The sequence below is a fragment of the Polypterus senegalus genome, chromosome 12 (genome assembly GCF_016835505.1).
Source record: "Polypterus senegalus isolate Bchr_013 chromosome 12, ASM1683550v1, whole genome shotgun sequence".
Lineage (NCBI taxonomy): Eukaryota > Metazoa > Chordata > Cladistia > Polypteriformes > Polypteridae > Polypterus > Polypterus senegalus.
Window position 1 is genome coordinate 8,320,660 of NC_053165.1, and position 72,089 is coordinate 8,392,748.

General features: G+C 43.0%; 1 protein-coding gene across 1 annotated transcript; it reads left to right on the forward strand.

The window, feature by feature from the left end:
* Positions 1 to 4,576: 4,576 nt before the first annotated feature.
* On the forward strand, positions 4,577 to 49,495 carry ccdc3b (coiled-coil domain containing 3b). Its single transcript, XM_039770816.1, has 3 exons — positions 4,577 to 5,332; positions 42,748 to 42,922; positions 45,538 to 49,495. Exons 1-3 carry the CDS (start codon positions 4,962 to 4,964, stop codon positions 45,826 to 45,828), a joined length of 837 nt encoding a protein of 278 aa, XP_039626750.1. The 5' UTR covers positions 4,577 to 4,961; the 3' UTR covers positions 45,829 to 49,495.
* Positions 49,496 to 72,089: the final 22,594 nt, after the last annotated feature.

Consider the following 72,089-nt stretch of genomic DNA (forward strand, 5'->3'; position numbering starts at 1 on the left):
GTTGGCCGTGCGGGTCACCTTCAGTCCCGAGGTGGACGATCTCAGGTATCGGCGGAGACTGTCCATGCCGCTGGAGACCCTCTCGCACATCCCAAGATCCATCCTGAAGAAGAGGAGCTCGGTGTGCGTGGAGAGCGCCCAGGAGGAGTTGCATGCGAGTCCGGCAGCAGAGGACCCCTGGAACTCGGAGGCGGCGAGAATGAAAGCCGAAATGACCCTCCCGTGCAGCGACGAGTTCGTCCGAGCGCTCGTGGAGATGCAGGCCGAGAGCTCGTTAATTCGTCGAGAACTGTGAAGTGCTGCGTAAACACAGAGACTGGAAAGAGACAATGGAGAGGAGCCCGACCTGATCGTCCCTGTCAGCACAGGTTTCGATATGACGGGGGGCTTCGCTAAGCATCTGAAGAGGAAAGGATCTCCGAGGAATCTGGACTTGATCTGAATGGAAATTACATTTGAGCACGTTCTGTGAATACGAGAGTACAAGTGACTGGATAAACTGCACGTCTTTAATATTTAATAAGAACGAATCAAGTGTAGCGGACGATTCAGATGTTGCTGCTGACGTTAATTTCCATAAATGTTCGTTTTTCACAGAGTAGACTGAGATCAAAAACGACCACTAAACCGCTGCGCGATGAGAATGGACAGACGGAAACTGCGATCTGTAGGATTAACAGCGTGAAGAAGAACATCGCCGGCAAAAATGCAGGCAGTGGCACCGTGTGGGCAGGGCGGGCTTGGGAATGCCAACTTAAATACTGCACTGGCCCACATTTGGGAGGTGCAGGGGGTTTCTATAAGGGGCATCTTTAAAAAAAAAAATTCTCCTAGTAGCCCAAAACGGTCACTTGGCGTGGGCAGTACAAGTTCAGTAAATCCCTAATCGGTCTGGTAAGGCTGGCACACTGTAACCACTGCCCCCATAGTGCCCCGCTTTTTCATGTTGTCACAGAGCTGTAATGTCGGAGAGGCTTTAGATTGTGAATGTAGAAATGTAAATAACAGCACGTTTCGTTTGTATACTGGCTAAAACTGCACTATGTTTTATGTATTATTGGTAATGTTTTCGTGTAATGCTTTCGACTGGTATTAATAAATGCAGAGGCATTTTGTGTTTTGTAAGAATAAATAGCTTAAAGCCATGCACCTTAGCGTTGTGTTTTTTATTCCTTTGCCTATTAATTGATCAACTAACTCCTAATTACATACGATTTGACTGAAAACAAAAGCAACAAAGCACTAAAAAACAAAACGAAAGGACCAGTAAGGGAGGACAAGCACAGGGGGCGCTGCTGCGTCACCACAAGGAGAGCAGGGTTCACATCCTAGCAGCGTTCTTGCATGGCGTCTGCATGTTCTCCCTGTGTCCACGTTGATCTCCTGCCACAGTCCAATAACATGCACGTTGGATAGACTGGCAATGCTAAATTGGCCCGTGTGTGTGTGTGTGTGTGTGTTCTCCCTGGTGCCCAGAGCTACTCAGTCCCATTAGGCAACATAGGTGGCTGCCTATGGCACCATCATCATCTGAAAGTGAAGGAGTGTGTGCTCTTAACATGGAGGGGTAGCAATTATGGAACTGAAGTGAAATGTGCCCTGGAATCCAAACATACTATGTACACCAAGGGGCACCATTTTCGAAACTAAAGGGGTATGTGATCCAAACACCAAGGTGCCCCCATCGCTTAAGTCTAATAGTATTAAATGCACGCTACAGACATTGAGGGTCTCCAGACGCTGAGCAGGGCAGGCAGATGTCTATTAGGAATACTGAATGCATGATATGGATGCCAAGGGGTGCTGTTTTGGAAACTCAAGGGGAGGCTGATCCAAACACTGCGGGGGACTCCCTGTCCAACCAGTCTAATAAAACTGAATGCAACGAGGGATTTTACGTACCAAGCAGGACACACCCCACTGAAGTCTAACAAGAATACTGAATGTGAGCTATGGACACCAAGGAGGTGCCATTTTGAATGTTGATGGGGTGTGTGATCTGGTTACTGAGCCCCCCACCCCTCTCATCCTCAAAGTTTAATAATATTGAATGTATGTTATGAACATGGTGGGGATCTCCATTTTGGAAACTCAAGGGGAACCGGGGAACCCCCCCCCCCAGAAGTCTAACAAGAATAACAAATGCATGCAGACAACGTGGAGCGCCACCTGCTGGCACCTGTTGCATGCTGGGATAATTCAGTTAATTACATTTCTATAGTGCTTTTCTAACAAACTCAAAGGTATTCACGAGTCACTTCAGCCTCCACCAATGTGCAGCGTTCACCGGGATGATGTGATGGCAGCCATCCATAAGCCAGTGCTCTCAGCACACAATAGCTATTAGATGGTGAAGGGGTGGGAGAGATAGCCAATTAGAAAGAGGGGATGATTAGGCAGCCTGAATAACCAGGGCATGGTGGGCAATTTAGCCAGGACATCACCTACACTTTTTGAAAGATGCTCAGGGATCTCTTATCACAACAGAGAGTCAGGACCGCGGTTTTAGGTCTCATCCAAAGGATGACACTACTTTTTCGGCACAGTGTCCTCATCACTGCACTGGGACATTGGCATCCTCTTCTAGCAGCAACCTAAGCTTTTCTGATTGGTCTCACATTCTAGTACTGGTCAGGAAAAAAAACTGCTTAGCTTCAGGCTCCAGACAGCCCCCACAACCCTACCTTGGATAAGTGGGTATAGAAAATGGAGGACAAGCCAGTAAGGTATCGACTTTTTCAGGTTCATGACCAAATTTGGGCTCCCTGTCTGCATGCCCATGCTGTGTTTTGGGGAAAACCTTAACTGCACCATTAATGACTGCGATAGATAGATAGATAGATAGATAGATAGATAGATAGATAGATAGATAGATAGATAGATAGATAGATAGATAGATAGATAGATAGATAGATAGATAGATAGATAGATAGATAGATATGTTTAACTACACTGGATCATCCCAATGTCAGTTTGTTTATGGGGGTCCTGGACTCAGACTAAAGACCATTTTATTAATAATTTTAATTTGAATGATGAAAACATAAGTGATGGACCTGAATTACCAGTCTCTAATTCCCATTCATCATATATATACTGTCTATTATATATACACACACACACACACACACATATAAACACACAAGTAAGCCAGACAGTCATTTTCTAACCACCTTGTTTCTGAACAGGGTTAAAGGGGTCTGCAGGAGCCAATCCCAGCTAGCATAGGGCACTAGGCAGGGACAAACCCTGGACAGGGTGCCAGTCCATTACAGGCAGGGTTGCCTTAACAGACTCATAGGTACCTGGGCAAAGTAGTGCACAAGGGGGCTCGGTTTTGATAGCAAAACAGAATCATTATAGGCATTAGAAACACTGTGACCCCCCTGTGTTCCTGGGACCCTCATACAGTGCCCATAGGTTAGGACAGCCCTGGTCACAGGGTGAACACACACTCATACTAGGGCCAATTTAGGATTAGGATTATCTTTAGACTATGCAACAGCAACATTTATTTATATAGCACATTTTCATACAAACAGTAGCTCAAAGTGCTTTACATATTAAAGAATAGAAAAATGAAAGACATAATTATAAAAAATAAATCAACATTAACATCGAATAAGAGTAAGGTTCAATGGCCAGGGGGGACAGAAAAAACAAAAAAACTCCAGACGGCTGGAGAAAAAATAAAATCTGTAGGGATTCCAGACCATGATACCGCCCAGTCCCCTCTGGGCATTCTACCTAACATAAATGAAACAGTCCTCTTTGGATTTAGGGTTCTCACGGAAGGGCTTGATGATGATGATGGTCACGTAGACTTCTTCCTTTTAATCCGTCCATCATTGTTGGAGCATCATGAAGCTTTTAGTAGGTGGAGGTGGCGCAGGCCACTATGGGAGGAAACTGGAGGAAACCCACACGGACACTGGGAGAACAAGCACCTGGGATGCAAACCCTGGTCTCCTTACTGAGTGGAAGCAGTGCCACCACTGTGCCACCATGCCACCCCATATACAGATATTCCTTAAATATTCATGTGGATAAGTTCTTTTGAGAATCAGTAGTGGTTCCCCTACAGTAATTGTCTAAGAACCAAAGCACCTTTATTTCTAAAAGTGCACACTTTCTTTCTTAAAAATAACCCCCATATGCTGTGGCCCAATAAATCCACTTTTACTTCTAAAAGTGCATAGTTGATTTTTCTTTCTTTCTTAAGTGTTTCCCCCAAAATGTATGCGGAAGCACCCAAATGTCAATTAGTGGCGCTCCCCTTGAATTTCCGTATCCAGACATTCTCTCTTCATTCTAAATCACTCAAATTCTTATTTACAGTATTGGTATTATTATTTAAGATGTATTACACGGCGGTTCGTGTATGTGTGGGTCTCCTGTAAACTGTAGATCGGTAACGACAGCGGGGTCTCACTCGCAGGCTTCCCCAACTTTAAAGCCCACCGCGCGACTTTCGCTAAGCGGATATTTTCAGTTTTCGTGTCAAAACTCCTGAGCTGAAGGAATCTCCGCTCTGCCGCTCCTGCCTCTAACGCTTGCCAGACCACGGAGGAAGCGAGAGGCCGGCCACAGCAGCTCGTGTTTAAGCAAGACCTGAAAGCTGATCCTTTTGACTTTTTTTTTTTCTAAATTACAATTATTTTAAAGGGCTGTGGACTACCAGGATGCCCGCGGAGCTGAATAGCAGTGCGCGCCGCTCGGGGGTCGCAGCGCTCTGTGGGCAGATCCCGATATCTGTGAGGGGCGGATGGATTTTTTAATATCAGCTGGATGTTTGCAGACGGGATTTTGTCAGATTTTGGTCCCTTGTTGGTCTCGTCTACTACTTTGGCTTTGAATCCTTTTGTTTTTTCCTGGTTGTCCATTTTTTACTTCACTTCCCTTTGTTATAATAAGATTTCGACTTTTAATTTCCTTTTGGATACTGGACCTGGAATCCAACGATGGCTTTCGGTGTCCCTCTCGTGTTGGCACTGCTGTTACTATTGAACTGTCTGGTTGAAGCTTTAAGCTGCCAGCTGCCACACGACTGGAGACCCCAGACGGAGTCGTGCAGAGCGGAGCTCGCCGAAATCATCGTGTTTGCCAAAGTCCTCGCCGTCTACAAGGACTCTTACAGCGTCTACAATTACCTGCCCTGGCAGGACAACACGGACCTGTTCTTCTCCGCCGAGATCGAGCTGCTGTGTGACCAGGCGTGGGGCAGCATGCTGGAGGTGCCCGCCGGCTCGCGCTTCAATGTCACCGGGCTCGGCTACTTCCCCTGCCACTCGTACACCGTTATGGAGGGAAACACCTATTACTTCTTCTTAAGGTATGCTGGCCGTGGGCACCGGTTTTGTCACTTATGTGAATTCGGAGGTGACACGGGGGTGCAGCTCTGCTGCTGTACTGGTCAGCGTCCTCACGGTGTGATTACCGGGCCCGATGGGCATCAGTGCGGGATTTGCGTGTTCTCCTCGTGGGGTCTGATGCATCAGCTGCAAGTGCACGTCAGTGGGCGACCACTCAGCTACGCGACTGGCGGCAACTGCGACTTTATAGTGCCTTGCTAGGACTGTTCTCTTCTTTATTTTTAATTATTTATTTTTTGCAATACTTTGTGTGCATTTGAGGGATTGTTATTGACTGTTTGGTTTAATAGCGCTTGGCTTGGTATTAAAAAAAAACTAAACACAGACAAATAAAATACAGGCTGTCGGAACGAACTAATTAAACAACTTATCTTATATAGTGCCTTGCATATCTATCTATTATATAGTGCATTTTCCAATTGAATACTGTCTTATTATCGATTATGCCTTTCCAATCTATTTATCTACGTGCACTGCCTTGCTTATCTATCTATCAATAAATAATAATAATAATAATTCTTTACGTTTATATAATGCTTTTCTCACTATTCAACGTGCTCTCCAATAAATAGCGCCGCGTATATAGTGCCTTTCGTTTCCTATTATCTTCCTATCTGTTATTGAGTGACTTGCCTGTCTATCGTGCCTTCCACATATACCTATTATATAGTGCCTTGCTTATCTACTATACAGTTTCTTGGCTACCTAACTAGTTATCTACCAATTATACATTGCCTTGTCTATCTATCTATTATACAATCGGTTCCATTTGTTTTGTTTTTCCAATTGGAGCCAAGGCAAGGTGAAGTGACTTCCTCATGGTCACACAGTGTCAGTAGTGGGATTTGAAAGCACAACTTCAGGGTTGGTCTCTGAACTATCATATAATGTCTTTCGCATCCATCTGTCTTTCTCATATTGGATGGACAGTGAGTGGGCCATGTAATAGACCACCAGATCGATCAAGCTGTACCAGTTTGTTATTTTGTTTTCAAAGAAATATTCTTGCCGGCAGACCGGTCGGGCGAGTCGCCTCCTTGCACGTATTCCCGAGTTGACTCGTCCACCGCTTACCGCACGCACGCCGTCATCCCCCAGTTCTCTTGTCACCGGTGGGCTGCAGGTAGTGGTAAAGGGCGGCATTTGCTGCAGAGACGATTACGGCCTTTCGGAACGTAAAGCATGTAAAGAAGAAAGCGATTCGCAGCGTTACAACAATAACATTGAGCACAGGATACACTGAAGACCCGGTGACAACTTAGTATAGGAAGGTGACGTCATGCCCTTCTCAATGTGCGTCATGTAACAAAAGTGCGACCCTTTGTGGGAAAAAAAATCCTTATTTGAGGCTTTGATAAAGAGACTCACTACAGTCTACCAAACGGAAAGTCAGTTAGCAGTTCACTCACGGTTTGGTGTTTGAAAAGAAAGTGACACGAATCTCGTGCCAGTGTCTCTGCTGAAGGGTGGGTGAAGTTTATTGGGAGTATCGAGTCGGGATATTGATGAAAAACTACACTTGCTGATGTGTTACTAATCATTTTATTAGTTTCACCTTAACAGCAACAAATACTTGATATAGTGAAAATAAATCAGCTGGCGGAATAATCGGTAGTGCTTTAAAACAGTGTCACCCCATTCAGTATATATACAGACCCACCAGCCACGATTCCTGTCAAAGACAAGCTATAGAAGAATTGAAAAAGATTTGCTATCTCTTGCCCTTTGTGTACTTTCACTGCCTTTCCACTGTAGTCGTGTGTCTGTGTCCGTGAGAAGTCTCTTCACCGGTGCTCCTTTTCTCAAACGTGATCCTGAAAAGCCTGCTTTTCATACTCTGTTGTTACTTTCGCGGCGCCTTTCTCGCCTCCAGTCCGATTTAATGCTCTCCGACTCTCTCAGCTTGTGTGCATTTACTGCAACACATGCGACTCCCACGGGCACTTTCTCTTTTGTTGTGTCACCAAAGTCAAACTGACGAATCAGATTGATCTGAAAGACTGGACACAACGGACTTTAGGATACACACACACACACACATATATATATATATATATATATATATATATATATATATATATATATATATATATATATATATATATATATATATATATATATATATATATATATATATATATATATAGGGTGGTCCGGATCTAATTATGCAATTTTCATTATACTGTAACTTAAGTTTATTACAAAGAAAATCACCCGAAAAATCCCGGACCATCGAGAAGTGTGCGAACTGACGACATGAAGAATCGTCTTTGCGCCGAACTGGAATCGTCCCCACATAAATCAAAGTCATCTAGACGATCTGGATCTACAAAATTAGATCTGGACCACCACCATATATATATATATATATATATATATATATAAACCCAGCCACAGGGGCGTTTGTTTGTGCCAGTCCCAAGCCCGGATAAATGGGGAGGGTTACGTCAGGAAGGGCGTCTGGTGTAAAATTTTGCCAAATCAATATGCGCACAGATGATCCGCTGTGCAAACTCCTAACGGGAGCAGCCGAAAAAAGAAGAAGATTATGATTATATATATATATGTATATATGTATATATGTATATATATATATATATATATATATATATATATATATATATATATATATATATATGCAAAGTTTTACTATCAAATAATGCAAAGAGTACACAACGTGTTTTGCCCTAATTCTGGGCTCATCAGGCATACACACTCACTGCACCCCGAAGCACGTGTCGTTATATTATTTGACAGTAAAACTTTGCATCATTCTATGATCTGCTTCTCTGAAAGAGGGCACCGTGGCGGATGTTTGCCGACTTGCAGACCAACTACAAGCGTTACCTGGTAGGTAACCACCCATACAAACACATTGTGATTCAGACTACTTCTGAATGCCATGGATATATTATATATATATGGATATATATATATATATATATATATATATATATATATATATATATATATATATATATATATATATATAGATCTCCTTCCATCCATTATCCAACCCACTATACCCTAACTACAGGGTCACATGGAGCCAATCCCAGCCAAAATAGGTTACAAAGCAGGAAACAAACCCCGGGCAGAGCGCCAGCCCACTGCAGGGCACACACACAGACCCACACACCAAGCACACACTAGGGACAATTTAGAATCGCCAATGCACTAACCTACATGTCTTTGGATTGTGGGAGGAAACCCACGCAGACACAGGGAGAACATGCAAACTCCACGCAGGGAGGACCTGAGAAGCGAACCCGGTCTCCTAACTGTGTGTATATATATATATATATATATATATATATATATATATATATATATATATATATATATATATATATATATAGAGAGAGAGAGAGAGAGAGAGAGAGAGAGAGAGAGAGAGAGAGAGAGAGAGAGAGAGAGAGAGAGTGTAAGAAAGGTGCTATATTGCGCCTGACCCGGCACAGACTTGACACGGGAGGCACGTATAGAATAAAGAGTTTTATTTTTCTTCAGCTGGAGGGCACGTCTTCCCCGTAATCCCTCCAGCCACAACACAGTCCCAAGCACTAAACACTGAAGTCAAAAACACTCCTTTCTCTTTCACCACCACTCCTCCATAGCTTTGTCCTCCTTCCACCTGACCCTGGCCATTGAGTGGTGGCTGCTAGCTCATTTTATGATCCATCTGGAAGTGCTCCAGGTGCTTGATCACCTGTTTCCCAGGTGGGGCTGAAGATTAGTCCCGCTGGGCTCAGGGACCCATGCCGTGCCCCTTGGCGGCCACCCCAGACCCCAACAGAGCTGTGGAGAACTCCATCTCCCATGAAGCCCTGCGAGAGACTGAGGCACCGCCCCAACACAGGAGGGCGACCATCCAGCGTCCAGGGGGAGGTTCTGCACCATCCAGGGCTGCTCCCCCTGAATACACATCGAAGGGGCTTCCCGGCCGGGTATGGGACCCGGCCATCCACCACAATATATACATATGTACATACAATCAGTGAGGAAAACAATTATTTGATCCCCTGCTGAATTTGTAAGTTTGCTCACTTACAAAGAAATGAATAGTCTCTCATTTTAATGGTAGTTTCATTTTAATGGAGAGAGACAGAATATCAACCAAAACTCGAGAAAAAACACATGACATAAAAGTTAGAAATTGATTTGCATGTCATTGAGAGAAATTCGTATTTGATCCCCAACAACCCAGCCAGAATTCTGACTCCCACAGACTGGCTGTGTGCCACAATCAATCAATTAATCAATTCCAGAGACTCCTGATCTCAGCTCATGATTTGTATAATGCCCACCCGTCCACAGAATCAATTTCTTCCACTCCAACCTCTCCACCACTGTGGTCAACACCAAAGAGCTGTCAAAGGGCATCAGGGGCGAGGCTGGAAAGGGCTACGAGACCAACAGCAAGAAGCTTGGTGAGATTATTCAGAAATGGAAAAAATATTAATTGTTCATCAATTACCCCTCGGTCTGGAGCTCCATGCAAGATCTTACCTCAGTGGGGTGAGTGAGGATCAAAGCTCAAAAGTCAGCACCCAAGGCAAATCCTCAGATGTTTCGCCACTTGACAGGGTGTAGATCAGAGTATTACATGCATAGATCTGATCACAATCTGATATTTGGTTGGTTACCTACCCGGTAACGCTTGTGCTTGGTCAGCTAGTCGGCAGACATCTGCCACGTCCTCTCCTTTGTCCTCTCTATATCATGTCTATGATCTGTTTCGAGGATGTGGCGAATGTCTACCGACTCGTCAACCAACCACAAGTGTCACCTTGTAGGAAACCACCCAAATAACAGATTGTGATATCAGATAAATTACACATTGTCACAGACGGCCGGGGTTCTTGTCCAGCCAGGACGCCTCTTCATTGTATGGACCGGGAGAGCAAGCCTGATCAAAACAGAACCACCCACCGGGACACTAGATGGCAGCCCCCCAGGTGGCAGTGGTGTAGTTCTCCACAACCCTGTTGGGATCCGGGTGTGCCGCCTGGGGTGCTGTAGTGGTTACTGATCCCGTGTGGGTGGGTCTTCTGCACACCTGGAGGTGCAGCCGGAAATAGGCCATCAAACACCTGGAGCACTTCTGGGTGGGCTATAAAAGGAGCCAGCAGCCACCACTCCGGGAGTCAGAGTCGGGAGGAGAGGGACAAAGCTTGCCGGAAAGGAGTGGAGGAGAAGTTAAAAGTATTAGGATTGTGATTGATATTGCATATTGGACTGTGTTGTGGGCTCGTAGGGACGGGGAAGACATCCCACACGAGCAAGGAAAAATAAAAGCATTTTTGTTTATATTAGTGTGCCCCCCGTGTCTGTCTGCGCTGGAATAGCGCCATCTATTGTCACAACATTTACATACATACATATATATACATATATCTATAGCACTCGTAGTCTAAGTCCTGATGTAATTGTATGGGTGGTTACCTACCAGGTAACACATGTGGTTGGTTTTATATATATATATATATATATATATATATATATATATATATATATATACTGTAACAAAGGCGCTATATAGGCGCCTGACCCGACACAGAGAGACACGGAGGCACGTATAAAAACACAAAGACTTTTATTTTTCTTCAGCTGTGGGACACGTCTTCCCCGTGCCACACAGCCCAAACACAGTCCCAAAGCACAATAAACACAACCAACAATCCTTCTTCTCTTCCACCACTCCTCCTCAAGCTTAGTCCTCCTCCTCCCGACCCTGGCTCCTCGAGTGGTGGTGGCTGGGCCCTTTTCTAGCCCACGACGGAAGCGTTCTAGGTGATTAACCACCTGGTCCTAATTGCACCTCCGGGTGGGGCTGAAGACTCATCCAGCCGGGCTGTGGGAAGCAGACAGCCCCACCTAGCGGCCACCCCGGGCCCCAACCAAGCTGTTGAGGACTCCATCTCCCATGGAGCCCTGCGGGTGATTGGGGAATCCCCGTCGGCCAGGAAGGCTGCCACCAAGTGTTCCGGGGGAGGTATTGAACTGCCCATGGCGGCTCCCCCGCCGGGTATGGGACCCGGCTGTCCTTCACAACACATATATAACTATATATATATATATATATATATATATATATATATATATATATATATATATATATATATATATATATATATATATATACATATATACACACGCACACATATATATATATATATAAATATACACATATACACAAATATATATACATATATACACACATATATATATACATACATACACAAACATATATACACACATATATATACACACAGTACTGTATATCTATATATCTATATGTATATCTAGACATACAGTATATGTATAAATATATATCCGTATAAGGATTAAATATAACGTAACCTAGCAACAGCATAGCAACCATCAACAGAAAGGTCTCGAAATGGCAGTAACCACATGTAACTAGGAGGATGCCACAGGATAGCGCTTGTCACTTTTAATTATACTGACTTGCAAGAGATAGTAAAATGGAATTGAACAGGACCAGGAGAATCAAAAGTCGAAGAGCTGTGCAAAGGTCAAAAAAGAGAGACAATGAGATCTTTCATCAAAATGAGAATACAATCAAGAAATTCAATCAAAAACAATAGCAAACCCAGGCAGGGCTACAGAATTATTTTTTTGATGCAGTGAAACAAGAGGTTAGCCGTCAGTCTGAGGTACACCAGAAACACCCGGGGTGACCTCCGTATTCTCGCAAAACTGACGTCACAAATGAGCGCACCCCGGGGAGTTATGTCAACCATGAGATGGCAGAAGCAGAAACTCAACACGGTGATGCCTAAACGGGAAACAGAATGGCGTTGCACTAGAATGTGATTACAATAGCAAACTGTTTCCGAAATTGAATCTAGACAAAATTAAACACCAGATTCAAATTCCTTGAGTCTCCTATAGGAACTGCACAGAACTTTACACCAAAAATGTATAAAAGTTGGCGATCATAACATTAACAGAAGGTGTGTTTACAAGGACCTTAATAAGCCGGCTATTCACAGTAACCGGATTTCTAAAATGCCATGTAAACCCTAATTCCGATAACAGAAACCTTTTTAAAAAGCCTGACTAACAGAGGTGGATCTCTCAGCGAGTAACGTGATGGTTGCTCAGCCATGTAAATGCTTAACTGGGTTACTGTTAAGGGTTTTGTCGTTTTGTGTTTGTCTGTTGCTCTCTCCCTTCAGCAAGCACAGGTAGAGGCATCCACAAAATCAATTTGCAAAGGGAAATGTTTGGGCAATCGCATTATTCCTCCTCCTGGCTGAAATAGCCTCAGTGTTTTAGAAACTGATACATTTATGTTGGTGAGCTGAACGTTTAGGGGCTAAACTTGGCAACACAATCTCGAGAGCAGCATGGTAATGCGTTAAAAGTGGCGCAAATTACGTAGTCCAAACAAATGTACGAGTAGCCTATCATAATACGTATCTTATAAAAGTAATAATTCCAGCATTATCATTATTCTAGGAGTTTTGTTGTAAAGCAAAAAGCACACATATCGGTACGCCACTCCGTCACAGGACTCAGCCAAACAGCAAAGTAGAAAATCCAGTAACGGAAATTGATAAATATGGCTTCAATTGGACTAAACGTATTTATAAAACAAGAAAATGATCACAGGCATCATGCTTATTCTGGGATTCACGGTGACCTGAGATGAAGACTGTATTCTTTATTCTTTCACGTGTGTCTCTTCGGAGAATCCTTGAGTCCCGCTGGTTTGACTTTGTGTTGCTCATGGAGTCCTGAATGAGGCACATGACCTGCATTGTGAAGGAGCGTCAGTTACGACACTACAGCCACGTGGCGCGATTATCCCAGGGTGATCCGGCTCATTATTGAGGACCCAAGCAGTTCGACCAGGCCAAGGGGAAGCCCACGTAACACCTGACTGCGGCAGATTGATGGTCATTTCCAGAAGGTGGACTTGGACCACGTGGCTGCCTGTGGCGTTACCAGCCGGTATCCCGAGCTGTTTCGTCATGTGGCGGGCACAGCAACAAGCTGTACTAGTGCACACTCCCCAGCCTGACCTGCCCTGACCCGACCTGGTGGCCGATGATGACGTTTAACTCTTCCTCTGTATGGTTTAATGAGTGCTTTGACAAAGGAGAACACCAGGAGATTACTTGCGCATGTAAACGTGGATTTTTCAGAAATGAGCTCACTGCCTTAACAGGGTTATGCACCTTAATCTGACTATATGTGTGTGTATGTAAACACACTTATTGTTAAAAACACATTGAAAGTAGAAATAAACTTAACCACTGGAATCCTAGGCCTCCAAACTCCCCCCAAAATGTTGTTTCAAATATTTTTATAGCTCAAGTACCCCATTTATAAAATTTGAAAAGCAAAAGACAGTTCGTGGCAGAGGTAGGGCATCCTACCATAAACATTTCTGCTCCAACAATTCCACCCCCCGAAGATTTAGGGGGCAGCAGGCCAACCTGGATGAACCCAGTAAATGGCCGTTGGGTTGGCAAAACAGCAACGTTACCAACTGAAACGTGGAGACTCTCACTAAATATGAAAAGTATTTGATTGCCCAGAGCTTTTCATTAGGGTTTCATTATTCTGCTTACTGAGCAGGCTATTTATGACAAGGCCTCCATTACTAATGGATCATGACTAATTTATGGAAAATATGTAAAATGTGCCTGTGTGGACTGAATGATGCTTTTTTTTTCCATTTCTTTTAAAATTTTAACATATTTTGCTCCTGTGGGCATTTATTTCAGATTAGCTTCATTTATAAAATATGTTTTGAGCTTCACAATGTGCTCTAGTTTTTGAGATGGTGAACTCCTTGAGGGGTACTGTTATGATTAGGAGATTCAAACATAGTAAAATGGGCCATAAAGGCAGAGTATTAACCTATACAGACTACTAAGAGATGGCGCGGCAGGCAGATTTGTTAGCAAATCCTTTATTAATAAGGATTCTTTGTTTGCCATTTTCTACCCAAGCCGAGGGTTTACGGTCACCCCCCTCTAATAGGACTTTTCTTCTATTTTTTTGGACATTCTGATTACTTGTTTCCAGCTCATCTTGTTTTGAAGGAAGCCTACAGGTAGTGGTTTTGAGGCTTGCTGGATTTGGGTTGTATGGTGTCCATTTCTCTATCTTACAGAACCCCATCCTCTCTCCTACCTCTGCCAAAGCTGAATTCATCCCTCAATAAAATTTTCCTCAAACCTGTGATGGACAGCAGATGGCGGAGAGGATGAAACTTTTGGTTGATGGGGAAAAGTGAACGGCAGGCTTAGGAGAGGGTGATGGAATTTTGTCAGAGGATGGAGAACAGAGAGAGTTTTACAACAGGGAGGAGAGAAAGTTTATCAAAGGACAGATTCAAGTTTGGCAAAGGTAGATGAAAAGATGGAGTTTTGGGGTTGGTTTTTTTTTTTTTCGGAGGGAGAGGGATATCCTAAAATGGACACCACACATCCCAAATCCAACTAGACTCAAAAACAACATAAGCTGGAAGAGAAAAAACTTAGAATGTCCCAAAAAAATACAATAACCCTACTAGAGGAGGGTGACCATAAACTGCTGGCTTCTGTAGAGAATGGCAAATAAAGAAGCTTTATTATTAAGGAATTCTTTAACAAAACAAAAAAAAAGATCAAAATCAGGCAAAAAAGAGGTTGTCTAAAAACTATTTCTAGCTCAAATAAATCCAAATCCACAATCCAGAAGAGAACACCAGGGACAGAAGCAAAATAAATTAAGAAAACCCAAAAAACAGCAATGCAGTGGAACCTTGGATCACAAACGCCTCTGAACGCATACAAATCGGGTTACGAACAAAAAGATCACCAAACATTTGCATCTGTTCACGACCACACACTCGAGTGACAAACAGGCCAGTTTCCCTTCCGGTTCATACGCGCTGATGATTTCTGCACACGTTCAGCCTCTCCCTGTACTGTACATGGTTCTCGGTTCATCATGCAGAGGGATTCTCCCTCAAAACTGTAACCTCCTCTCAACGGAGCTTCCTCCTGTGGTATAGCGGGTCCACAGCTCCCATCAAAAAGGCCAGTTTTAATAAATAATCACCGCCCTCGCAGCTTAGCGAGGAGGCACGGTGGTGTGCGGCCGAAGCGGTTCCTGAGGATTTCGTGATATGGGCATTTCTCACCTAAGTGCACAGGCGAGAAAGCAGTCCGCATCCGTAATTGTTCCCAGGAGCTGCCAATTGCCACGACAAGCGAGATCGAAAGAGCAAGCAAGAGTGAGAGAGAGAGAGAGAGAGAGAGAAAGAGTGAGCGAGCGCGAGAGCGAGAGAGAGAGAGAAAGAGTGAGCGAGCGCGAGAGCGAGAGAGAGAGAGAGAAAAAGAGTGAGCGAGTGCGAGAGAGAGAGAGAAAGAGTGAGCGAACACGAGAGAGAGAGAGAGAGAGAGAGAGCGAGCACAGGCAGGCTTGCGTGCAGCTGAGCAGGGAGTCTGGGTGTTTGTCTCAGTGTTATTCAATGTTTTTACATTTAGTTTACTATTACACTGTGCATTCTATGGTATAATTAACTATTTTTGTGCTTAAAATTCTTTAAAGAAAATATATTTACATACAGTTTGTATGGTCTGGAATGGATTAATTGTATTTACATCCAATCCTATGGGGGAATTACTTCGGGTCACGACCAAATCCGGTTACGACCAGAGTTTTGGAACGAATTACGGTCGTGACCTGAGGTTCCACTGTACTGACAAAGTCAATGATCTCCTTCTCCTGATCCTCTTCTGTTCTGATTACACAGCCAGAGGGACGACTCAGGAGTGATGATGTCAGGGTGGCACCACCTCCCAAGGCCCCATACATAAAGCACAAGGAATATCAGGTACATAATTATAAATATCACAGAAAATACATAAAATCATGAATAGTAGCAACCCTTAAACACACAAAAATACAGAACAGGTACTAAATAACAAGATAGTAAACCGAACATTAAGGTGCATGCAGAGACTTCAGAAAGTTGAAGCATTGTGTGAATAGATTGAAGAAGCTAACGCTTCCCGACTTGGGGGTCCCCTCGGCTTCACTGCCTGCCTTTCTGAGTGCGGACGTTAAACAGAGAGGGATGGGACCCTGAGTGAGACTTCTTTCCTGTGACATTTGGGGGCTCATCTGGATTTGTTCAGAAGAGGTTGCGAGTGTAGTGGGAGAGGAGAGGAGAGGAGCAGAGCGCGCCTCCCACCATGTAATATGCCGCCCCCACCAGAAGAAAGTCAGAGGCCCACTTACTCACCTGGGAAGAGGGATTCCCCTTTAGTTCAACTGGAACATCTGCCTGCCTAATGACTCAGTAGCCCCCAGGCTTGTGGGAATTCCTCTCCATGTAAGGATGTGTGAGAGAGACGGGGGCTGCACTCCGAGCAATTTATGAACATGACACCTGGGTTCATATCCCATGATTTGGTTGTTACCTTTCAAACCGAACATTCTCCCTTTGTCTGCGTATTATTTTCTTCCTTTTGGCAAAAAAAAAAAAAAATAATTGTGATACATATGTACAAACTTATCACGTTCAATTACCTTTACACTTCTGAACTGAAGACAGGACTCTTGGCCAATGAATAAGGAGGGGAGAGGCGGGTCTTCCATTCAAAGGCCTGGCTTCATCAGGTACCACACTATTGGTGGTCATAAAGAAAAGACGAGCACAATCATGCTGGAATGTCAGTATGCAGCCGCTAAACTTGACATGCCCAGTGATTCCAGCAGTTTATGGTCACCGTCCTCTAGTAAGACTTTTGTTATGCTTTTTTGTAAATTGACGTCTGGCGACGAGACGCACCTGTGGTCAGCAGGTCTGACATACCTTGCGACTGGAAGCTGTGTAATAAGCTGTTGTTGGCTCAGTACGGAAGTGAAAACAGCAGGACTCAATGAAAAGCTTAGAAAATGGGTAGAAAGGTTTAACAAGTATAACCGGCGAAGCTCGATCAACATGGCGCACACAATACCATATCGACATGGAGAGCACCTTCATCAGAGAAGACCGGCGGATTACGTTGTCCACTGTTGCTGCACATTTGGACATAAGCTAGGGATCTGCACGGGCCATCGTGTGTGATGACTTGGGGCAGCATAAAAAGTTTGTACAAGATGGGTACCCAAAACACACAAGCCAACACCCTTCACCACATTCCAGAAGGTTTCACTGGCTCTACCCACAGAAATCTCACGAAGGTGTGTTCTTCATCCAGGGTGCAATCCCGTCCATGCTCATTTGACCTTGTCTTCAACTAGACTAATGGTAGAGCGTTGCACTTTGTGTGTTCAAACTACCCATAAGCCATTGCAGACCAGTGATATTTTCATAACGAAAATGAGAACTAGAACTAAAAATTGGGAGTGGTCTCCCTTAGACTCTTTCATATACTCAGATATAGGGATGGATATTTGAGAAATAAACTGCAAGACAATGGTTATATTTTTATATTACATACATTAAAGAACCATCAACAACAAATCAAATCAAATTAATAATATATTAAACAATTATTATAAAAGTAAAGATGAATAAATCAGACTCTGCAGCTGCATAAATAAAAAAGTACCACTTCCGGTTAACAGAAATAGCCCAAAAGTTGAAAGAAATCTACGTTTTGTACCTAATACTTGTATGCAAAATTTGGTTGACCTAAGTGAGGAGATACTCAAGTTATCATGTTTACACACACACACACACACACACACAGAGACATAATTCCAAAGGTCTAAAATGTGGAGATTCATCAAAATCTCGAAATGGAATTTTTGGAGGATTCCAATACTTTCCCTACACTTCGTATACGAGAAAGTCAGAGAGGCCTAAAATGTCGAGATTCATCAAAATCTCGACATCGAATCTTTGGACGATTACAATACGCTCCCTACACTTTGTATACGAGAAAGTAAAAATATTGTTTTTTGTTTTATAAGCACGAAAACTAAAATTTAGGCTGGGAGTGTCCCTGGAATCTCCACTAAAAAAAAGAAATAAATCACCATCTCATCAATGGTGTGAATCTTAGCGGTGCTGCACTGCTACAATGTCGCAATGACGTCCGTAGCACAGATAGTCACACAGTGAAAATATTTGCTCGACGAACGAATGTGACACAGGCGCACAGACGAGGTCCTCAGCCCCTGGCGCCAAGCAAGATTGTATATTGACGATTTCCACTGCTGGTACTTGAAGTCCAGTCATGGTGCCAGAGAAGTGCCGGACTTCCACTAAGTGCTGATCCAGCTGGTCCTGCGCTGAAACTCAGAGACCTACGCTTAACCTTCTCTCTTTCTCTTCTCAGCTTTAGTCTTGCTTTTTTTTCATCTAGCGCACTTAAAGATTGTTGGATGATGTCGAACATTTGATACCGCCGACTACACTCAATCGGCCTATTCATCTGTTTGATCATTGATAGTCGAGCTGTGTTTAACACCATTATGAACTCTGACCATATTTTGTTGCCTGAAACATACCTTGCATTGAAATACGCGTAGGCCGGCGTTTGTGGTCTTGCAAAAGAAAAAAAAAAATTGCATTACTATTATGTAAAAAGGCCAGAACTAAATAAAATAAAAATTTACAGTACACACAGAACTAAATAAAAATGGTGGACTCCACTGAAAAGTAGAAAATAAAATAGAAACTAAAACTACAATAAATATCAAAACTGAAATATCACTGTTGCAAACGTGTGGTATTGCGTCGGCTACCGCGCGATTTTCAAATGGCCTCTACTTTTTGATCTTCTGTCGAGTTTTGGTGGAGTCCACCACCAGTTGCTTCAGTTTCTATCCATCCATGCGTTTTCTAAGGGAATCTGAAGCCTTAAATGAAATTCAGCATCGACTAGACATGATCTTGACACTTCTTCACTATGGGAGAACGCCAAAGGATATTCAGATGTTTTTGTAAAATCTCCAACATCCCCGCTTGCTCTGATCAGACGAGAGTTTCTGTGTAGTTGGACTGCAGCCCTAGCATGAAAAAGCTGCAAAGTGCGTGTCTGTAGTAACAACAACATTTAAAAGAAAAAGAGGAGAACATTGGAAAGGAAATTACTCCTGGAAGATAGACATTTGATTTTCGGTCTAACCATAAAGAGACTTGGAAAGCTAACAAGCGGTTTGGATTCCCATAGTCATTCCGTCTTTTCTTTTTTTTTTTATGGACCGGCAGTGTCTAGGAGTTTGGGAAGCGTGAGGATCCAAAAATGCCATCTGACAGAAAACAGAGCTGGAATAAAGGCCGTAATCACAAGCAGCTGTGTGTAATTCAATATCTAAAATAAAACCTCTTTTGGTCGTTTGTTTTGATAATTGCTATTGAACAGAATTCAGAATTCCATTTCCCGCGGTCTTATTAGAATCATCTGCACATTCAGAGAAACGGGAGAGAGACGGAGAGCATTGCGTTAGGCAGCCCGAGGTCATAGAAATAAAGAAGAGGCGCGGAATTGTTGTGCGTGTCACGCCGCTTGGCGGTCACCACCGTGTTACGTGACGCTTGTGGACGGCGGTCGGCAGAAGAGGAAAGAAAAACGCAGCCTACCAAACCATCTGGGGCTTCTCTGTTTACTGAAGGTGCCCTCCATACAGGACCACCTTTTGCATCGGGTGTCCACTACACAGAGACATACAAGAATTAAGAGAGTTTTTGGGGGCAGACAAACCCACCAGTCACCACTATTATGCTCCATATTTACATCGCATCCCAAGTCACATTTTGTAAACTGCTCATAATATTAAGTTACAATTTCATCCAAAGTTTAGAACTTTAAAACTTTGAAAAAGTTCACAAATTCCATTAATGCTATTGAAAGGAAACAACATTTTTCTCTTTTTGTCTCCTTATTGTACCGTTGTGACACACAAATACAATCTTATTTTTTTAAAGAAGAAAAATTTATGTATGGTGTGAGGTGTTCTGGGATTTGAGATGTGCCAGTTAGGGGGCTTGGCGATGCTCAAGTGGCACCTGATATGTGTGTGTGTGTGTGTGTGTGTGTGTGTGTGTAGGTAGTATTTTTTGGAGCTAAATAAATAAAATGTATTATTTTTGGTCACCAAGGGGTGCTACAGTTCTTCAGACTCCCGACACAAAGGCTTGACACATCTTTACTGTGAACAAAGGGTTTTATTGTGTGAAATTCTTACTCAGGTAATCGTTTCCCACACCACAGCCACAACTGTAATTCTCTGTACAACACTTTTGAAGATTCCGCTTCCGACTCCCGATGTGCCAGTTAGGGGGCTTGGCGATGCTCAAGTGGCCCCTGATATGTGTGTGGGTGTGTATTCATCCTGCGATAGGCTGGTATCCCATCCAGTGATTGCTCCTGCCTTGTGCCTGATGAACTTCCCTGTGTCCCTGCTCTGTTAATTTAGGACATGCACTCTTAAAAAATACTGATGCCAGAGAGGTTCTTCAGAATGATGCCTCAGGGGAAGTATTTTTTGGTACCTAAAGAACCCATTCATATGAAGGTTCCTGAAAGAACCTCAGAGAAGGTTTCTGTAAAGGACCTCCAGAAGGTTTCCAGAAAGGACCTCCAGAAGGTTTCCAGAAAGGACCTCAAAGAAGGTTTCGGAAAGGACCTCAAAGGAGGTTCCAGAAAGGACTTCAAAGGAGGTTCGGGAAAGGACCTCAAAGAAGGTTCCGGAAAGAAACTTCATTTATTTAGATGTGTAACAAACTCCATACAGTAAATAACCCTGACTAGATGGTAACAGATTTGTGAAATACCAATGGCTTCTAGTTCTAAAAGGACCCTTCCTACCTATAATCACACCAGCCAAGTCCAGAATCTCTTAAACTGTTTGTGCTTTAAAGCATAAAGAACCAAGTTCCCATTCAGAGAATCTATCCCAGAATGCAATGCTGCTTGCTCAGGCAAAGGTTCAGCAATGAACCACTCATCCCAGTGGAGAACCGCAAAGTGCCACTAAAGACCCAGCATTGTTAAGAGTGTGAAAGGTTGAAACACTTCTAATTTTAATTTTCTTCATCAAAGAAACATTCTTGTTTATTACATATTTTGTCATGAGAGTGTGTGTGTGTGTGTGTGCGTGTGAGACGCAGTAAAAGTTGTGAGGTTAGGCCTTTTAAGTCGTTTTCAACTTTTCGGAGTGGATTGGAGGCAAATTCCACTTCCCCCTGGAAGTTCAACACGGCTCGATTATTTTAAGGTGGGGGTGTCCCCTTTGGAGCTGAGCAGCTCAAATGAGGGACAATTGGCGAGTAACGTAAATCAAACCGGAGTGTTGGTGGGGCTACTAAGAGCAAAAGACCCCCAACAGAGGATTCTACCTATCATAAATGGTCTTAAGTTGTCTTTTTATTAAGCCTTCGGTCTTGGAGGATTCAACGCAGTGGGTCTTGTGGCAGAGTGGGGTATCCTTAAGCATGGAAAAGGAGCTATAAAATAAAATATATTATTTATGGTCACCAAGGGCCACTACAGCTCTCCCAACTCCCGACACAAAGGCTCGACACATCTTCACAGTGAACAAAGGGTTTTATTGTTTGAAACTCTTACTCAGGTAATCGTTTCCCACACCACAGCCACAGCTCTAATTCTCTGTACAACGCTTTTGAAGCTTCGTCTTCCTCCTCCCGACTCTGGCTCTGTTGAGACGGGCAGCTCCTTTTATCTAAAACCCGGGAGCACTCCAGATGTCCCAAAACCGTGACTCGGGACTACTTCTGGGTAAGGCTGCATCCTGACAAAGTAGGGCTCTCCAGTCCCTTCTGTACCCCCTGGTGTCAAGAACGGAACCCAACAGGGCTGAGCCAATGAATTACAGTTCCCTATGTCCCCTGCGGGAATACGTAGAGGTGCCCAAATCCAGGGAGGCTGCCATCTAGAGCCTTGGAGGAGGCAATGTCTTGAGCAAATTGTCTTCCCCTGTACTTCCACACTATTGGCATCCTAGCTGGGTAAGGATCTCGGCACAACTCCGACGGGGATGCCAGTCCACATGTGGCGTGTTTCACATATTATTAATATTAATAATAATATCTACTTAGATTAAAAACCAAGTTGGAACTGGTAGGAGCAACCCAGACAGGCAAAGGAAACACCAGACACCAAATGAGAGATGTAGTCAGAGGTAAAAAGTGTTCAAAACCGAGAAAGGACCTAGCAGTGGGCCGACTTAAATGAAGGAACCAACCACACTGACAGATTTATACGGTGGGGTACAAAGAGAGCGACGCCCTCGGCTGGATTCGAAAAAGACAACGTTATGAGCACAGTTCATAACTTTACAAGTGGTTTATATCCCCTTACCTGATCCATGTCGCAAAACAGTTTGATTAAGGTGGTCTACAGCGAGCTCCTTGGACTTCCGTTACTTGGTTTTTGTCCCGACTTTCTTTGTGAATTGTGAGATCTTCTTTCACGGGTCCACGTGTGCCTTCAGTGACTTCAGTGTATCCCACGTGGACTCCAATCAAGTTGTAGAAACATCTCGAGGAGAATTAAAGCCAACAGGAGGCATCTGAGCACAATTTGATGGGCCAGAGCAAAGGCTCTGAATACTTCTAGAGTGAAAAGATTTCACTTTGGGATTTTTAATAAAATTTGCAGACCTTTCTGAAAACACTTTACTTTGTCATGATGAGTTATTGATGGGCAGAAATGGCACATCTGTCTATTTAAATAGTAAATACAACACAATAAATTGAGCAAAATGTGCAGGAGGCCTGAAGACTTTCTGAATCCACTTGATGAAGAGCAGAAAAATGAACAGCTCAGGTTAAACTCCGAGACCTTAGACAGAAGTAGAGAAGCATTTGCAGGCGTTACGTGACACAAAAGGATTTTGGGGGTCTACTCTGTGTATGACAGGTCCATGAACTCAGAGGTCATATCAGTAAGCCACAGGGGCCGACATGACCCCTAACGTCAAGTCACCTGCTTGCTGTCTCCCTCTCTCTGGGGTTAAGTTCAAATATTAAATGAAGGAAAGCAGAACCCCCCCTAAAAAAAAAAAAAAGAAAGTCAAGACCCTCACCTGCTCCTAATTAGAAATAATGACATGCTGACTAACAACAACAGCCTAACTAGAGGGGGAATTTTCCATGGTAATTACAATTAAAATCGGCCCCCGCCATCATTTCACTTTACAGCCTGGAGGTCCAGGCAGCTGCCCAAAACCTCTGCTGGGTTCTTGTTTGGATCTCAGCTACTGAAGAGCATCTATCAGCTTAGCAGGCTGCAATTACACATTTAGACGTTTGGCCTCTTGGCTGAATGGATCAGAGGGGCTCAAGTCAAGACAAGAAGTGTTAAAAATAACTGCCATCGTTAACAGGCCTGCCAGAAAACAACAACAACACTTGCACGCTGGAAGGCATCGAGCTTCCTTTGCTCCAGAGAGCTGCTGACATGACTGCCATTCTTTTACAACAGTTTCACAACAGCCTGAGGCTTCATGGATCTACGCTGTTACGAGTGCAAAACATGCGTTCTGTTTCATAATTTTACAAAAAAAAATAAAACAAAAACAAAAGTAGTAATCCATTGAATTGCAAAAGATTTTGAGTCGCCTTGGGATATGACAGGTACATCTAAATGATTATAAATAAGAAGAAGGAATATGTGACAGTAACAGGACATTATTGAGGGCAATTCAAGGGACTTAATTATTGTCATTTAAAGGAGATAGATAGATAGATAGATAGATAGATAGATAGATAGATAGATAGATAGATAGATAGATAGATAGATAGATAGATAGATAGATAGATAGATAGATAGATAACTGACAAAAGCACGATAGACATATGTGCCCCGACAAAACCGCGACGGACAAATGAGCGCCGACAAACCCGCTAACTGGTTTTCGACAAATGCGCATCGACAAAATCGCGAGAGAGGCCAAGAGAGTGGGACGCCCTTGCTGCAATTCTTCCTACATATGCAGGGCGTGATCTTAAGGACTATCTGCATGCCGTGCTGATGGCATGCCGCGTCTCATAATATTGACTTCTACAATAAACATTATTATATATGCTTTAAACTAGTAATTCATATTTAATGAAACTTTCGCGATTTTGTCAGCGCGTTTTAATCGGCGCGCATATGTCTATCGCGCAAATGTCGGGTCACAGGCAAGATTAGATAGATGAATAGATATTAATTTTTAGTATAGTAGGCAGGATTAGACAGATAGATGCACTATATAATGGATAGATATATTGTATACTGTATATATATATATATATAATATGTATATAAATTGAAGTGTCATTTTCCAGTGTCGTCTCTGCCTACATTTTCTTCTCCTTTTTTCCCCCTCCGATTGCAGCTCCCTACCCTTTCCATATAATAGATAGATAATTTTTAAAACAACCTTAATTGTGAACAATAACAAAAAAATATCAACATATCAATATAAACAATCAATGACAAGAAACAAATTCCAGAAGAAACAGATGAGGCAAAGATCAGACCACCATTACTCCCCCCCCTTACACTCCTCCTGCACTGCTCATTAATAAGCACATGTTGTTGAAGCCCACCAATGCTTTCTCTTGCCCACCACAGTGAAATCAGAAGTTCATTTTCAGCTCCCGTTCATCAACAGAGCACAGTACTCCTTTCAACCCCCACACATTTTCAAACATCTCCATTCTATTCATCTGTTTGTAAAAAGCAAATTCCATTCTTATTCTTGAATAAACATTCATCTTAAAAATCAAACAAATATATGTAGGTTCTGACCCACATTGCTTACTATTTTGACTTTTTAAAATTAGTATAGTAGGCAGGATCAGATAGATAGAGTGAAAGGCACTATATAATAGATAGATAGATAGATAGATAGATAGATAGATAGATAGATAGATAGATAGATAGATAGATACTTTATTAATCCCAAGTAGTAAGATAGATAGATAGATAGATAGATAGATAGATAGATAGTGTGGAGTTTGAATGTGACCCCACTGAGCTCACCATTCGAAGAGTTGAACTGAGGAGTAACACAACTTGTTCTTTTCATGTCATCAGTAATCTCACTACATTGCTGTTCATGTAAATTGCCATATTGACAATTTTTTTTTTTCTTTTTCACCAAGCACATTTTTATCCAGTTAATTAAATGGGATGTAAAAAACAAAGAATATAAATATTGTACATTGAGAAAGTCTCCAGACTCCTTCATTATTTTTTTTTTAATATTTAGTAAACTTTCAAAACAAATTGTAATATTTTGTCACTTTGTCATTCTGGGAGATTGAGTGTTGCTTGGTGAGGGAAAAAATGAACGTATTTGATTTTAGCAGAAGGCTGCAAGCTAACAAAATGAGTAAAATGTGAAGGGGCCTGAAGACTTTTGGAAGGTGCCATATATAAAAAGATGTTCTTAAAGAATTTGATTTGGAGGAAAAAAATGTGTAAATGGGGGTCCTGCCGTGATGCCAACCTTGGCCAGAGGGCACATTTTCAAGAGGGCACAGCTGTCCCTTTAACAGAATGGATGGCAAAGGAAGTGCACTCATTTGCGGACAACAGAAAGCATCAGCAGTGTAGGGACAGGGGTTCAAAATAACAAGGAGATGTAACATGTGCCACTTCGTTTTCTGCTCAGATAGACATACCCTAACATGCCAAGCCCAGCTCGAGTCCTCTTCTCCTCCTTCTTTTCCCTTGTTCTACTCCTTCATTGCTTCTTCCTTTCTGTTCCAATTAGAGCCATTGCTGCCTTTCAGCACATCTGTCAGCCATTCGTCACCTCAAAGGCCTCGGTTGGTAGATTTTGCTACTTTACAATTAGAGAGAGAGAGAGAAATAAATAAATAAATAAATAAAACACACCTGTGGATAATTGAATTGAATTGCAGAAAATGAGCACAATAAAAGTAAGAACAATGTAATTATTAAAATGTCCATTCATTTTCCTGAAGCCAATTTTTTCATTACAGTGTTGAGGGATAAGTCTGACGCTATCTTGGTGGCATGGCGCCATTACTGTAAGTCCAACTGCCAGTCTGGTGTGTGTGTGGGTTTTGGGCATTCACACCAACCTGCTGATTCATGATACTTCTGGAGGAACTCTACCCGGACACATGGGGTGAATGGAAACTCTACAGACAGCAACTGACCCGCCGTGAAATTCAATTCAGGACCCCACTGACGGCCACTACACAACACAAAATGTCCAAATGATTTGTTCTACTTGTTTCTACAACTGAAGTATAATTTACTAAAAGTAACAAACCAAATTTATCTAATATAGCACACCTTTTATTTGTCACTTTCATGCCAATTCGTTAGCCACTGGGTGCCACGCTGCAAAACAATAAGTGCCAGTCACTTTCATCACCTGTTTCTAATGTGACAAATGTTTGTCCGATTTGCTGCAATTCAAGAGAGGAGTGGGGAACCTTGCAAACCCCTGGCTCAGAATACCACTGCACGAAGCCAAACTGGCTCACCGTAGTGACTTAATTAAACAAGTACATCCCAACACAAAGCCTTTTTCTTCACAAATCTTATTTTAGCTCTCCTCCTCTTCCTCCTCAGGGCAGCTGGCTGAGACACAGGGGCTTCTCTACAAGCCCACCCCTGGAATACTTCTGGGGGGTTCAGCCTGGAGATGCTTTTGTGTCAAAACAGAAACCATGATGAGTTATCCCCCAGAGGTTCTCAACGTAATTACCCACCCAAAATACAATTCCCAGGCATGCCCACCGGACCCAAAGCAGAGTGCCCACCCTGAAGCCCGTTGGAAGACGTGCCTCTCTTATTTCAATGTTTAGGGCTTCCCATCCTGGAAAGGTTTACCACCAAGCAACCAGAATGGATGGCCAAACTCACTGAGCACCCCAGATTAATGTCCGGACCACTGGGTGGAGGGGAGGGGAGGGCACACTAGGTTTATGCCACTTGAAGGAAGAAGCCAGCAGACACAACACCTCAAGATAGGAATAAAGAGACAGAGCAGAGACGAGCCTCCCCTGGGAAAGTGAGCCCCTTCATCCTCGTGTTTTCCTCGCCGTACTTTCAACTGCCTGTAAAAAACCTCAGTGGCGGGTTTGGGGGGGGTCGCCATTATACCAAATTTCAAGGTCATGCGACTCCAGCGTAATGCTTTATCTGTTTTTTTATTACCCATCTTTGTCTCTCAGGACACGACATTAGCATCTCCAAAGGTGTGACCTGCCAGCATTCAGCTCAAGCACCCGTTTCAGCCAAATAAATCAGTGGGACTCCATAGAGGATTGACCACACTAAATACAAAAAGTGCTTTCATTATTTCACTGCAGATCTTGGCTTTCAGCACAAACTGAAAACATGGGAACAAGGCAATTAGGGGCTGCTCTTGTAGTGGGAAAAATGAAAAGTGCGGTGCCGGCCAAAATAAGACGACATTCTACACCGTCCTTCTGGCCAAACGTGATGTGTGTGTCTGCGGTGAGAGGTGAACACGAGGCATGAGAAATGGGTGGGATCCAACCCCGGATGGGGCAGCAGTCCATCACACTCGGGGAGGACTTGACCACCCACCCCAAATCATCCCATTATATAAAATGGCTGACTGGGAAGATCCACACAACTACAGGCCAGTGAGCTTAATATGCATCCCAGGAAAATTAATGGAAGGAATTATTAAGGATACGATTAAGCAACACATGGCAAGGACAGGAGTTATTAGGGAGAGTCAGCGTGGGTTTAGAAGAGGGAGACAAAAAAAGGATACGATCAGAGATGAGGAGATGAGATTATTGATCTGGTCTTTCAGTAAGCATTTGATAAGGTGCCACCTGAAAGGGTGGGCATCAAACTAAAACAAGTGGCAGTTCAGGGTGTGGTGTGTGGAACTGGCTCAGACACAGGAAACAGAATTGGCTGATGTTAAGAGTGGTGACCAGCAGGGGGCAGTGCTGAGGCGGCTGCTATTTTTATTATATATATATATATTTATATAAATACATACATATATACACACATGATTTAGATAGGAATATAAGGAACAAGCTGGTTACATTGGCAGATGATACCAAGATAGGTAGATTGGCAGATAATATGGAATCCATTATATCAGGGATTCCCAAACCCCACTGTGGCTGCAGGTTTTTGTTCCAACCAGCTTCTCTTTTTAATTGGACTCCTGGGCTAATTAAGTGCACTGTTATTTCCAGACTCTGTGTTTTGGGAACAATATAGAAATTAGAAAACTAAGTTATATATATATATATATATATATATATATATATATATATATATTGGGGTTTCCGGCCCCGTATATTGAAGATAAATCCACAATCAAAAAAACTATATATAAATATATAAACTCGCGCAGTTCATATGCGCGACACCATTTTAGGCGTCGGCGGCCATTTTATAAGGGAGGAGCTGGAAGTGGAGGAATGCTGGGAAGGAACCGTGAGGGAGGATGGGACTGATGACGTCAGGAAAGATGGCGGAGGAAGGGCGGAAGTAAGTGTACTGCGGGAAGGCTTATGATGGCGGAGCATCTTTTTTCCTGGGAGAAAGTAAAGGAGAAAGGTTAGTAGCCCGCCACTCCCTGCCGGCGAACGTCTTCCGAAGCGTTTTAAGGTCCGTCCGCGGTCTCCTATTCGCGCGTGCGTGACATTACACATACATCCATTATCCAACCCGTTATATCTTAACACAGGGTCACGGGTTCTGCTGGACCCACACAGGGCACAAGGCAGGAAACAAACCCTGGGCAGGGTACCAGCCCACTTCAGGGCATGTGAACACACAGACACACACACATACAATGGGGACAATTTAGAATCACCAATGCACCTAACCTGTATGTCTTTGGACTGTGGGAGAAAACCCACGCAGACACAAGGGAGAACATGCAAACTCCACTCGACGGGTCCCCTAACTGTGAGGCAGCAGCGCTACCCACTGCGCCAGCATGCCACGCTATATATATATGTATATATATATATATATATATATATATATATATATATATATATATGTATATATTATGCATACACACACACACATGCACACTAGGGGGCTTTGCCCCCGCTCGCTTCGCTCACCAACCCCCTGGTCTGCACTATGCACCAGCCACTTCATGTCCCTGCTGCTTGCATATGTGGATTTCACTTCCACCAAACACCAAAACTTTTAATTTTCACAGACACGTCTCTTCATTGGGAAGAAACAATACTTTTCCCTGATGACAACACAAATTACATGATCAATAAGTCTCTGACTTAAAGTTTAAAGCCGAGCAATACCTACATACTTCTGTCATATCACCTATGTCCACATATTCAATCTCTTTTTGCTGTTCCGTTATTTCATCGAGTAATAATTTTCGTGTGTAAGCGCTAATGCAATCTTTACTATCAGTTTTTTTTTTTTAAGAGTTTTAGTACTTTCATAATCTCTAACCTGCTCTGCATGTGTATCACAGCAACGTTTTTGAACCTCTTTACGATGTTCTACTTTGACAGAGATATATACAGTGGTGTGAAAAACTATTTGCCCCCTTCCTGATTTCTTATTCTTTTGCATGTTTGTCACACAAAATGTTTCTGATCATCAAACACATTTAACCATTAGTCAAATATAACACAAGTAAACACAAAATGCAGTTTTTAAATGATGGTTTTTATTATTTAGGGAGAAAAAATCCAAACCTACATGGCCCTGTGTGAAAAAGTAATTGCCCCCTTGTTCAAAAATCACCTAACTGTGGTGTATCACACCTGAGTTCAATTTCCTGATTACTGCCACACCTGTTTCAATCAAGAAATCCCTTAAATAGGAGCTGCCTGACACCGAGAAGTAGACCAAAAGCACCTCAAAAGCTAGACATCATGCCAAGATCCAAAGAAATTCAGGAACAAATGAGAAAGGGCAAAATAGAATGAAATCAACAAAAGAGAGTTAAGTATTTCAATCAATAACAAAAGCAGAAATATTTCTAAATGTCTTATAAAAGGTAAAAATCACGCTGTTGTGCTTTTCCGAATGTAGAATAAGAGAAAAACTACCCGCTAATTAAATGAGATCAGCGTTATCAGGTGTTGTCACTGACTATGAATCTGACTGGAACCAAAACCTGCAGCCACAGGGGGTCCACAGGAATGAGTTTGGGAAGCACTGTGGTATATCATTACAGAAGGACTTGGACAGCAGACAGGCTTGGGCAGATTTGTGGACGATGAAATTTAATGTCAGTCAATGTAAAGAATTACACATTGGAAGTAAAAATGTTAGGTTTGAATACACAATGGGAGGTCTGAAAATCGAGAGTCCACCTTATGAGAAGGATTTAGGAGTCGCAGTGGACTCTAAGTTATCAACTGACAGTGTTCAGAAGCCATTAAGAAGGCTAACAGAATGTCACTGGACATAACAGTCAGGTTATATAGCGCCTTGATGTGCGGAGTACAAATCACAGGAGGTTCTGCTCAAGCTTTATCACACACTGGTGAGGCCTCATCTGGAGTCCTGGGTGCAGTTTTGGTCTCCATAAAGAGATAACAGCATTAGAGAAAGTCCACAGAAGAACGACGAGGCTGATTGCACGGTTACAGGGGATGAGTTATGAGGAAAGATTAAAAGAGCTGAGCCTTTACAGTTTAAGAAGATGAAGAGGAGACCTGAGTGAAGTGTGCAAAATTATGAAGGTAATTAGTTCACTGGATCGAGACGGTGACTTTAAAATTAGTTCATTAAGAACAGGCGGGTATAGTTGTGAAGGGTGAATTTCGCACAAACATTAGGAAGTTTTTCTTTACACAAAACACGATAGACACTTGGAATAAGCGACCAAGCAGTGTGGTGGAGAATAAGACTTTATCGACTTTCAAAACTCGACTTGATGTTTTTTTTGAAAGAAATAAGTGGAGAGGACTGGCAAGCTTTGTTGGGCTGAATGGCCTGTTCTTATCTAAATTGTTCTAAGGTTCTAAATCTGCGTGTCTTTGAGATGTGGGAGAAAAACCACAAGGACCCTGGCAGGACATGGGGGCTCCACACAGACACTGACTGGGCTGGAGTATAAACTGGGATCTCTGAAGGGCACAAAACAGGTACCAGTCCAACATGCTGTGGGGGGTACTAACACACCCATGAATACCGTATTAATGCATGTACCACGCCTACATTTTTTCCTGAAAATTACCAGTTGAAAATCAGGTGCGCGACATACACAAGGAAATGTAATTCTGTAATGTTTACTTCTGCTTGGGCTCGCTCGCTCGCTCTCTCTCTCGCTCTCTCATTTGCTCTCTCTCTCGCTCTCTATCTTGCTCTCTCTCTCGCTCTCTCTCTCGCTCTCTCTCTTGTTCGCTCGCGCTCTCGTTTTTGAATCAGTTTGGCGTCGTCATTCAGTATGGATAGTAGCAAGCGTTTATGCTCCTTCATGCCGGGAGATAACCTAAAAGTGATTTTGGAAGCAGAGAAGATAGGAAATCGGGCAGCAGGTCGCTAGCACGGTGTTCCAGAGTCATGTGTTCGAGATTGGCGACGGAAAAAAGAAAAACTTTCGTCATGCAACAAAAACAGTTGGGCATTTTCGCGGAAAACACGCCCTAAATGCTTCCTATACAATCACAATGCGCGTCATACATGGGGCAGAACGATTTTCGCGATTTTCTTTGTAAAAATTAGGGTGCGCGTCTTACACGAGGGCGCGTGGTACATAAGTAAAAACGGTACTCATGCCTTGAAAATTTAGAGACATGTTGGAACAGTTTACACTCATTGAGTAATTTATTAATCATGCAATTATCTAATCAGCCAATCACGTGGCAGCAGACCCATGCATAACGTCCTGCAGATGCTGGCACGACCGTCTCAACAGCATCATAGGGCTCCTGCTTTGACAGCAAGCCAGAAACATACATAAAAATCAAAAGGACCCCTTATGCGCCTGGGGCCCCCGGCCAGTGACCATTGTGTCCATACATTGAGATGGCTCTGGATGCCCATACAGCTTATTGTGACACATTTGTGAAATTTGAGTTTTTGAACCAATTCAACAGGAATCACTTAACATGATCAGCATTCACTCCCACTATAGTGCTTGAACTTCAGGTCCTGCCCTTTTCACGGATTGTGCCAATTCAGAATGCCAGGCACCACTGGGGCCTTCAACTGTGCTGACTTCTCCTCTCGTCAGCTCCCATCACGCTCTCAGTCGCCAGCACATCCGAGTTATGGCATCAATGCCACATCACAGATCCTGCCCTCCACATCGACAGCTACACTCTGTGGACAAACATATGTGGATGACGCCTCCAGATCATTCAGTTCAGGGTTTTCAATCACCCTCATTGTTAACAGGTGGCATCATACAGCCATGCCATCTCCATTGACAAACATCGGCAGTAGAAAGGGCGTAATGAGAGACAAACACAAAAAAGGTTTCCACCCTGTATATTGTGAGGAAAAGATCTGCATGATACTCTGCCAAGTAGTGTATTGAGACTGAGTCATCAACAAGGACTAACTGCAGGGCAAAGGGGGGAGGCTTTTATAGCTGAGGGCAAGGAAGAGGCGGGTCATCTGGGGGGAAAGCGGAAGCGAGGTCGTCAGGGGGCGTGGTCTGAAGCCAGAGGAGGAAGAGGGCCAGGTCTTAGTGCTCCTGTAAGAATGAGAGAAGAGGTATTAGCACACCCAAATACCCCTCTGTACCTGCGTTTCAGCATGAGGTAGACCCACCTGCTGCCTCCCATGCACACATGTGTAACCAGGGTGACACTGAAGAGCTCAGTAACTTTAAATGTCACATTGTCATAGGATGTCACCTTTGCCACAAGTCAGTATGTGAAATTTCTGCTCGGCTAGGTCTATCCCAGTCAACTTGAAGAGTTATTGTTGTGAAGTGGAAGAGTCCCGGAGCAACAACAGCTTAGCCATGGAGTGGTAAACCACAAAAAACTCACGAAGTGGGGCCACCGAGTGCTGAAGCTCATAAAAAATGGCCTCCCCTCTTTGGCATCACACACAGCAGGGTTCCAAATTGCCTCTAGAAGCAACATTAGGACAAGAACTGTGCGTCGGGAGCTTCATGAAGAGGGTCTCCATGGCTGAGCAGATGCACAACAGTCTCACGCTAAGCGTTATCTGGAGTGGTGTAAAGCAGGCCGCCAACTAGCAGTGGACACGTGGTCTCTGGAGTGAAGGATCACGCTTCACCATCTGTCTGATGGACCAGTCTGGGCTTGACGGATGCCAGGAGAACGCTACCCTCTGGATGGCACAGTCCCTACTATGTAATTTGGTGGAGGAGGGACAATGGCAGAGTTAGGGTCCGGCCCCTTGGTTTGCAAGTGACGGGTACTGTTGATGCTACAGCAGGACCTTTGAAGGACCTTTTCTGTTCCAGGGTGACTGTACCCCTGTGGTTCATAAAGACATGGAGGGACCCGAGTGTCCTGCACAGGGCCCTAACCTCAACCCTACTGAACACCGTTGAACTGATTTGGAACAGGCCATCTCATCCACCATCAGTGCCTGACCTTAGAGATTCTCTTTTGACTGAGTGGACATAAATGCCTACAGACACCATATTGATATCCATGGTTTTGGAATGGGATGTCCAACAAGCTCATATAGGGGTGTCCACAAACATTTGGCCATAAAGAAGCACTCAACGGGAGATCACTGAGCATCACCCGTCTGCAGCAAACTGAATTCACTCGTGCCACTAATCATTTGTTTAGATCGGTTGCCCCCTTCCTGGGATGCAAAACAACAGCCGTCTTAACCAAGTGAGCCCCCCCCGGAGTTCATCGTGTATCAGACTCACAGTCTCATGTTCCCAAGTGTCATTCACATGGACTACGAGACCCCGATGGTGGGCAGGCCTCGGCCAAAGCCCCGTGTTTACATGCCAGCTGAAATCATTGGAGGCAAAGCGTGGCAGCTGTTTCTGTTTTGCTGCGTGGCGCTCACTCAGCTCTTTGTCTCTGTTTTTTTTCCCTGATTCTTCTCAGTGGACAAAAGGCAGAGTGAAATGGAAACACTGGTCTCACGGTGCAGCCCTTAACTAAAGCAATATGGCCTTGTATAAATAAGCCTTTCTATAGAAACTGCTGTCCCCTCGAGGGTTGGTGACCTGGACCCACTGCAGATATTTGCTATTAACTCTTGCATTTCTGCCTACAGCGATGGAGCCTGTGTGGTGTCAGCACTGTTTGGTTGGGAAGTCTCTTTAAGATTTGGTGTCCCATTCATTTGCATTTCCAAACCCAACTATGGAGATTTATTTATTTATTTGGTCTTTTAATTACCATGAAGGGGGTCCGTGTCAGCTTTCCTCATCTAATATTAAAGCCTCCTCACATCACCCTGGCACTGCCTGCTGCTGAGCATGAACGCTAAGGCCATGGATGAGTGATTGAATTAAGCGCATCCCTGTAGCGCCACCTGGATCCTTCTACTGTAATTGACTACATCTGCTCTTTTTTTTTTTTTTAGGAAGTAATATTGTCAATCCCAGTTAACCCAATTCAGAATTGCAGGGAGCCCCAGCCTAAACCAGCAGCATTAAATGCAAGATAGGAACCAACCCCCTGGGCAGAATGGCAGCCCATTGCAGGGTCCATGCAGACACTTGCCAGTTAGGCTAACCTACATGTTTTTGGTGGGGAAAGTAAGGGGGGGTTCCGCATAAATACAGGGAGAACATGCAAATTACACACAGAGGGAAATGCAAGATTCAAATAGAGGAGATAAGGGCATGGACTGGGTGTTGGGCAGAGTGAGGGATCCAACGGGCATCTGTTGGTGAAGAGAGATTCACTGATCTTGACTTTGCCAACAATGCTGTGATCTTCATGGAGTCAATGTAGGCTCTGATGGGGGGTCTTGAGAGACTGAGTGAGGAGTCTGAGTGCCTGGGCTTGCGAGGGTCCTGATAAAAACCAAGAGCCAGGCCTTTATTGACCTCTTGGGCATGGCCATCAGCAGTGACATTCATGTGACTCTGGTGACTCTTCCTATGAGGTCAGTAGATGGACTGGGACAGCATGGGGGGGATCTTGAGGTCTCTGTAAAGGGGTGTGTGGCGCTCCTGATATCTCTGTAAAAGGATGAAGGTCCAAGTCTTTAGAGCCCTGGTGCTCCCTATTTGTGAGACATGGCCGCTATCCAGTGACCTGAGATGAAGACTGGACTCCTTCATGTGTGTCTCTTCAGAGAATCCTCGGGTACCTTTGGTTTGATTTTGTGTTGCTCATGGAGTCCCGAATGAGGCACATGACCTGCATTGTGAGGGAGTGTCAGTTACGGCACTATGGCCATGTGGCGCGATTACCTGAGGGTGATCCGGCTCACAGGACCCTCATTGTTGAGGACCCGAGTGGCTGGACCAGGCCAAGGGGCATCCACGTAACACCTGGCTGCAGCAGATAGAGGGTCATTTCCGGAGGGTGGGACTGGACCGTGTGTCTGTCTTTAACAAACCCGGATCCTGAGCTGTTTCGTCATGTAGGGGGTGCGACAAAGTGCTGTACCAGGGCATGCCCCCCAACCTGACCTGACCTGAAATAAATTATTTATAGAAAACCAATATATAGTTTAATTCATTATTAGAGTTCAAAACCTCTGAGAAAGAATACTTTAACATCAAATAAGTGTTATTGAGCATAGTTGCAAAAGGTAACTATTGACATGGTTGACCTTACTAAATATTAAAATATTTTGATAACTCTGCCAGCAATGGAGTCTATGACATTCTAAACCCGTGTTGGTTAATCTATGGGCCGGATGTGTGGTGTCTAAATTTAGGCCATGCAAAGTTATGAATCACAATTGTACCGAATGGGAAAGGGTCACAAACAGATTGTGCAGTTTCTTGCATTGGGGTCACTGTGGGGAAGGGTAACCCAACGATTGGCAGCGATTCCCAAAGGAGGTCCCATGCCATAACCTCCCCCCATCCCGGGATGACGATTGGCAGCAATTCTCAAAGAGGTACGGCCCCCCTCAGAACAACAATCGCTGGCAAATCTACAAGAGGGATGGATCCCCTGGATGTCGTTCTGCAGCGATTGGGGGTTACAAAGACATGAAAAATGCAAAACTCCGTTGTGAGAAAATTTGAAAAGTTCAAGTGATAACCACTGTTCTAAACGGATCATAGATTAAACCTTAATAGTCAGAGGGTTTGAGGCAATCCAGTCCCAGACTTATTACACGATGAATCCTGCAGAAGGTGAATGCTCAGGCTGTTTGTGTTTAAAGAAGCCCTAAAGTGTCAGCTCAGCCCCAAGACAGACCTTCAGCTGCAAGACTCGGGTAACCTGCTCGGCTGGATGGCAGCCATTGTTTCAGGTGACATTGATGTGCGCTAAAACACTCAATTACCGGGCATGACAAGTGTAACCTCATCGGCCTGTCGTTCAGTTTTGGTTCCAGTTGCTGTCAGTTTCTTCTACCCATCAAATAATCCTCTGTTTTCCATTTTAAACACATACTGGAGGCCCTGCTGTAGAACGGCGTGCACGGAGCTTGCCTTATGTCAGGCCATGTTAATGGACAAAAAAACTTGAGGAATTTACACAGGCAGTCAATGGAGAGCACCTGCAGAGCAGTTTTCTGATTTGCAAAGTAATTCAAGTCTGAGCCTTTCACGTCTATCTGTTATATAGTGCCTTTCACATCTGTCTATTAAATAGTGACACTCTTTCCATATAATAATATCTATCTGTTATATAGTCCCTTTCACATCTATTTATTTATCTATTATATAGTGCCTTTAACATCTATCTATATATCTCTCTTTCTGTTATATAGTGCCTTTCACATCTATGTGTCTATTAAATAGTGACACTCTTTCCATGTAATAACAACATCTCTCTATCTGTTATTTAGTCCCTTTCACATCTATCTATTAAAAAATGACACTCTTTCCACAAATATAATAATATTTATCTGTTATATAGTGCCTTTCACATCTATCTATCTGTTAAATAGTGACACCATTTCCATATAAGAATATCTATCTATCTATCTATCTATCTGTTATACAGTCCCTTTCACATCTATCTATTATATAGTGCCTTTCACATCTATCTACTGTATCTGTCAATTAAATAGTGACACTCTTTTCATATAATATTATTATTATATGGAAAGAGTGTAACTATTTAATAGACAGATAGATACTTTAGCATAGTTGGCAGGATGATAGATAGACAGACGAGATAGGCACTATATAACAGGATAGATAAACAGATAGATGTGAAAGATATTATCTATCTATCTTTTATATAGTGCCTATCTATCTATCTATCTATCTATCTATCATCCTTCCAACTATGCTATAGTAGCTATCTATCTGTCTATTAAATAGTGACACCCTTTCCATATAATAATAATACTAATGATAGACAGATAGATAAGAAAGGCACTATATAACAGACAGGCAGATATATTTAAACTGCACTATCAATGTCATTTTCCCATGTGGTCCCTGCCTACATCTTCTCCTTTTTTTCCCCCCTCTGATTGCGGCTCCCCGCCCTTTCCATGTTGAATGATGTCTCCCCGCCACGTTGACAGCGTGCCGCTCATTTGTCAGTTGCTTCCAGATGTTTAGTGCTGAGCTCTAACCTTCAGTTTCCTCTCCTGTCTCAATCACTTAGGAGTTCAAGTAGCTGAGTGCAAGGCTCAGGCCTTTGCAGAAGCGAAGTTTTTTGTCCCAAGACCTTGAAGGTACTTGTCTTGTAGATGATGACGGAGTGAAAACAAGGAGCAAAAACAGCAGACATCCCCCATGAATGAGTTAAATGTGTAATGTAAGGCTTTGTTAAAGAAGGCAAAAGATTGAGAAATGGATTAATGTGAAACATGATACGGTTTGAGAAAGAATGGAGTCAATTACATGTTTAAAGCGCATTAAGGTTCACAATCCTATATCCATGATTCAACCCACATGTGTGCCATGACCAAATTACAATATACAAAGAATACACAATTTTAAAAACAAACAAATAAATGACAACACTCAAAGTCAAAAAATCCACATGAAAAATATAAAATCAAATAATAACCAAAAATAAAGAACAAATCCCCCAATCCGAAGAGACGCAGACTGAACCCCATCAACACTTGTTAGAGGAGCACCAGGCTCCATCCTGGAGGTTCAATGAGGCCTCGGCAGAGGAGGGCCGGGAGGACGTGGAGGTCAGCAGTATGGACGCGAACGAGAAAATGAAATGCGGGGTACGGAGACGTCTCACCTTACAAAGCGAAGTGCTGCAGATCCCTCCCCATGCCCCCTGAGCTCTACCACTTATTCAGACTGTGCTGTGTGCAGAGGAAGCATCTCCTCGGGGTTCCTTAGGAAGTTTGCCAAGGCACACAAAGAACAAAAGGCATTGGGCTCAGACAAGAAGCAGACCGCGCAAAACTGCAGGTTCCTTGCACTTTCTTGCAATTTGTCGTCTCTTTACGGTCCATGCAGATTGCATTCACCTTATTTCTCATGCCAAAGGATCTAATGGCTTAATTAAATACAAGAATGGAGCGCTTTGACTTTAATGTACACATCCTGGATTCATCAGTTTACACCAAGAGCCATAAAATGGGATGGCAGACAGGCGGCACAAACGCTGCTAACCGTCGCCACACAAGGGGCCGATGTAAAAATGTAATGGGCTATATCGTTGTTATGAAACGGTTCAGATTTCAACTTTTCATTAGGTGCTTGTTATGCTTTGCTAAAATACTTTTTCCCACATTTGGGGTGTCGACTCCTATAGAATTCAAAATATGCTTGGCCTTCTGGATATTGAAACTATTTGTCGCAGTGTTCAATGACATAGTTGTGTTCATAAAAAATCCTTAGAAACATTTTGAAATCACTTCAAGTTTTTATTGCCCCGCACCTCTCGACTCACCAGTACGAGAAAACCTCAACATGTGATATGCTGACTCTTCTTGCCTTCTAGTTATGCAAGATGTTCACCATTTTGGGGCTCCCCCCATTTAAGGCCCTCTAGACATCAAAAAAACAACAAATTTTTAGGCCAGGTCGAGACCTGTACTTCTAGGGGTGTGGCCTCCAGGGTTGTGACCTCGCGTTCATCAGCAGATGGGATAAAAAGTTACCGGTTGCATGGAGTTGTCGATAACTCTCTTTGTGAAGATTTTTAATGTCTTGCTTGGTTTTCGACTTTTTCGCCCCTCGTCTGGGTTTCGGTAACACTTTGTTTTATTTTATTTGTTTTGTTATGCATTTTGCATCTCCCACTTATACTCAAAAAATTGAATTATCCTGCCAAGTCAGGACACAGTAATAACAAGTTGTGTCCCCATGCGAAAGATCTATTGGTGTGATTGAAACTTCAAGAAGACCTCAACCCATCGCCGTCATCTATTGATATACAGTACGGTACAACTCTCATATGGTACAAACCCGATGCGGGAAGCTCTTTGATGTAATATATGAATTACAATGTGCTGAAAACTACGAGGAGTACCCCACAACACACACATTCTAAATCTAGAAAGCTGAAATGAAGCAAATGCTGTGATCCAATAACGTTTAAGTGAAACTCCTCAGCAACAGAGGGCAAGGCTTGAAGTTTGCACTAAAAACATTTGTCTATCTGGAGACATCAAGACAAAGATGAATAGTACTCATATGTCAGCGATATGGCTTAAGATACGGGATTGCCAGGGTCTTACTACAAAAGCAGTGAGAGGTGAGTCCAAGTCCTCTGCCCTGGGTGGTAATTCTTAAGAGTGAGCGGACGCCTCTCCAGTTCAAAAATGTAGTAAAACTCCTAGGGGGTCTTCGGGTTGTTTTTGTCCCAAAGACACATGCAGCTAGTAAAATAAAACAACTGATTTCAGATGAGTGTCTAATTTAAATTCAAGTATTATATTTCAGTGGAGGTATTTTAAAATTAACATCAAAGAGAGTGACTTAAGGTTAGTATTAGGGCGCCAAGGTGAATTTTTAACTTTAGGGCGCCAAGGGGAATTTTTAACTTTAGGGCAAGTGAATATTTAACTTTAGGGCACCAAGGTGAATTTTTAACTTTAGGGAACCAAGGTGCATATTTAACTTTAGGGCCCAAAAAGATAATTTAAACATTAGGGCTTTAGGGCTACAAAAGATCATTTTAACATTAGGGCACCAAGGTGAACATGTAACATTAGGGCATAAAGGTGAATATTTAACTTTAGGCAACCAAGGGGAATTTGTAACTTTAGGGAAAGTGAATATTTAACTTTAGGGCACCAAGGTGAGTATTTAACTTTAGGGCCCAAAAATATAATTTAAACATAAGGGCTTTAGTGGCTTTAGGGCCACAAAAGATCATTTTAACATTAGGGCACCAAGGTGAATATTTAACTTTAGGGCATAAAGGTGAATATTTAACTTTAGGCAACCAAGGGGAATTTTTACCTTTAGGGAAAGTGAATATTTAACTTTAGGGTCCAAAAATGTGAATTTTTAGGCCCTTTAGGGTAAGTGAAAATTTAACTTTAGGGCTCCAAGCTGAATATTTAACTTTAGGGCCCAAAAAGATCATTTAAACATTAGGGCTATAAAAATGAAACTTTAAGATTAAAATTAGGGTGGGGAAGGGACCCAAATGTGGGGATATTAAGGTAAGGGATGTGGAGGGGATGGGGATCAGAAAACCAAGGGGTTTAAGGTTAGGGTTTGAAGAGTTTTACCCCTCCAAGGATGGGGAACAAACATAAATCCGGGTGTCACTAACTCCCGATTTTAAAATTTTCAATTCTTTCCTGACACCCACCCGTATCACCACTATGCCTATATAATATAAAAATTCTCTGAACATGTACAGTTGTCTCCACTTCAAGGCCTGTTTGCAGCCATTTGCTTTTCCATCCTGCTCGCCTGAAGAGGACGACTCATGAAAGTTCCAGCAGTGCGGTTGCTCACCGTGACTCTGTATATTTTTTTAAAAGATGGAAAAAAAAATGTGTTACCAACATGGAAAAATTTAGCTTGTTCTGTATGAAACATCTTTACTGTGGGAGACCGGCGGTCGGCGAGTTTCATTGGCGTTAACCAAAAATTGGATCCCAACAAAAGTAAACACTTTGGGTTTCCAACAATGAGATAGATTTTTTTTTTTTTTTATACTGCCGCCATTTGTCTTTCCCTATTATGATAAGACCCCTGCTGTCTCAGCGCCGTCCTTTCTCTGCCGCCGAACTAAAAATAAACCCTACTGATAATTCCGTCATTTATGGAGCGATCCATTGGGTTACGTCACCCAGAGCTCTAGTGCCGGCCGGCTAGACCAAACAGCAGGAAAAGAAAAATGGAGAGATGGAAAAAAAACAGGGGATGAGAAACACATTGAACTGGTTGTTGAACCCTGACACCCGCCAACTTTTCAACAATTTAGCTGATTTTTTCTAGCGTGATTATAGACATTTTTTTTTTTTTGCATATGTTTTGCATGCACCACATTTCCCTTTGGGAAATTCTATAGCCTGGAAAATCTTCTGCGAATTTGACAAACGTAAAATTAAATTAGGACATCCACTCCCTGATAGCAACCTGAAACCTGACAAAGCTTTTAAGCTAAATGATAAAATAAATAAGAATTTAAGAAAATCCAGATCTCTAAACGCAGATGAGCTGTCAAGGGTCCAAAGTCTCAAAGGGACACACAGTGAGATGTGCAGAGAACTCCTCCACACTGCACACGACAACCCGACAGATGTGACCTTTTATGGAAGTATACCCCAAATTTCCATTGCTTCACCCATCAGGTGCAGTAATCTTACATTTCCTGGGGGGCACTGAGGCAGTTCTAGGACTAAGGGGGGCTGTGTTGGGGTCACTTTGCAGGTGTCCTGCTCTCATGTTTTAAGCTAATCATCTAATAGAAGCCAGACTTTCTGCAAGCATTTGTTTTCAATCTTATAAATGAAAATGATGTGGAGCCTGTCAATTCCTTTTTTTTAGCATTTCTCAATGGATTGGACTATATTAGAAAGAAAGAAAGAAAGAAAGAAAGAAAGAAAGATCTAATCCATTGAGAAATGCTAAATGCAAGAAAGAAAGTATTGACCACAGAGACGGCTTCAAGTCAACACCAGTCAGGGGCACAGAAAAGAATGAAGAAGCTGCTGGTTCTGCACGTGGGTCATCCTATCACTGGCACGGCACTTTACTGTACAACGTACTGCATTATGATCAGTGCCCACCAGCCTAGGCGTTTAGCAGCAATGCCCCTAGACATTAAGTATGGCAGAAGGGCTGTAGTCGTAAACTGAGGACATGGTAAAAACAAACAGCACAGTGTGATGCCAGACTCTGCCCATTCTTTAGCCCATATACCAGCTTTCTGAGAAATTAACTAAAAGTTGACTTAATTTTTTTTTTCACCTCCCAGGATGGATGAAAATTACAACCTCGTTCCTCACGGTGTTAACTTCCAGGATCCCATCTTCCCCGATTCACCTGAAAACCAGCGCATGTTTGCCAGCCTCTTCCAGTTTGCAAACTGCTCCAGTGGCACGCTGGCTCAGGCCTACACCCCAGACTGGGAAGCTCAGGAGGACAGCCGGGTAAGAAACTGGTGACGTGGTGCAGCAGGGCACGAGAAGGCAAACTCTGGGGGGGGCCAATGTGCTTTATTAACCTTTCCAGCATTAGTACACGTAAGAGAAATGTACAGTAAAGCCTAGCATTAAAGATGCCCATTCCATGTTTATTTCTTCTGTTCTTGTCTCTGCATTGCCTTGCAATTGTACTTACTATTTGGAGACTTGGATTGATTGGTTGATCAGTTCAGGGTCTGCCTTTACCTGAATGATGTACCCGTTTTCCCTCAACAAAGCCATACTCTCGCAAAAGCATGCCACCTCCATCCTCTGCAGATGATTCAGATCTGGCAGCACCGTCTGGAGTTTGTTATCATCTCTTTTATACAAACAGGGGCCCGTAGACTCGGAAAAGTATTTGGGGATTTTATTTTTATCCCGTCTGTCATTATCCATTTATTCTCTCCTGTAATTTATAGGCTCCCTCCACAAATGCAATCTAAGCTGTGGTCACAAATATCTAAGCAATCAAATGAGAGAGTGAAGCGTATTGAATAAACAAGAGTGAGACGTTCCGATGTGTTATGGTGTGAGGCGCTCGACAACACATTTTTCACATTTAGGATATTTACATTCAGTGTTCTGATTACACAATGTCACTGCTGGCAAACAGTTGAAAGAGTGCCTCTGTCGGCCAGAGCTGCATCTGGAAGACAGGACTCTGAAAAGTAATTAAAGGAGATGCAGCTGAAAAGCAGACTGATAGATATGAAAGGCACTATATGATAGATAGATAGATAGATAGATAGATAGATAGATAGATAGATAGATAGATAGATAGATAGATAGATAGATAGATAGATAGATAGATAGATAGAGGTATAGTATGCAGAATAAGATAGATAGTGTGACACTAGAGGGCGCTGTCTCTCCTCAAACCCCACAGTCAACACGTCCAGACACCAGGTAAAAGTCCCAGAAATAATTTCAATTTCTTTTATAATGCACACAAAGCACCTCCACCTCCACAATACTCAATAATCAATACAATTATAATCAACAATAATCCTCCTCTCCACCCAGCAGCTCCCTCACTCTTCCTCCCAACTCCGGCTCCCCCTGCTGGGTTTCCCAAAGTCCTTTAAATGGTTCATGAACCGGAAGTGTTCCTTCTCCGGGTCAGACACCACATCATCCTTCCTCAAATAGCCCAGAAGCGCTGCATGCTTCCGACCTTGTGCCTCCAAACTACTGTTATTATGACCCGAAAGTACGAGTCCCCAGGTTCCTTGCGAGCTCCCCCTGGCGGCACCTACGGCACCCAACAGGGCTGAAGAAACAGACTCCATGTCCCATGATGCCTTGAGGGAATCCAGAGGAACCATTGCCATCTAGCATCCCGGAGGAGGCAGTGTCCTAAAAAGGCTGCTTTTCCTCCTTCTTTCTGTTCAGGGACGTCCCGGCCAGACAGAAACGACATCCGTCCATCACGATAGATAGATAGATAGACGGACGGGGCCCATGCCTGGCCGGGACACCCCTGCTGCATATGTTCCGGGGGAGCCACCATGGACAGCTCAATACCTCCCCCGGGATGCTTGGTGGCAGCCTCCCTGGCCGATGTTGATTTCCCAGTCTCCCGCGTGGCTCCATGGGACATGAAAGGCACTATAAATTAGACGTGAAGTGGTCTAAGACCCATAGGTAGTAATTTATTTGTCCCAATATTGAATTTAGCAAGAAACAGCAAAAGGGAAACAGGACTAATAATGTCCACTTTTAGTCTCTAAAATGCTAATAATAATGTTCTGACTTCAAAATGAAACCCATTAAATTTTTATAAGGAAGGAAAAGGAGACGAGACAAGGTTAAAAAAAAGAAAAGAAACGCAGTAAAGGTCAAAACCAAAGATGAAAGAGAGAAACAGAAATGCTGAACTAAAATCAAAGCCAAACAACAGAGCCAAAGTTGAAACCCGAAATTTTGCGAAAGAGCACGTCGTTCACAAATGATTTCAGTCTCCGGTGAACTCGAGGTGCGAGTGGAGACCTTTACATAGTTGCACTGATGATGACATCATTGCGCCATCCCACTGCATTGTGGGATGTGTTACCATGGTAACGAGCATCACCAAACCAGCAAAATGGTGCCTCCTATTGTGAAAACAAAATGGCATCAAAATAGCTTTGAAAATAAGAGAATACTTTTCAATAAGGTCTGCACATGAAACGCAGATGTCAGAAGCAGATTCTCAGGGTCCGAAGTCCTCAGAAAATGATATGTTATTCAATTTGAAGGCTTCAAGAAGGCCCACCACAAAAATGAAATATAAATGTGATTTGCAACAAATAACACAAAATCATCAAGCCCACCGATGGGTGACTGACAGCGAAATGTCACACAGGTACGCTGAGCCCTGCAATCCGTGAAGAGATTACGCAGATGGGATCGGTGAGTTTTGTTTGGATGAATGGTCTGTTCTCGACAACTATTTATTTTATTGATTGCTTGTCAGAGAAGCCAAACTGATTGATTGATCCACTGGTTGGCCTACTGACTAAATGCCCCCCCACGATTGATTTGATTCATTGATGAAATGCCTGACTAATTGATTGATTATTTTCTGGTCTTCTCCTCAGTTGCTGTGCTCAACTGTACAAAAGGCTTTGTTGGAGGAAGAGGAGCATGTGAAGACGCTCTTGAAGAAGGTACGTGTACTGGAGAAGGCAAACAACCACCTTAAAAACAAAGTGAGGAAGATGAAGAGCTTGTTACGACAGGCCAAGAAGGAGAGCAAGCAGGAGGCCCTGCTCCTCAAGAAGCAGCAGCAGCAGCAGAAGGTCAAGGACAAAGCGGCAGCATCCCACCCAAAGGTGCTCCTCAACAAACCCCCAAAGAAGCTCAACAACAACAACAAACTGAAGAAGTAACTGGGAATCGGATGAGCACGGCAGGGACAGCCCCTGGCATGGACAGAATGGAGGGCAAGCAAGGATTTGTGAGCCTCCAAAGTCAGCGAGGCACAGCGATGCAGATGTTCTTTACTCCTGTGGACGCCGACTGCGACTCCAACGTTCCTTCTTAAAAGTTCAACACAACAGCATGCTTTGTAACTTTTACTTTTTCATTTCATGGCTGGTCTGCATCTCTGGACCAGGATACACTTAATGAAGCACTTTAAAAAGATGGAGGGCCTCTGGGATCAGAAATGTGGGTGAGGAGATGCCACCACACAACCACACCACCCTTCTGTGCTGGGCATAGAGGGGTGGGCCAGGTAGTGGGTTAGCAGTAAGCGCCATTAGAAGAAAAGAATGGGATTGAGTTATGAAATAAAGTTTATCTGGGTGGCACCACAGCTGTGGAGGTAGGACCCCCTAGTCATTGCTACATATTTGCGCATTCTTCCTGTGCTCACATACTACAGTGCATCGAGGATCGCTGAGTCTGATTTGTCCGTGGTGTGTGTGGGTATCCCTTCTCCCTATTTGGGTCCTACCCTTATGCTGCCGGGATAGGCTCCAGCACCTCTTGATCCTGTCATGAAATAAATGGGCTGTGAGACCATCTGCTCAGATCTTTCCCAATATCTCTTAACCCAGACAAGCACACCCAGGCTTCTGGAAACTTTGTGGGTTGTGTTAAGGCTTCCATTCCAATGAACTTAAATTTCCATCAGTCCAATTTTATTCACATATAAATTTACAACATTAATGCCAATATGCATTTGATTAACAATTCTTGTGATTCTCTGAGCAGGTTTAAATTAAACGTATTATAATAACCCAGTTCTTGTACCGCTCATACATATAAGCAAATGTTTCCTGTCTCTATGCGTCCAACAAATGAAACTACAGTTACACAAAATGAAATCTTATCAAAAGAGTTTTTTTTGAACAGCTAAGAATTACTTGTTCTTTTCAACTTGACTTTGTTCATTTGACCCCCAGCGCCAACGTTTTTTAGCAGCTCATCGTCTGCACCTGGCAGACACCATTCATCGGTTCTTTCGAGTTCAGACTGAATCATGACCCGCGAACGAGTCGCACCATTCTCATTCACTGCCTTCGTAAACAGAATCATTATTTGCAAACGATTTGCGTAATTCTTGTTCACTGGATTCTCAAACTGTATCATTACCCGTGAACGAGTCACAAGATCCTTGTTTAATTAATTCCAAAACTGACTCATTACATACAAATTGCAAGATTTCCCATTACTTGTTTCTCAGAATGAATCATCACCAGCAAATGAGTCACAAACTGAACCATTACATAGAATAAGTTGTAAGGATCACGGTTACTCAATTCTCAAATGGAGTTGTTACATGCACGATACTGAACGTTATCCAATGAGATTTTTTGAACATCCAACAATTACTTGTTCTTTTCAACTTGACCTTGTTCATTTGACCCCCAGCGCCAACGTTTTTTAGCAGCTCATCGTCTGCACCTGGCAGACACCATTCATCGGTTCTTTCGAGTTCAGACTGAATCATTACCCGCGAACGAGTCGCACCATTCTCATTCACTGCCTTCGTAAACAGAATCATTACTTGCAAACGATTTGCGTAATTCTTGTTCACTGGATTCTCAAACTGTATCATTACCCGTGAACGAGTCACAAGATCCTCGTTTAATTAATTCCAAAACTGAATCATTACATACAAGTTGCAAGATTCCCGATTACTTGATTCACAAACTGAATCATTACTTGCAACTAAGTCATAAGGATCACAGTTACTTGATTCTAAAAATGGAATTGTTACACACACCATACTGAATGTTATCCAATGAAATTCTTTGAACTTCAAACAATTACTTGTTCTTTTTAACTTCACGTTGTTCATTTGCCCCCCAGCGCCAGCATTTTTAGCAGCTCATTGACTGAACCTGGCAGATACCATTCACTGATTCTTTCGACTTCAGACTAAATCATTACCCACGAACGAGTCATATGATTCTCAGTCACTGGATTTTCAACAGCCACAGGTGGAAACAACCGCAAGATTAATTTCCAGAGGCAAAACTTCAGGCGTTCACTTTACTCCTTCTGCTTTATGTAGTCCGATTACTTTTTTCAAGTAACAAGTAACCTAACCTTATCCCAGGAGTGCTGTATGTAGGTGTGACGCACATGTAGCAGTACGACACTCCCATTCAGGGCTCAATCACACAGCCAAGCAGAAAAGAGTGAACTGTGTGCAATCCAGCAACAGAAACCTATAAATAAAGCCTCAAATTGACCAATAAATATTCAACACAAGAAAATGATCCCAGACGCCACGCTTATTTTCAAATTCATGTGGTCGTGGGGAGTTTTAACTCCATTTTGCACAATTTAATGACGTTGGATTGTTTTGCCAAAGGAGAATTCCAGAAGGTTACCTGTACATGTAAACACAGATTATTAAGAAACCTGGTCTCTGTCTTAAATCGGATTATTCACCGTGACTAGATCATGTGAGTGCATGTAAACACAATGAGTGAAGTGAATCGTAATGCCAACCACTACAAATCACAGAAAACGCTGCATTGTTGTTACCTAGCAACTGCCTCTTTCCCGTTTCCCGATTTCTGCAGATGAGCGTGACAATACACTCGTTTTGAGCTTCTGGGATGGAGTGTACCGAGTATCGTTTCTATCTCTGCATTTTCAGAGTGGCAATCACCAAGAATTTAATTGTCATTGGAGAAAAGTGGGCATTGGACTACCAGAGCAACCGTAACATACGTCTCAATGAAATGTCTACACAGGACTTTTAACTTTAACGAAACAATAAATGACAAGGAGCAACACACACACAACGAGCAGAGGAAGTGCTTCCAGCCAGGCCTAAACACCTCTCTTCAGTGTCAGCGGTGTGATCCTTTTCTAAAAACACCATTTGTTTTGCAAAGGTTTATGGGATGTGAAACTCCTACGTCTTTCTGCAAATTAGATTTCATTTTGAATCGCAGGCTCATCGGTAACTTCCATTTCTACAACATTATCATCTGTATTTTGTTTTTTTGGTATTTGGTAGACTTTTTTAATCTCCAAAGGGAAATTGTCTTATTGCATAAGCACAGGGTCAGCCATTGCACGGTACCACTGGAGTAATTGTCAGGTCAAGGGCCTTAGAAACATGCAGCCGAACTCACCTTGAATGAGACACCAAGTCGTCCAAGCGTCTTAATGACAGGTCTTCATTTGCTTATTCCAATTAAACACGTGTCGGACGTGACAAGCAAATCAGATAAACGTGTGAGGCTGGCACAAGGTGCTCCCTGACGTGACCAGCCGATGTCTTTTTAACATTTTCTACAGCTCTCTGGGTAAAGAATCTGTTCTTGTTTTGCGAGTTCCCCTGAACCAACTTCCACATGGACCCTCGAGTACTTACGGACATTCCTATTGTAAGTTACCAGCTGATTTGCACCATGCACATTGCTTTGTTATACTAATTTTAAAGTCTTCCATCATGTATTTCTATAAACATGCTCCTGTATCCTTTATAACCACCCATATTGCTTCTGGACCATCTCAACACCTCATGTTTATTTCTTTCCATTTATGTCAAATTTGTTCCTTTTGTAATAAATGCAATTACTTTAATTTTTTTTTCCTCATCTGTTTTGCCTAAATGCTGTTAAACATAATACATTATGAATATGGATCCCAGTGGGATGGCACAGAGGGTTAAGTGCTGCTGCCACACCTGGACTTCTGCATGGACTGCACCCTCTAGCTCTATAGAGGTAAAATTCCATTATAACGAATATCTTTACAACGAAATTTTCATTACAACAAAGTATTTTTATGGTCACGACAGTTTCCCCATATGACACGAGTCTATAGAAAGTACATTCAGCAGCTATTTTCATTACAACAAAGTGCAAAAAAGACCTTGGAATGCCTGAATGAATCGTCCACAGAGCAGTTAGTTCTGTGGCCGCAGCTCAGCTGTGCACAACGATCCCCAAACAGAAGTCATTTTTTTTTTTCTTCGAACTTCCCTTGTACTGTTTTTTTTTTTTTGCCTTTTTTGTTTCCGGTGGTTTTTAGTGATACTTTTTACTTATTGCTCATAAACATTTGAAAAACATCCATTGGAATTTAAGTCATTGTCACCCTCCTATGGAAACGGCAGACACGGAAAAAACGATAACAGTTCATATTAGGAAAAAAAAAAAAAACATTTTTTGCAGCTGTCGATTGCTGTATTTCTTGGCCCAGTTTTGACGTTTCAACTTATGTTTCTTGTTCAGTGGTGGTTGGGTTTCAGCCCTCCTTACCTTGGCCATGTCTTTGAGCACTGAACACCTTGTACTTCTGGGCACTCCAGGTAGGTTGCAGCTCTGGAATATGAAAGTACTGGAGGATAATGGGTTCCTGGTAGCTTCACGTTTGATTCTTCTCAAATCTTTGGCAGCTAATTTGCGTCTTTTGTTCTCAACACGTTTCTTGCGACCCTGTTGACTATTTGCAACAAAATGTTTGGTTCTGTGATCACACACCAATATCTTAGCAATTCCAAAAGTGCTGCATCCCTCTGAAAGACTTTTTACAATTTTTGACTTTTCAGAGTCAGTTAAATCTCTTTTTCGGCCCATTGTGCCTGAGGAAAACTAGCTGCCTAATAATTCTGCACACCTTGATATAGGGTGTTGATCTCCTTAGGCCACACCCTCCCTCATTACACAAATACACATCACCTGACGTGCTGAAATCCAATAAGCATTCAAGTTAATACAGCTTGGAGTTGGAATATATGCATTAAAAATGATGATATGGTCAAAATACTCACGTGCCTAATAATTGTACACACAGTGTACTGAAAAACATTGATGTTGTTCATTCAACGTAAATTTTCTCTTTCAAGCAACTTAAGATTAGTCATTTAGTGTTGTAGCTTGAAATATTTGGTTTCAGATCTCAAACAAAGTAAAAAAAAATTGTACCAAAGTAAGTTATGGTGGAGGGAATAAACGTCAAAATCCTATTTCAGTTAACCTAATGGAAGGGGCCATTTGTATTTTCTTTCGGTCGAACCATCCAGCGTGCTGGCTTTCCAACTGCCAAACAAGAACAACACTTTCCCGAGTAGATTTTTAAATAAATGTAAACTGTACAGCATTGGACTGTGTTATGTTCATAATATTTCTAATAGCATAAAAATAGGTTATGACCAATAAACCATTTTAAGTTGTAACAACTTAAAAAATAGATTTACTTCAGTATAAAACAAGCAAATTACGCCCAATGACCCTAAATGAGTTGCCTGAACTTAAAAAATAGAATTACACCGAATGACTCTAAATGAATTGCCTCAACTTAAAAAATAAAGTTACTTCAGTATAAAACTAATGAAATTACACCCAATGTCCTTAAATGAGTTGCCTCAACTTAAAAAATAAAGTTACTTCAGTATAAAACAAGTGAATTGAACCCAATCACTCTAAATGATTTGCCTCAACTTAAAAATTGCAGGTTCAATAAGCTAAAAAAATTATATTGGTTCAGATTGATCATATCACGTGTGAATCATTACCTTAATTATTTTAAGTTGGAGGTTATAGTTTTTTCAGTGTATAGTAAAGAAATCTCATTACAACGAAATATTCTTTAGGTCCCTGGCACTTCGTTATAACGGAATTTTACCTGAATCTACAGTCTATATCTATATATCTATATAGTCACACATATGCCTGTGGATTACCTTCCTGGCTCTGCCGAGGTAACTGCTGCCCCTCCAAGTCAAGAGGGGGTGATGTCACTAACTGTATAGTCTCTTCCATCCACACTTCTGAAACCACGCCCAAGGAGGATGCATAGCCCCGCCCCACAGCACCCACAGAAGGCATCGCCCATTCCATTCAGACACCATTAAAGCAGGCAGTCCCAGGAGGGCACGGTCTTATTTTGGGCCCTGGTCTCAACGAGATCAGAGTGGACTTTATTTTGTGCCGTGAACAGTTGTTTCTGATATTTTCAGTTGTGCCAATTAAATGAGATAACCAGGCAGGTACAGTAATACTTAGCCTAAGTTTGTGTGGTCCGTCCACCCGGTGATGTGAAAGGCCCTATATAATAGATAGATTTTAATTTTAGTGTAGTCAGCAGGATAAGACAGACATACAGATATCCACAAAGATTCAAGACACTGTCTTCCTCATTTGCTATATATTGCTTTTGATTCCTGTATGCTTCTATTCATTTTCCTCTGATGATGATGATTATATCTGGCAGGTATTGAAAGCTCAGAAATAATAGACTACTTTAAGGTATGTGATTCACTTTTTCCCTTTCTATCTTTAAATATGCAAACCGTATCACAGACCTTGGCTTTACACATATAAGTTAAAGAGGAGACCAAATGACATCAAAGTGTTGGGGCACCACCCCGGTGACACCATATAACTTAAATAAGACAACAATGAAAGACACGCAAAATGTTGCATCTTTCAGATGTGAGCTCAGAGTTGAACTTCAAAATGGCTGAATTTCCGGTCATATGGACTCCAGGCAGGAAGGAGAGGGTCTAGGAGGGAGGATAACGGAAGTGACGTCAGTGACAGAATGGCCATCAATCTTCCACTCTGCACAGGGATGAAGACAGAAGGTACCAGAGCCCCTGGTTTGGTGGGTAATTACTATCATCATAGCCCTTAAGTCATCTCCCATGTGCATATAGAGCATCCTGCTGAAATCGGTTATTCTGTTCAGTTGGGTTGCAAGGTTCTGGCATTCCTAAAGTTCAGTTCTGGGTTCAAAATGGCCAGAATGAAACAGCATTTGACAAGGAAAAATAAACTCTTAATCCCAGTTGAACTTCATCAGACTTGTATATAAATTCTTCAGATTCCAGTAATATATACAGCAAGTGCAAGGCATTTATTTCACAAAGCTATCTTTGGAGCACCACCTGCTTTTTGAATTGCTGCCAGTCCTCATATCCGGCAGCCATCGCACCTGCACTTTCGAGCAGGTCACCCCGCTGAAGCTAAGCCTGTTCGGGCCCAGCCAGCACTTGGAGGGGAGACCATCTAGGAAAAAACTTGGGTTGCTGCTGGAAGAGACGTCGGTGAGGTTGGCAGGGGGGCGCTTACCCCGTGGTGTTAATGTGGATCTCAGTGCAGCAACAGTGACACTCTGCTGTAAAAATTGAAATAATGAGACCTAAAAAGTGAGGTCCCAAATCTCTGTGGTCATAAAAGATCCCTGGACATCTTTTGTAAAGTGCTGGGTGTATCCTGATGTCCTGGCCAAACTGCCAATCACGTCCTTGACTATTCTGCCCCCGCCTCTGATTGGCTAGTTCTCTGTCTCCTTCACAACATAATAGCTAATGTGCGGTGGGCGCACTGCTGCAAAAATGGCTCCCCGATCTCTATGAAAAGCGATACATAACTGTAGAGAGTTATTATTATTAATGCATTTGTGGTGTATGGATATACAAAACCATATTTAGCATAAAGCTGATAACATATCAATCTAACACAAAGGGGCCCAAATTCTAGGCCAGTAGATCATCCTGTATTGAGTTTCGCAGAGAGACCCCTGATCTATGGACCTTGAGGGACGCCATACTAGAATGAACTCATCATACTTTAAGCAGTTACAAAAAAGACGACGGAACTGTTAAGCTTCACAGAATAAACTTGTCACATGAAGATTTTCTGCCACACTTTCTGAAGAAACATGTCACTTAGTTGTTGTTTTTGCACAATGAAGTTTATTCCTTGTGACAGATTGACAAGGAACGGACGATGTCATATGAAGGCGTCCATTACTGACAAACTGGGCCTGACCAGGACAGAAAAAGAAGGAGAAGACCCAGATGGACAATCGCAATAAGAGGAGAACAACATCAGAGTGTGGCGTGTGAGAAGCAAACCCCTTACAGGTACTCGATTGGCTTCTTCCTTAAAAGATGACTCCCCTCACATGCCCACAGGCCGGTGCCCTCACCAATGGGCATGTCAATTAGTGACTGTAAGCAGGCCAGGTATGAGACAGTGCCAGTTTGTGAATGATGAAGTTCCTGTCCAGCACAGATTCCTGCCTCATGCCCATGGGTCCTGGCTCCCTGTGACCCCTCATTTGATAAACCAGTTGGGAGGCTCATGGATGGACAACATGATAGAACACATACAGGCACCCAATTTGTACCAGACATGTCTGGAGAGTGAATGAACAAATGAATAACATAATGCTTTGATAATGGTGTCCTTTTCTGCCGAGTCCTACTCCGATGTTTTTGGACGGCTAGTGGAGTGGACTCGAGGGTATCCAGGGCAAAGCTGGAGTCCATTTAGATGTTTCCGGAGTGATGTGATGGCAAAGTCACGGCAGGCAGCTTCCTCCTGTCACGGGTTAAATCTCTGCGTTATTAAAGCTCATTTGCAATAATTAACATCATATGCTTTGTACTGACTCATAAAAGCAGCACTCGGCCATGCTGAGCCAAATCTATTTTTGTTAGTTTTTCTAATATTTGTTCCTTTTCCAGAAAACAGGAGTTTCTCAGATGTTTCAGCCATTAGTGTTGAATTGGCACTGCCATGCAACCTGGTGCTTAATGAGCCAACCGGTGAAGCAGAAAATCAGACGCCAAGTCCCCACCGCTGACTAATTGAATACGAGTTGTGCAGCCCACCTTGAGCTCTAAAGGCAGAAAAGTACAAGGAACTGTAAAAGAGGGGATTCACATTAAAAGGCACTATAAACTGTGAATCTTTCCAGAACATTCCTTACTACCAATTAAAATAAAAAAAGTAAACTGAAAACAGGCACAGCAGTTTAAAATGCACTCATCAAGCCAAACTTGGAGAACATGAAGTGGGATTGTCAACTTGGACGGGAAGAAAAGCTGTGGCATAATAAAATACATTATAGAAGAGATACAGTAGATAGATATTAGTGTAGTAGGCAGGATCAGATAGATAGATACATTTTCTATAATTCTGCATAAATATGACCTAAAACATCATCAGATTTTCACTCAAGTCCTAAAAGTAGATAAAGAGAAACCAGTTAAACAAATGAGACAAAAATATTATACTTGGTCATTTATTGAGAAAAATGATTGAATATTACATATTTGTGAGTGGCTAAAGTATGTGAACCTCACAGATTAGCAGTTAGTTTGTCCGGTGTTTTCAATCAATGGGATGCCAATCAGGTGTGAGTGGGCACCCTGTGTTATTTAAAGAACAGGATCTATCAAAGTCTGCTCTTCACAACACATGTTTGTGGACGTGTATCATGGCACGAACAAAGGAGATTTCTGAGGACCTCACAAAAAGAGCTGTTGATGCTCATCAGGCTGGAAGAGGTTACCAAACCATCTCTAAAGAGTTTGGACTCCACCAATCCACAGTCAGACAGATTGTGTACAAATGGAGGAAATTCAAGACCATTGTTACCCTCCCCAGGAGTGGTCAACCAACAAAGATCACTCCAAGAGCAAGGCACACGTGTAATAGTCGGCGAGGTCACAAAGGACCCCAACTGAAGGCCTCTCTCACACTGGCTGATGTTCATGTTCATGAGTCCACCATCAGGAGAACACTGAACAACAATGGTGTGCATGGCAGGGTTGTAAGGAAAAAGCCACTGCTCTCCAAAAAAACATTGCTGCTCGTCTGCAGTTTGCTAAAGATCACGTGGGACAAACCAGAAGGCTAGCGGGTGACCTGCTCGAAAGTGCAGGTGCGATGGCTGCCGGATATGAGGACTGGCAGCAATTCAAAAAGCAGGTGGTGCTCCAAAGATAGCTTTGTGAAATAAATGCCTTGCACTTGCTGTATATATTACTGGAATCTGAAGAATTTATATACAAGTCTGATGAAGTTCAACTGGGATTAAGAGTTTATTTTTCCTTGTCAAATGCTGTTTCATTCTGGCCATTTTGAACCCAGAAGAACGTTTTGTGGACGGATGAGACCAAAACAGAACTTTTTGGTTTAAATGAAAAGCGTTATGTTTGGAGAACAGAAAACACTGCATTCCAGCATAAGAACCTTATCCCATCTGTGAAACATGGTGATGGGAGTATCAGGGTCTGGGCCTGTTGTGCTGCATCTGGGCCAGGACGGCTTGCCTTCAGTGATGGAACAATGAATTCTGAATGATATCAGAGAATTCTAAAGGAAAATGTCAGGACATCTGACCATGAACTGAATCTCAAGAGAAGGTGGGTCATGCAGCGAGACAACAACCCTAAGCACACAAGTCGTTCTACCAAAGAATGGTTAAAGAAGAGTAAAGTGAATGTTCTGGAATGGCCAAGTCAAAGTCCTGACCTTAATCCAATGGAAATGTTGTGGAAGGACCTGAAGCGAGCAGTTCATGTGAGGAAACCCACCAACATCCCAGAGTTGAAGCTGTTCTGTACGGAGGAATGGTCGAAAATTCCTCCAAGCCGGTGTGCAGGAATGATCAGAAGTTACCGGAAACGTTTAGTAAGGGGGGTCACACCAGATACTGAAAGCAAAGGTTCACATACTTGTGCCACTCACAAATATCTAATATTTGATCATTTTCCTCAAGAAATAAATGACCAAGTCTAATATTTTTGTCTCATTTGTTTAACTGGTGTCTCTTTATCTACTTTTAGGACTTGAGTGAAAGTTGGATGACGTTTTAGGTCGTATTTATGCAGAAGTATAGAAAATTCTAAAGGGTTCACAAACTTTCAAGCACCACTGTAGGTAGGTAGATAGATAGATAGATAGATAGATAGATAGATAGATAGATAGATAGATAGATAGATAGATAATGAAAGGCACTATATGATAGATAGACAGATATGAAAGGCACTGTATAATAAATATATAATAGAATATGCAATTATTTTTCATTTTTGTTTGTAATTCCCATTACGTTTTTGGGATTTCCTCCCCAACTTATTTTGCTAAAGCTCTTACAAATGGTTTACAAGAAAACCTTTTAAAAGCTTAAAAATGCACCTCCAGCAAAACTGCACTGAACACACAGGCGCTTTTGAACAAATCAATCAAGCTGACATGTGCCGACAGTCCAGATGTACTTTTTTTGGATTTTTGGGGGCTCAATATTGGTATTCTTGGGTGGTCTATAAGATTCCTTTTTATTCCTCGACATAACCCCAGGGGGCTGACATTCCGTGCTGTGATGTCGTCTCGCACTAACATGCCTAATAATTCAGCTCCGTAAGACAAGGCCATGAGATATATGGTGCTCTAGCACAGTTCCAACCCATCAAATAAAAAGAGAAGAAGCCCCCCGAAACACAGGGTGCTGCCCCCCGGCTGATTAGGACTGAGATGTATGAGCTATGAGGACAGACTGAAGGAGCTGAACCAACCTGCATAAACAGGCTCTACGAGTTAAAAAGAAACATTAAAACCAACCAAACGTAAACCGCAATGTCACAATAGTTCACAGTTTCTCAAGTTCTTCGATATTAGATGGCATCGCATACTAAATTAGGGTCTCCTCATGCCATTGAAGAGGTAAGGACACAGACCCTACTGTCTGGGGTTTTGAAAGTCACTCACAACTTCTCTTCTTTCACGGTAGCCAGGAGGACGAAGCCCCCCGACGTCACCTACGACTCGGCCCTCTCCCACCCCGCGGATTGTTTAAAGGACGGTCTCGCCGGGAAGTTACCATTCATTGCAAATCACATAGCCTGAGAAAAAAGGCATTCTGGGACGCCGAACGTCCACCTTCCTGCAGTTGGAACTTGCGCTGTCCCGACTGGTGCCCGACATTTTGTTATCTTCATCTTGTCCTTTTCCTTACACTCTTTATTCTAACAGAGACGTTTGGTTTTTCATGTTGGGTTTTGACCTCGGCCCGCGTCACACTCGGGTTTCACCTTTTGCCCGTTGTTAGATAAATGTCGTTGCCTCCTGGTCCATAATTTATTCTGACATATCACAATCCCCCAGCAGGTCTTGACCACCCAACCTCTGATGTAGGAGGTGAGGGGTTTGATATACTCCAGTGTTTTGGTTCAAGTCGCATTTGCTAGGTGATGCAGCTCTTCACAATCATCATTTTGAAGAATCAGAGTCTTCCTCCATTCAAAGAAGGACATCAGGATCTCAAGAACCGAGTGAGGGGAAACCGCAGGCCCCATTGACGGGACGTGAGCATGGCTGCCTGGCTGAGGTCTGCTGGAAACACCAGGAGGTCTCTGTGGTTTACACTCGTGGAGTCGGACAGAATGAAGTGCCAGAATTTATTATTTCAAAAACGAACCCTGGAGTCTGAACTTCCTTTTTGCCTCCATCTGCTCGGATCATTTTGTCCGCAGAGACCTGCGCGTGAAGCACAGAGTGCAGCTGTTTTCTACGCACTGCCGCAGCATTTAGCGTCAGGCAACTGGAAAAGAAAAAATAAATAAATAAAATAATAAAAGGCACACAGAGTCAAGAGGGGTGAAGAGTTTAAAACGCTTTCTGGCGGCCAGGACAGGCACGTCGAGGGACCCCCGGAACAAGAAGTAATGGATTTTTTTGTAATGGAGTCTTGTTGTCTGGCTTTCTGGCTGAAAAGTTTGGACTGTTAAGAAAATTCACACTCCATCACAGCAGCACTTGGGAATCTGTCCCTGTGCACCTTCGGACCACCATCGGGTCAGATACGCACAGAGCCCTCCATAATGATTGGGGCGACGCTTCCTCCCCCTCTGCTCCACAGTTTAAAAATTCAGACTTGTAATTAAAGTGTGCAGGGCAGGTAGGGGATTTGCACACAGTTGGGTCGCACAACACTTTTTTCCTACACGGGCCTCCCCAATTCCCCAATTTCAGGGGGCCATAAAGTTTGGGCCCAGCAATGGTAAGTCCATTAAAGCGGTTTGTTGTCATATTTTAGGAGTTTGTCGCATGTCCCTCACATGCAATGGCCGCCATCTCCTCACGCTATGTGTGTACTGGATATGAGCCGAACGAGAGAAGGAGGAGGAATCGAATGACTTTGAAAGCCAGTGGGCTGCTCCGAGGATTGGGGGGGCTTGGTTGGTCACACATTCACGTGCGGACCCAAAGCGGGTCAGTCAAGTGCCTCCCTAATGCCTCGGAGTGAGTGATGGTGCCCATATGCTGATTAAATTGGACTCCGAGGGAAGGAAGAACAGGAAAGAAATAATGGAAGTTAAGAGAGGGATAGCAATGGGAGACCCCCAAAGGCTGCAGGAGTTTGAGAGAGACAGCGACCGGGTGGCTGAAGAGGGCACTCCTGACAAAATCGACTTCCCTTTCCCTGCCCGTCCACATGTGTGTCACAAGCGCCCAGCAAAGCCACCGAGCTAAAGGCACACTTCAGGAGACCGGGGGGCTTTCACTGACATGTCAGCACACCTTAGTAGTTGACTTTCACTGAGCCATCCACAGTGGAATCACCAGAGTCACCCAAAACGGGACAAACGCGAGGACAGAGGAGCAGACGAAAGGCTGGAGACGGGAATAATTAAGAACAAGTGAAAACGGGAGACGTGTTACAGAGTTCACGAGCAGCGCGCCCCCCAGCGATTACAGACTGGGACACACACGGGACAAAGGGCAGCCGACACATTCTGATAGACAAACGTCTGTGGCGTATTAACTGGCATAACATTGTAAACGCAGGGATAAGCAGACATTACAGCATTCAGATTTGGTTTTACACATGGAAAATAACCTCCGCTCAGCACATTTATTTCTTTAGGCAAAATTCCAGGCTTGTGGTAGTGAAACCTTGGAACAGTCCGACTTTATCCACAAACACCCTTCGGAGCTGCCAGGCTGGTCCGGGCTGTGCTGCTTGTCGTAAGGCTGCTTTTCAAATATCTGCGTGTTCAGCTTTCTATTTTGGGAATACAATTTACATACTGCAGCATCTTCCGTATCGATCTGTTTGTTATATGGTGCCTTTTATATTCGTCTCTCTGTATTGCAGGGTTTTTAATATCTAGGCACTGTATGCCTCTCCAGCCATCTGTCTGCTAGATAGCACCATTCTTGTTTATTATATAGTGCCTTTCTTATCTATATAATGTTTACCTTATGTATCTATTTGTTATACAGCACTTTCATACCTATCTGTTTTACAGTATTTTAAATAGCTATATATTAGATACTGCCTTCCCTACCTATCTATATGTTATATATTGCCTTTAATATCTGTTTGTTTGTAGTGTTTATCCTATCAATTTTTTATATAGTACCTTTCATAACAATCTATTATATAGTGGCTTTCCTATCTATCTATCTAGTTACCTTTTGTCCGTCATATAGTGCCTTTAATATCTGTCTGTTTTGTAGTGTTCTTCATATTTATCAACCCAACATAGTGTGCCTTTCCTATCTGTCTGTCTATCAGTCTGTTATACAGTAGCACAGTGACATCATATAGGCATTTTCTATCTATTATATAGCACCATTCCTACTCATCTGTCTGTCTATATATGCATCTATATGTTATTATAGACATTTTATATCTATTATTTAGCACCTTTCCAATCTGTGATATATTGCCTTTCCAATCTGTTATAAATTCATTTTATGCCTATTTATTTATCTGATGGGTTACATAGCACCATTCCTATCTATTATATAGTGCTTTTCATTATCTATGTGCCTATAGTTCCTTTTATATATGTCTTTTATATGTATCAATCTGTTATATAGTGCCTTTCATATCTCGCTCTGTCTCTCTATTGGTCTGTTACACAGATAGGTATAAAATGCCTATAGAAAAATGAGGTAGGATAGATAGATAGATATGATTTAGTGCCTTTCATATCTATCAATTATATAGCTCCTTTCCTATCTATCAGCCTATCTATTAATCTATTACATAGTACTTTTCCTACCTATGTGTTATATAGGCCTTCTATTTGTCAAACTAGCTATTAGATAGATAGATAGATGTGAAAGGCACTATAAGACAGACATATAAGAAAGCTATATATATGTATCTAGTGGCAACACCATCGATCCATAGTGCAAATCCTGCCGACTATGCCAAGTGCTTTTGCTACGTTATCTATCTATCATACAGTGCCTTTTATATCTATTTATTATATAGTGTCCTTCATATCTATCTAATCCTGCCAACTACGCTATCTATTATATAGTGCCTCTTATATCTATCTAATCCTGCCAACTACGCTATCTATCATATAGCGCCTATCCTGTTTAGCTATATATCTATTATATAGTGCCTTTCATATATCTATCTAATCCTGTCAACTATGCTATCGCTCTGTCTATTATATAGTGCCTGTCATGTTTAGCTATGCATCTATTATATAGTGTCCTTCATACCTATCTAATCCTGCCAACTACACTGTCTATTATATAGTGCCTATCATATCCTGCCGACTATGCCAAGTGCTTTTTTGTAGAATCACACTAAGATCCAATTTATCCAAGGTTTCTATCTATTATATAGTGTCCCTCATATCTATCTAATCCTGCCAACTATGCTATCTATGTATTATATAGTGTCTCTCATAACTATCTATCTATTGATCATTCACATACTTTTATTGCTCCTATCTAAAGGTGTTCTTGGAGATTTAAAAGAATGCTCCATAAAGTCACAATGTCCATGTCGTTGAGCCCCCTAAACCCGAGTACTACGACAGCTTTCATAACGAGACTTGAGTCTGGAGGATCAGAGGGGCTTCCTGGGAGGAAACGAAGGCTGGTTAGTTAATTGAGCTCTTGAATGTCGAGTACACAGCCTAGGAAGGAAAGGAAAACATGGCAGATGTCAAAAATGATGTGCTGCGGATTCCACCGTGAAAGAGAGTCGCCTTTCATTTTCATGTAGCATAATGTTTTCTATTTTCAGCAGATTAAGGAAAAGCTGGGAGGCTTTACAGCGTTTGGTTTTTTTCGAGGCCTTTTTTATAGTCGTCGTGAATTTGGCTTTGTTCCTGCCCTCCCCGTATTTAAAGAGCATGTTTCAAAAAGACCGGCTTACATGCTGAGAAAAGAAACATTTTTAACTCATTACAAACCTCAGAAGTTTTTCTTTTTTTTATTGGGTGTGTACAGAAAGAAATAAAAAGTGGCGTAGAAGGAGCATGAGGAAACGTTTAAACCGCCAGCCCTGTGAATGACAAACATACCCCAATGTAACTGCTTGAGGTTTTTATAAAATAATATTCTAAATTCAAACCAGTTATGGGTGGGCGGAGCCTATTTGAGTAACATCGGGGCATTAAGGAACCTACCCTGGACGGGATGCCAGTCCACCCGACTCACTCACACACACAGGGTCATCATTTGATTCTTCATTGTACCGTTGGGTGCACGTGAGAACATGTATTGGAAGATTGAAACTCAACCAAAACCCTAAACAGACCACCAAATCCACCAAGGAATGACTGAAAGGAATGGAGGGCTCTAGGATGACCAAGGCAAAGCCCAGATCTGAATTAGCAAGGGGTCCCCCACACCCATTTGAAAAGGGCTGTGAACACAAGAAACCCCTCAAACATCACTCAGCTGCCTGGAGGATCAGTGTCGAAGTTACAGACTGCTAGACGGGCTGAGGAAACTCCGACTTGAGAGAGTAACCCCACAGAGCTGCGCAGAACTCCAACCCCCATGAAGCCCTGGGGAAGTCCGAGGCGCCACTGCAGCCCAGGGAGGCTGCCATCTAGCGTCCAGGGGGAGATACTGGGCTTCCCACCCTTGTCCCCCTGGCAGATGTGGTGAAGGGGCGTCCCGGCCATCTGTCACAGTCTCCATACGCTCCCATTCTACCAGACGGTTTATTATCTCCATTCTCCAAGATAATAAGTTCTTTCTTGGTCATCACTGCAAACCACAAGGACTAAGTAACATAAAGAAAATGTCAAGTTTGGGGTGGAGTATTCCTTTAAGACATCCATCAATTATTCTTGTTGCCGCTCAGCATTAGCAGCAATTAGATAATCTGACGTTCCAGTTCTCACCATCTAGAAGGCCCCCCAAACTTCATCCTGCTTCCCAACCCACAGGCTGCCTCAGGGTCCTCACCACACGAAACACAAAATGAACTTCTCCATTGCCATGTCAGGGTAACGAATGGCTGACTGCCTTGCAGATTGCTAACTTTTGGTCACCTCTCATTGATTTTTGACCCTACGAGGTGTCATATCCAGAGGCTGGCTGGCTGGTTGCTCCTCAGATAAAACTGGAAACACCTTTCTGGTTATTGTGACCATCAATCACTGCAGCCATCAAAACCTTTAGGGACATTCCAAGGCGAGCTCTTTGCTGTTCACCTGGATGGTTTTCTCACTATTCTTTGCTTCAGTATCTCACAGATGCTTTTTACTTATGGATTTATCATCGGAAATTCGGTTGGGAGAATAAGCATTGGAACGCGTCAACGTTTTTGTTCAGTAAATATATTTCTAATGAGGCTGTTCATGTGAAATTCTCACCAGACATCGGTATTAACCTCCTTAGGATTAGACGCGAGTGGACGATTAGACCCCTAAAAGCGTAGACTGGAACTGTTTAAGTGCAGCTCCTGGTAGCCACACAAATACCAAAAGTGCATCCGAGTGGTCATTAAATCCAACAATGGCACCCGCTTCAAATGCTGAATGCGACATTTAAACAAATCGCCGTCATGTCTTTTTCAAACGCGCAGCTCTTGTTGTTCGCTGGTAGGAAGAATGGCGCCCTCTGGTGGAAGGCTGTTTAATTAATGGCAGTGTATATTTTTTTAACCTTACTGTATACCAAAAAAGACAGATCAGTACAAGTGACATCACATAAACACCATAACAACATCGGGGAGGGGATTACTTAAGATGCCCCAAGTGAGGGTCTCTAATCCTTTCTAACCTGCAGCAAAGATGGCTGAAAAACCCTTTCCACGTTTCAGATGTCCTCCCTCTCCACAGAACGTTCTGAACATTTTCACTTCACTTTCGTCCCGACGGCCATTGACAGGAGCCATTTACCTGAAAACTCAAATAACAGCCAGCGCGATGGCAGGAACGTCTGGTTTTCCTTTAGCGTTTCTCCTTGAAACGGCGAGACCAGCCCTGTTGGTTCAGAATAAGAGCAGACATGCCGGCTTTCTGCTTCTGCTGCCCGCGGAGCTGCCTGTGTGGTGAAGTTCAGGTGGATGACAAAGGCGACTCTGTGTAGGCCTGGCGCTCCCACTGAGGGCTCAGACGTTGCTGCAAATGTGGCACAGTCAGCAGCAGGGGGCGCCGTCTCTTTCAGTAAACGGACAGCAAGCCAAGAGCCACTGCCCTGATGTTAACACACACCTTACAGTGCAACTTAGACACATCAGTGACGCCATCTGGGGTCATTGGGGGGTCTTTCAACATCATAGACCAGTAGACCTGGTGACTCAGCCAGGGCTGACCAGGCCCAAAAGCCAAAGACTTGTGTCTAGGTAGCTTGATATAGTCCACCGATCGCTCCTTTTGGTCCACAGCCTTCTTGATGCTTTCTCAGCAGCGTCACTGATGTTCCCGATGGCTCTCCTATTGCGCAGTCCCCCGATTCCTAGGTGAAGCTTGCCAGGAGGAGTGGAGGTGGAAGGAGAACTGAGAAAGACAAAGAAAGAAAGAAAGAAAGAAAGAAAGAAAGAAAGAAAGAAAGAAAGAAAGAAAGGACTTTCATGCATTTAGCATTTTTTGATGGATTGGACTATATTACTCTCTCTTTCTTTCTTGCATTTCTCAATGGATTGGACTATATTAGAAAGAAAGAACTTCTAATATAGTCCAATCCATTGAGAAATGCTAAATTCAAGAAAGAAAGTTTATTTGGGCATTTAGTGCTTGTGTACTGCGCTGCTCTGGGGAGCAAAAGAAAAGCGCTGCCTCAGTAGAAGTGAACGTGCATGTTGCTGCACTTGTGTCAAGCGTCTTGTTGTGTTGGCCGTTGTGCGCCCCCTGGTGGTCACAACTTACATAATACCTCATGGATGAGCTTGCACTCAAAGGTGGTGTTTGGTTTCGGTAGTCTCAGGTCACCCTGATGGTTGATCGTCACCCAACGGGGAGTTTGAGAGTCACTTATGCTTTCCCATACGATTCTACTAACACTCCACAGCCAAAGCAAACAAATGACGACCCGCACGCATAATTCGTATTATAATGCGCGTTAACGTGACTAACATATTAGTACTCAAAAGTAATAAATATGACGCTCAGTCTGTATTTCATTTCCCTTTTAAGAGGACCACCAATTGCGGCGGATTTGCACTAAAGGACTTTGCAGTTTTGCGTTCGTCACTTTTCAGTGATCAGGCCGACAGGTCAGGAATAGCTCAGCCAAGCTTCACTCCGCCATGACCGCTGCGCTGAAAGCCGTTAACGAACCGACAGAGCGCTACAGCCAGTTGTCGTATGATGAGGACGTACATACATATTGAACATGACATGCTGTTATTGTCATAAAAAGGCAAATTGCACCAGTGTCCGTTTTGCTAACGTAATCAGAGCACTTTAATGCACTCATGTTACAATAAGAGAAGAGCACCTTGAGAAAACAAAGCTACTTCAGTAAGAATTCTATTAACATTCCAGTCATCTGTGATGATGGCAGGATTAAGACTGACATGGCTGCTCTGGCACAATGCTATGCACATAAAAACGCGTCTCCAGTTACAGGTGCCATTCGCAGATCGAAATCAGAGGGCGTAAATGAGTTTTTTCCCCCTCCCGTTACACGCACGCTCTGCCGGTGACAAGCAATCTGTTTTGTCGCCAGGGACCGGATCTTTTTTTTTATTATTTTTATTTTTTAATTCACTCACGTCATTTACAGCAGCAGTAACATGGAGACATTCATCCTATTTGCGCTTATTGCGGATACCCGAGCGTACACCACCGAATGAAACTTCTTGGCGTGCCTTTAATTTGGAGACGATAACTTTTGTCTCGCGTTACTGGATGTGGCTGCACTACCAGCCAATGAAAATCTGCAGCATCCTGATTGCATATGTATGAGGTTGATTAGCATGGTCCATATATGGTTGCTGGAACCGCGGCGGAGTTTAAGGCGCGTTCATGGACGCACATTTGCAAAACGATTGGGTTTAATAAAAGGGCAAACCGCGTAGAAAGAAATGTGCGTATGCCAGGTTTTTTTTTTTTTTTTTATAAATCTGATTTTTCTTGTTATATTTCCCTGTTTTTTTCACAATTGAAATCACACAAAGTTTCAGATATGAGGGCCCTGGTCTACTCATTTTAGGTATATAGAACGTAACATAAAGTTACTAAATTATTTTTTCTGACTAACAATGTAAACGGTAAGGTGGAATGTTGGCTATCTGTGTGTTTCATGTCGGCAACTTAATAACTCATACAACAAACATGAAAAACTTCTGAAAACAATGCGACGATAATTTGTCGCTAGGATCCAATCTGGTTATTTTACAAGATTACAACTGAGTTAGCTTGGTTATTCTGTATTACTTTATACTGACATCTGTTGAAACGGACAGTGATAACGTTAAATATTTAAAAATAATAACAATAATAATAAATGAGCAGGTTGCCTGAAACTATTAGCATACTGACATAAGAAAATTAACAGACTTACTTTAGTAATTATAAAATAATTCCTCCACTGAAACGTCAGCGTTTTGTCCAGTTTTGAATCTTTTGCTACGTAGAGATTTTCAACGATAATTTTTTACTTTGGGGAAAATCGATTAGTGGAATTCGAGGTGCTGAAGCCAAATGCACGCCGTCCATTGCTGGCAAAGTAACAGGAAGTAGATTTACCCTTCAATACGTCACTTCCGAATTTTGTGAAACGCGTTAATGGCATTCCTGTATTTAGAGATCGGCGCTGCTTAATTATTAGGCGACAGAGGCGGCTCCGTTTATGTAACTCTGCACGCGTGCGCGCGCGCTCCGGACCTTTTCGCCCGCACCGATCGAGCTCTGGGGCGCGTGCTCAGAACACCGAGGGGCCGCCCCCATATCAAGGGCTCCATATGAACCTGATAGACATCCACATGTTTTTTTACCTTATATTTTGTGCTTGCACTATCTTCAGCTTTTTGCTTTTGATAACAATTCCGTCTTCTTTGAATGTTGTCCTGTTTGAAGGCGGAGGAGGTAGAAGAATTGTTTGTTTTTGCTATTTATTTTTCCCACATCTTTTGATTTGAGCCTCTGTACATAGTAGACACATGCACCAGCACTTTACCGCAGTATATAAGAAACATAAGAAATCTGACAAAACGAGAGGAGACCATTCAGTCCATCAAGCCCGTTTGTTTGGCTAAGCTGTCCCAACATCTCATCCAGAGTCTTCTTTGAGGTTGCCCAGGTTTCTCCTTCAGCTCCACACCTTGGTAGTTTGTTCTCGAGTCCCACAACTCTTTATGTAAAGACTAGCTTTCTGTCCATCACTGCATTTCCAGTGAGTATGGGACTCACTATTAAGGTGAAAGTATGCTGCTGGATCTGCTTGATCGATGGCTTTGAGGGTCTTGAGGATCTGGATGAGGTCCCCACGCCGTCTCCTCTGCTCAGACTAAACAGGTTTAACTCTCCGAGTCTTAAGTCCTTAAGCTCTGAGATGTACTTGCTTGTTCTCCTCTGCACATCTTCAAGTGCTGCTGTGTCTTTCTTGTAGTGTGGTGACCAGAACTGCACAGAGGACTCCAGATGTGGCCTCACTAGTGCATTATGCAGTCTGAACGTAATGTCCCTTGACTTAAATTCAACAGTTTTTATGATATATCTGATCTTAGTTGCCTTTTTCATGACTTCTGCACATTGCATAGTCGATGCCAACACAAACCCCATCTTGCATTTCGTACTTTTGCCCACGTGTAGCACTTGGCACTCTTCCACATTACACTCCATTTTCCAGGTGTTCATCAAGTCCTGAAGTTTCTCCAGGTCTTTCTGAATTCTCTTTGCTGCCTCCTCAGTGTCGGCCATCCCTCCAAGTTTAGTGCCATCCAGAAATTTCACAAGTTTACTAACTACAGCAGAATGAATGCCATTCATGGAGATCGGAAAAAGTAGTGAGGGTCTACAGACAGACCCCCTGAGGGACTCCACTGGTGACCTCACTCCATTCTCCTCTGCTCTGTACTCTTTGTCTCCTGCTGGTTTATTAACTTTGTAGGTTACGTTTGGTGCCTACACCTTCATCTTCATCTTCTTTGGCGTGGGAGTCAAAGGCTTTTTGAGCGTCTAAGTATAAATTCTGTGGCATCGCAGAAGGACTGTGCTTAATTGCAGGACATTAGAATGTTTGGTTGCTAGCACTGTAAATAAAGAACTTTGGTTTTTGACCATTTCCTTTGAGGCTTTGCCTCCATTTTTCCACCACTGGTCCACTTGGGTACATCTGCAGATGCCCAGGAGTTTGAAGGAGCATGCAGAATGCCAATACAAGGGGCATCGAGGGCTCCAATTGCCCTGTGACCCTGCCCTGGATAAGCAGGTAGACTGATGGAGAACTGACATAACCTTCTCAAGTCATCTTTATTTAGATTAGAAAAGAACAGTGCCAAAGACGAAAACAGACCCATGCCAGTCTGCCAACACTGGCATCACTTGAAATTACCCAGTTAACTTTTACATCTTTGGCTCAGGCTGAAGAAAACACCGACAGGCCCCTGAGAGAACATGCAAAAGGCCACACGATGACCAGGCACAGTATTTGAACCCTGGGGCTCACTGGGTTCATGAGTTGGCAGCACTACCCACTTCACGCACTGTGCCACCCCCCATTCATTACTACTGGGGACTGTAAATCACATAAGCAGTTGGCAGACCACAATGCTTCAAAAAGGAGCCTCACGTCAACACCCTGGTGAGCAGCTTTCGACACTTGTAGACATTCTCCCAAAAGTCGTTAATCACAATGCATTCTGGAGGGGCTTCTTCGAGAGCCGGAGTTGGGTGGTCTCCATCCAACCACCTGCAGACACGGCCAGTAGAAAAACACAAGCGGAGTGTTTATTCGGCCTGGCACATTTGAACAATCGCAGCCATTGCTAAGCTACCAATGGCAAGTGCCTTAAAACCGTTTGGTTAATAAGTGACACAGCGAAATAAATAAAAATCAGAAAAAAAATACAAGAACAGTGAGGGTCTGCCGAAAACAGGGTGCAAAAATTCTGCCTTCCAAGCTTGGGGTGTTCATAAGAACTGAAATCTTCATGATAAAGAAGAGCAGTTGAGTCATATGTTTGAAATATTAAAGTGTTTGTTTCAGTTTTCATGTTTAAAGTTGAAATATTCTCGCTTGTGACAGAAATGTGTCATTTGTCACCCTCTGATACAGGTCCATAGAGGGCTAGTAAAGGGTCAAAAGTGAAAAATAACATCAAATTTGGAACCTCTGACTCTGAAATAGTCTAAAACGATACCCCACACGCTTATGTTTGAAATTTGCCATTTTGAACCTTCTGCAAGTGGCTCTTAGAAGGGAGGGCTCGGACCACCTGTAAAGAATCAAATATCAAAAAACATTATCGTATTCTCGATCAGCAACCTTGAAACTGCTTAGAATGACACTCCGCATGTTTATATTTCAGATCTCCATTTTTTTTCAAATGTAAAGGAGTCCTCGGGGACAGCTGGGGGGGCCCAACCGGACCATCCCGTTTACAAAAGAACTAAAGTAAGCACCCAATGGCGCAAGAACAGAAATCATCTGGTTAGCCTACTTGGCTTTTCTACTTTTAAGACTCTATCGAGCTGGTCTTAAGGTCAGGAACATCGAACGTGCCGAAGGTCTGCTTCTCATGTGATGCCATTCCTTCTGGGGACGTCGATACTTATGGGATGGGACCGGAAGGGGCGGAGTTTCTGGGAGCATCATGGGCGGGGCTCAGCTGCTCTTACTGGGCGGTTTCTCAGCACTACAGAGGGAGAAAGAAACAATACAGTTAGTGCTGGTGCCCCCTCTCGCCCGGGAATGGTATTGCAAGTGTTGGCAGAGTCCATAGGTGGATCCTCAAGTGCCAATGTGTAAAAAAGAGTAACTTTGACCCCCTCATATCCTATTAGGGAATGAACCCCTGGGGTCAGTTGATGTGGCCCGTCCAACTTAAAGTCCTCCTGAACAATTTTGTTGTAGACACCTACTGGTTTATTTTTTGCCAGCTGTGCTCCCCGTCTTAGTTGAGTTGAAATCTAAATAATCAACATGCGCAGGCAGTGCGTATGTCTGTGCTCTATGTCATTTGGTATGGGGGTCCTAAAAAGCCCTGCCATGATGGATGGACTGGCATCCTGAGTGGGATTCTGAAGGTGATACTTTGCCCAGCCGGAAGGCCATAATGGAAGGATTGTATGGATGGAGGCACAACCCTGCTGGATTAATTTGGGGTTCATCTCCAAGCCAGGATGAACAGATGATGGATGGACAGGGAGAGACGTTCTATCAAGAGCACCTTGTGCCCCCAGCATGAGAGGTGGCAGTGCTCCCGGGGCTTGGTCACCAGTTTGGACACTCTCAGAGTTTGTCTGGGACTTGTAGTGCTGACGGGCAGCCCTGTCGAGAGAAGACCTCCCTGTTCTCCTCAGTTTCTGTATGACCTGGAAGTGCTTCCCACATGGAGCTCCACAGCACCAGAAGCACTCCTCACCTTTTCTTTACAGACCTCTTGGTATCATCTTTACCTCAGTTCTGACCAGCCTCCCTGGTCCCTGCACCCTCATAGCGTGATGCTCTCACCATCGTGCTTCACCCTAGAGGTGATGTTGGGCAGATGATAAGCAGTGCCCGGTCCTCCTCAGACATACTGCTTGGAGTTCAGTTCTTGTCTTGTTAGACCAGAAATTGTTTTTGCTCGGGCTCTTCAGAGTCCTTTAAATGCTGTTTGGTAAACTCCAGGCTGCTCTACCTTTAATGGAGTGCTGCTAAGATGGCCACCCTTCCGACAGATCTTCCCATCTCAGCAGAGGACTTCTGAAGCTCCATTGGGTTCAGTCAGTTTGGCAGGATGGACAACCCAAAGAATAAAGTCCTTGCGGTACTAAACTTCTTCCATTTCTTAATTCCTGAGGCCACTGAGCTCCTGGGAACAACCAAAGCTTTACAAATGACTTTGATCCCCATGTGCTTATCTATTCCTATGGATGTCTACAGGGAGTTCCTTGGACTTCATGGCTTGGTTTTCTTTGTATTACCATGAAGTGTGAACTGTGGATCTTCTATACATGTGTACCTTTCTATGTGATGTCCAGTGAATTCAATTATGTCTCATTAGACCAGATAATCTTTGCCCTCAGGGTCTCAGAGTCATTTAAGGGCCATCTGGCAAACTCCAGAAAGGGAAGGTAGCCATTCTGCTATAAACGCCTGACTGATGGTTGCCCTTCTGAAGCTCTGTTGGAATGACCATTGGGTTCTCGGTCACCTACCTGACCCAAGACCCTTCTTACCTGGTTGCTCTGTTTTCAGAGTCTTGATGGTTTCAAACCTTCTTCTATTTCACAATTCTTGAGGCCGCCGAGCTCCTGGGAACACGCAGAGCTTTGGAAATGGTTTGATCCCCTCGCCCTCATCAACGCCTCACCACAATGTGATCACAGAGGTCCACAGAGAGTTCCTTGGATGCCATGGATTGGTTTTTACTTTCTTGTATGCATAGTATAGAGAAAGTATAGGAATCGGGGGAAAAGATTCAACCTCGAGATTCGATGAATCTTGATATTTTAGACCTTCTTGAGTCCGAAAATACCATTTTTCGGTACCAGGTACAAAACATCGATTTCTATCAACTTTTGGGCTATTTCCGTTAACCGGAAGTGATACTCTACCTGAAACGTTTCCCCAAAAATTTTACAAATTTGCTAATTTCACATCATATTATGATAAAGCACCACATTCTAAGCATTTTTTGTCGCTTTGCATTTTTCCGAAAAACGACCTATTTTTCAAAATAATCGCATTTACTTTAATTTACTTTTATAGTAATTGTTCAATATATTATTGATTTGATTGGATTTGTTGTTGACGGTTCTTTAACGTACAGTACGTTGTATAAAAATATAATCATTGTCTTGTGGTTTACTCCTCAAATATCCATCCTGAGAAAGTCGAGGGGAGACCACTCCCGATTTTAATTGAAATTCTGTCTGTCTGTATGTAAACACGATAACTCAAATGCTTTGCCTTTAGTCAATGAGATTTTGTACCCCTGCTTTAAATCAAAAAATAAGGAATCCTATCAACATTTGGTCCACTTCTGGCAATCGGAAGTGGTATTTTAA

Bases quoted from the DNA above. Each gene is read 5' to 3' on its own strand.
- ccdc3b (XM_039770816.1), top strand. From the start codon at position 4,962: ATGGCTTTCGGTGTCCCTCTCGTGTTGGCACTGCTGTTACTATTGAAC. The intron at 5,333-42,747 runs GTATGCTGGCCG...TTCACCTCCCAG, and splicing joins ACCTATTACTTCTTCTTAAG to GATGGATGAAAATTACAACC. The intron at 42,923-45,537 runs GTAAGAAACTGG...TCTTCTCCTCAG, and splicing joins AAGCTCAGGAGGACAGCCGG to TTGCTGTGCTCAACTGTACA.